The following is a 72,089-nucleotide window of genomic DNA, read 5'->3' on the forward strand; positions in this document are numbered from 1 at the left end:
TAAAACTCGCTTGTTTTTTTCCTTTTAAAGCTAGAAATGCCGAAATTTTTCAGAAGATTTAACCTTAGAAGAAGATCTACTTCTAAAACAAACTCATGGACTGTACTTAGTTTTCGTAACTTGCAGCTTGTAATATCTTACTAAAGTATCCTTGTTTTACTACATTGCTTTTACTGTTTCAAAGGCTTCTGATGTTCTTGTGAAGCATTTTCCAAACAACAGAGAATTCGACAGAGCAGAACACGAAACTCTTTTGGAATACCACACAGAGAATGAATTTCTCAAAAATTACGGTGGAAATCTTTACAGCGTTTTCTCTCGTCATTACAACTTGACTGCAGTCCCTGAAGGTAAACCTCTGGTGGCACACAAAAGCAAGAGAAAAATGATTCTTCAATACTTTGTCTTGTGCATCATCCATTCTTGTTTACCATAATCCCTTCATTTGATATCGTAAGATCAATTTTCGTTTTCTTGCGATAATTTTTCCTCATCGGTTTTCAACTTTATCTTTTTTCAGTATTTCTTAAAAGATTTTTTAACGCAGTTTGGGTACCAGCCTGTGCACGTTTTTAACAGCTTAAATAAACAAGCTCCAAAAATGCAAATGAGGCATTTATTTGCAATCAAGCTATCATTTGAAAGTTGATCTTGTATCTCTGCTGCAAGTGGAAACTTTGTGGTTTGGATTATTTCAATGTTTAATTTTATTTTTAAGTGTTAAGTGACACTTCCTGTGACAGTACCGAGAATTGAACACGGCCGGTGGAGTGAGACATCACTCCACTGACCGCTTCGCCACTCAATACACCTGTTTGATTGCATAACTTAGCCATCGATTTAAGGCTTGCTCCTCCAGGTTTTTCATCGTTTGCTTATAACTTGCAAGACAATTGAAGCAAAGCTCATAAAACTTTTTGTTTTAAAATTGTAATAAACGTCTTAAAATCAGTCAATCTCTGCCTTGAAAACAATAAAAATATTTTCTACCTAATTGCATTAAAACATTGAACCTATTACAATAAGAAGTATTACAATAAGATCTTACTATAACGAACATAAAGTTTATTTTAATTTTTCTACAGAGCGTCCTTTAACACCAAATTCCAACAGAAAAGTAATTTTCTACATGTTGTTTGTTCAAGTACAAGAAAACGTATTACAATTTTATTTTGAAATTAAGTGTAATTTAGCCTACTGGAGTAACTAATACATGCTGCGTCATGTAGCTACAAGCAACAGGCGTATTTATCACGTAGTTTGGCATCACTTACCAACCATCATTTTTCCTTCATGAAATCACTCTCAATTCTCGTCAACTTCCATCTTTAACTTGAATATTAAAGCCCAATGGGTCTATATTGTAAGCTTTTTAAAATTTACCAAATGATTTCAGAGATTGTTTGAGCTGTTTTTATTTCCAGAAAAAGTTGCTTACACCGTAAACAATGCGGAAATGCTGGATGCTTTGTCAGCCAGTGCAAGTGATATCATAAGCGCGATTCCAGATTTTTACCGCTACGACTCATCGACGACGACGACCATTCTTGGAAGTGGAAATAACAACATATTTTCTTCTTATGGAATGGAGGTAAAAAATATGTAGTATTGTAGATGTGAGTTGGATACTTGCCTAAGAATTTTTTGTGTCCTAAGAAGTTTAAAACAATGTGCTAAAACTTTACTTGCATTGGATCAGTCATTTCGTTGATAGATAGCCGCTTGGCTACGTTTCTAAGCTGAATGTAAGTTAGTTAAAATATAGCATAGCCTATTTAAAGCTAATAATAGTATCTTCAAATCTCAGGTTTGGTATCTCCGTCTTACAAATATAAGATGGAACCAATAAGAATACATAAGCGTAGGTTGACAATGCTCATTTAAGCCGATAAGTTCAGTATAAGTTACGTAATGCTTTTCCATCAAAGTTTTTCCACAATCAAGGTGACAGCCTCAACAAACTGGAATCGTATAAATTGAGAAAAAAATAGCTTGTTGAATCGCAATGTGCTTATCAAACGATGTCTGTTCTTTATTTTCCATATGCTGTGTTTCAGTGAAAATAGAATAGCCACATGCCCACATAGAAAGCATATGTCTGACAGGATGAGGAACAAAATAAAACACTTTATGGATTGGTCTTGAGATTACTTCTTATCGAAAATTTATTGTTTTATAGATTTACTTATCTTCATGTGCTGGCACTCTTTCTTATGGGCTAAACCTCAAGTGAGTGATTGAAAAATAATTTTCCATAATTTTAATAAATAAACAAAGAAGCAAAAAACAACTTTTATTTTAATGTTTTGCCGCGAATGTATTAATTTCTTTGCTATTACGAAAATATATTTGACACCATTTTTTTGTTTTTGATGACAATGAGCAAATTTAGCTGCCAAACGTTTGAATTTGTAGTAGCCTACTGCATGTGTCGTCTAACTATGCACGATTTGTAGCCTAGTTGACTTTAGATCAAAGTTGATGATTGTCCGTACTCACATCAAAACGGGTTTTTCTCTAAAAATAGCTTCTTTTTGTTGTTTCGTTTTTCAATTTAAAATTAAATTTAAACTATCACCATAAATGCGACAAAACTGATACAAATATTCAATGAAATCGGTCTTTGTCATAGACCAGAAGATCTTTTTGTTTTTATTTGTTGTTTCATTTCTTATAACCTATTTATTTGAAACTATTTTTTGTTTTTGAATTATACCCGGTTATCTTCAATAAAAACTACAGTACACTGCTGCAAGTAAACTTGGACCTTATTTTTCAAACAGCTTCAATCTCACCAGGTTTTGCCACTTTTTATCAGGTTTAATTGCAAATGTCATAGGGTGCATTATGGTAAATTGTAGCAAGCAATCTTTTACACCCCTGGTGGTGCTAACAAAGCATAGTATAATATTTCAGTATGGTTTTGCCTACTGAATGCAATTCAAAGTTTCGAATATTTGTTTATTACTTTAACGTTTTGTTGTTGTCTGCAAAACTTTGCAGTTGTGGAAACCGAGATATTTTAACTTCAAGCAGAAAGACCACTCCTTTCTTTGCGTTAACTACCATTGGAAACAAACAGAACAGTTTGTCAACTTTCTCTTACCGAGTAAGTAAAAAATACTTAAAACATAAGCTTCTATACAAGATATAAATAAAACTACTTTTATTTATGTTTTTTAGACAAACTTCAGCCACAATCTACAATTGCACATTTAGGCTACAATTATCCCTAGCTACAATACGCACAAATGATTGCGTTAATATTTTTTGACTTGTGCGTTGTAAGTTTTTTGAATTTGAGACCTTCAAACAAGGGCAGATCAAGTAAGTATAGCTTTAAGGGGCTATTTTTACAAAACACAATGATGTATAAAAAATGTAAAGGTGGTCCCATACTCTATTATTAAGCGGAAATAAAAAAGTAAGGTTCACATTACACAAAGCCTTCGGCAGGAGGGTAAGGTGGTCGGTTCCCTTCTCTTAACAGCCTTTCTTTCAGCAACCATACCTACCCAATTTATAACACCCTGGGTGGAGGTGATGTTTTAAGTATGACTTGTTCAGTAACACCCGGTTGATTACACCCTGGGTGGAGGTGGTGGCGCCGGTGGGTGTTTATAAACAATCTAAGCCAGGTGTTAAACCAGGTTTGCATTACTGGAAAGTCAACACCTTATCCCCTCCGCGATCCCAGCATTGAAACAACGATGTGTGAAGTACATTAATCTGCCCTTGCACATAGCCTACAGCCCTACACCGTAAACAAATGTTACCTCTCTGTGTTTCAAGGGGAGCGATCGCCTAATTGTCCGCCTGCATCCACTGCTGCTTTCAGAATGCAACCAAAACATTTTTTACCCAAGACATATAGTTCAAGCAAAGAAAGTTCATAAAAACATTTTACTTTAGAATTAAAGTGTTTGTATGAGCTTCATTATCTCCAAGTATCTAGTATTTTTTTTTTTTTTTTTAGTAGGCTACAAAATTAACAAACATAGCAGCATCTTAATCTATAAGAAATGCGTAATAATTTTTTAGAATGACATTTCTTTTTGTATATAATTGTCGTCAATGAGAAATTGGTAATCCAAACAAAGATATAGTTTCCACACACCTTTTTTTTTTATCAAAATCTTTAAATAAATAGTTTGAACTATAAAGGTGAGGTCATACCGGTACTCCGACGACGTAATCAGAATTTATCGGAACAGCTTGACAAATGGGAGTTTCGTATTGAACTACAACGCTTACTGCCGGTACAACAATGTTGTGCCGAGTGTATGTGATGTCTTCTATGCTGTCAGCAACAAAAAGGTAGAAATAGCTACACAAGTTATTAATGTAACATTTAATCAAGTGAAAATGTTTTAGCCTGAGCTCAATGATGATTGATGAATATATAATTTATGATCTTTTCCGTTATCTTAAATAACTATGTTAATTAATTATACTGGCTCAGTGGCTTAGTGGTTAGTGGTTAGTTCGATGCCCTGTCCTGTAATACCAGACAGGGTAATACAAGACTTTTTAAAAATGGTACTGAACCTAATTTCTGCTCGGCACTGAGCAATGGAATGGATTCGTGTAATAATGTATACTCAGTTGCGCCTCTATATGGCTGCATTGACACTGTCTGCTTTGTAAAGCGCTGAGGAGCAACGCATTCTGCAATGGACACAGCGCTATACAAAAACGAGCATTACTATTATTATGCTTAAACTTGACTTCAAACCCTTTATTTACACAACAATTATGCTAAGAGAGAATTCAATGTCATTTTGCGTTTATTGTGAAAAGTCTTTTTAACTGGTTGGCTGAGCGCATAACCCGTTTATACAAACTGGCCCACTGACAGTTAACGATCGATGATAGAAAAAAACTAATTGTATTTTTGGAATCAGCTTCTCGAAATCATCTATGAATAATGAAAATATAAGGATAAACAAAACATTTTTGAAATTTTGTTACATAGTGTATGTGTGTTTATAGCGCTTTGTATGATTTTGTTTATTTGCCGACAAAACAACTAAATTGAACTGAACTTACTATGGTTTCTTGGAGAAAATCGGTTGGGCCTCAGATTAAAAGCAAATTTTTGCAACTGTTATTTAGCTTTATGCAAGAAATCTCACTGGCTGACTTGGATAGTAGCTGAAATTCACTTGCTGAGTTGTCTCATGCCGAGTGGTCCGACGACCGTTTGTATTTTCCAATCAAAACCAACCTTATATGAGTTAGTTCGACCAATGGATTAAGAATAAGATAATGCTTTTCAAACAATCTTTCTTTATTAAAGATACGCACAAACAAAAATTTCGTTTTAAGTTAACATATTCAGGCCACAACCTATTAAATTTAGCAAAACAAAATTAGTTTAAAAAAGTTAAAAAAAAACTTATAAAGCTGTTTTTATACCAGTTTTGTTATACAATATGCAATACAATATACCAATTTTTGTTCAAAACTCTCCATTAGATCAGGTGATGAATGAAAATATTGAAATTTATGTTGCTTTTATTTTCTAAAAGAAAGTTTATTTGATTTTTTTCTTGAAAGAACAAAATTACATTTGTTTTATATTTTCTTAAACTTTTCAGTCTTGTCTTGTGAGTTTGTATTAAATATTTTAAGAACATACAATATACAATAGTATATTAGGTAAAAACTCTATTATAAATTGATTAGTTTGTAATAAATATTGATATGTTTTTTCAATGATAACTTTTTATATCTGTATGCTTCGAATATTATTCAGGAGTGGCAATCTTCACAATTTGATTTCTCTTCTTCGTCCACATCTTCGGGTATCTACTACCTTTATCAATACATCCAAAATACTCCCAAAAACATAGTGATGGGCTACACAATGCTATCAAGGTAAAAAAGTTACAGCAAATTTAAACTCAAAGGCATTTGAAAACAACATTTATTTTCATATGACAGGTAGGCTACATGAGATGACCAACTATTTCGATTGAGTGAATAACATCAAGAAATCAATCTGTGATAAAACAAAATGAATCATAGCATAGAGACCAGTCTAGTTTTTTATTTATTTTTTTAGAGCTTCTCATCAAACAACTATGTTTTTTTTTTAAATCTTTGTTCCGTTTAATTTTGCATCTTAATTTTGCTTAGGGTTGTAAAACGTTTTTATATAAGACCTAGTTTGTCTCTTCTATATGTATCAACGGATAACACCTGTAATACCGTAGCCTACATATTTCTAGCTTATAGCACATTGAACTAGCTTTTTTATAATTAACCATTAAGTTGTTTGCATAGTTTTGTTGTACCATGTATACTGTATAGTGTATTAGGTGGTAGTTGCATAATGATACAATCTCATTGATGACTTTGTAGATCAGCCTCACCAGCAATAAACCTATTGATGCAAGCAGATATCCCAATCAACACACATTATAATCAGATAGTATATTTGACGACTTTTTATAGTCAGTGGTGTGGAACATTTGAAATATTTTAAAAACTGATTGATAGCTTTCCACATTGTAAACAAACTGGTTGTCAGCTTGCGACTAATGTGATATTGTGCTTTATAAACATTTAACAGAATCAACTTAAATTTAGAATTTTAATATTTAGGAAAAATGGTTTATTAGTCTCACAATCTCAAACAGAAGACGTTTTAAGGAAAATCTTGGCTATCATTTCTCGGTTTACATCAGTTGGTGAGTGCCATCGCTTTTTGATAAAGTTGTTCTCTGTCAAATTTTTATTGCCAAACGTTATGTCTTGTTTTTTGGCGACGAAGAAACTGACTTGCCGGTAACCAAAGCAAATCCAATTCTTTTATTATACTTTGAGCTTTCTTTTGCTTTATAGTTCTTCCAGGGGGTTATGCCTTTTGATTCAGAACAAACCAGCTGTCGCCAATCAGGGTCGTACATTGTGCAGAATGAGCTGAGTAACCTATACTCCCTGATAAACAGCGACCATTGTGTTTCGGCAACAACTGTTTCTCGGCACCGAAGTGTATTTTTGCTATAGCAAAAACTAACAACGATAGTTACAGTAGTACGTGTTTGTCTATTAGGCTGTAACTTCATTAAGTGTCACAAAAAGTGTGTTGAAACCAAATTTTAACCCAGTGGTCAATTTTGGTTGTCTTTTTCACTGTTTAAATCTCTGAAAGTTTAAATTTTTAAAGCCTTACAAACATAACACTAGTAAGAAAACTTTTGTTTAATCAATTATTGGTTGCTCTGGTCATTTCCAGTATCATTTTTGACATTGGTGTTTTATATTTGTAATAATAATGTGAACATCTCGAATTTCAAAACTGATTGTAGTCTAATTATTTTCATATTTTTTTAAATTTTAGCCAAGGTCACCTGCGACAATTCTGAAGTCCATTTGGTTCAGCCTGTCAAGTATACCGTTGGAGGTGCCAAAGATGTTGGTGTTCCAACTAGTCTACTGAATGAAGTAACACCGGGTTACATGCAGTTTCGCGCCAGAAGTCTAGAGGGCATCGCTTTTGCTTTCTGCCCTGCTGTGAGGTCATAATTGCTTTGTTAGTTCATTGCATCAATTTCATTGCATCAGTTTTAGTTTCGTTGTGAGTTAACTATGTTATGCGTAATATTCATCTCTTTCCGAAGACTGTACATCAGTGACATACGTCCAGCGGCACTCATTTTTGTGGCCCTCCTTACATCATTAAAGGGCACAATAAATTGAATCTTTGCACTGTAATTATAGATTTTTTTTTATTTCCACAGCTTATTTACTAATATCTTTAGCGTCACATTAAATCCCTAGGTTAAATATAATTTTGCTTAGTAGGTTATGAAAACTCGCATTGTTGAAGTCTGAATTGTTTATTATTCCACTAAAATTGATTTTGTAAAGCTCAAAGTGATTGAAATGAAATTGAAACTTGGAGTTTCACGGATCGCTGTAAACTTTCTATAAATTTCTGGCCCATTAACATTAGCTGATGGTTTCCCAATTGTACTTCTCTATTTGTATGAGTAGGCTAGTTGTTTTCTGACAACATTTCATCAGAGTCAGATTTCCGGGCATTTCTCGAGCAACCACTTGATCGTAGAGTTCTTTACCGTTAACAGACCGAAGGCCCTTTGATGGAGTGAAAGTCGGGCGGTGGTTGAGTATGTGGTTTGTGGTCTGTTTCTCTGCATCACAGTTGCTTGTCGCAGATGCTGATAGACCCCACCCGTGCATGAAGGATCCTAACGTCTGTGGGAACTTATACGTAATTTTTTTACTGGACAAAGCAAGATGGCTCCTTGTATTGAGTGCTTTTCATCTCCTTCAGTGTTTCGGCACAGTATTGAAAGTAACAATCGAAGATCGGGGCGCTTTATTGGAAGTTGGGAGGAACTCTAAATGAATTGGTTCGAGATGAAAAGAATGATTTTGTCAAAACAAACTTATGCACTCGTGCCACTTTACACATCATGTGTGAATAACATTCCCATAAAGTTGCCTAATTTTAACAAATTTCGATTTGTAGTGTTGATTATTATATCAATGATCAGTTGAGTATGTATGTGAATAAGAACTTTCCTATTATGTCTCAAACTTGTGAAATATATTGATCAAAATTGTTTGATTAGTTATTGGTATTTGTAAAATGCGTTTGCAAATCGGTGCTGAAACACAAGATGATCACTGCGTAGCATTTATGTATAACTATTTTTTATTGATGTAGGCAACTGTGTTGTAGGCATGTTGACTCACTTTTCACCCTGAAAATTCACCTTTCCAAGTTAAAAAGCTAAACAATTTAAATGAATTTTCTACATCCTATAACCTAATTCAGGCAATATCACGACTTTTTTTATTTACTTTTCAGGCGAAAATGGACAAAGCCATGTTTTTTTCTATATAACTCGTTTTCTGTTGCAGTTAGCACTTAGCAATGTATAGGAAGCAGATAGGAAACCGACTTTTTCGTTCATTTTGGTTCACGTTCCAGCTTTCAATCTCTTACTATTCTCGAGATACGATCAAAATTACAAAAAATCGCTAGGTAGCGACTCAAGATGATGTCATAATAAAAAAACAACATCGTTTTTGAATTCAGTGTTGAAAATCCATTCACAATATTTTTCCTGAAAAGTCATCCAAAAATGGACACCCTATGTGTTTATACTCAAATTGATGTTTTTTCTTACAATTTTTCAAGTTGGTCTGTGTGTTCGCTCTCCTTACTTTACTTTGAAATGAACTTACAGGGTGAATACATGCAGCTCGCAATACTTGTGTGTTGGTGGAGCTGGAAAAGGCAGTGCTAATCCAAATTATTGCAGCGACTATCCATGTAAGTGAAATAAAGTATTTCTTTAACTTCATCGGCCAGTTGTAAATGATCTGAGAAATTTGGAAAATTATATTCCAAAGCTAACTTGGCGTTTTTCATAATTGAAATGCTTTAGTAAGATTTTGTATAGCTAAACTAAAGATTGCATTTGTCGAAGTAAAAATCAATGTTATTGAATTTACGTCCGAATTTAATATCGATTTATACTCACTGTATTCTCCAAGAAATTTTTGAAGTAGGCCTACCGGTAGGCTCAGTAGCGCTGAAAGAGGGCCCAGAGGGTACGTGCCCGTCATGATTTTTAGGGGCTCGTAACTTATTCAAGAAGCTCGGGAATTAGAAGAAACCCCCGCGTATACATACTTTGAAAATAATGCATTTTTTTACCAAATACCTTGATTTGGGGCACGATGATCTCTTTGGTACCGAGCTCTCGAACATAAGAGAAAATAGAATATTTGTATTTGAATGCCTTTTTTCCATTGCTGTGTTTGCCACAAACCTGCGTTCAGACTGATGACTGACTCATTCACCATGATAGATTAATAGCTTAAAGTTTCCGCTATTGTGTCTAAAAATACAGACTGCGATAATAGTTAAGGAAACTTGGCGTTTTTCAGCATCTGAGTGCAAACCACCATAACTTTTGTTCCACCCTTTACTTTCACACAACTTTTTTGTTGGTTTATTAATTAGTTACTTAGTCTTAGAGTAAATAAAATCACAACAAGCTTACACAGAATTAAAAAAAGTGCAATTACTAATATTTTCTGTGACCACCTTTGTTTGTGATCACTTGTTGCAAGCCATGCGCATTGCGCATGTTGTAAAGTTTCGGAACACAGTTTCCTAGTCATGTGCTATGATGAATGGAGTTGGAGTCAGTGTGTGGTTGTTTTATGCGGCTGTTTTGTTAAGCTTGAGGCTGCTGTCTTGATTGTTGTCTGTTCAGTTTATCTGTTAAGTTATATGAGGCGTTATTGCTGTAAAATTTTGTCAAAGTTTTGCATTCAGTGCAAATGATGTTTGCAAACCTATAAGGTTGTAATTTAGACTTGTAATGTCGTATCCGTGGACGTGTGGTGAGAACGTCTGCCCGACGTTCGAAAGGACGTGGTTCGACACGGCTCTTGAGCACGTGGCTGTGTCTTGGCAAAAGCAGTGGCATGCCAAAATAAGGGGAGCAGCTGACTCGAAGATTATATGTCCTTCGCTTCTTCTTGTTGTATTGCATCTGTGATCGCAGTGGAAGGTATGTTGTCGCAATTGGCACAAAATACCACATAATTATTCTCCGATATTATCAACACGCATAAAAATTCTATTTTGAATAGATAGTTACATAAATTAAAATCAAAAGTTCCAAGCCTAAATTTTAAACTGCTGTTCTGCCACAATTTCCAACAATATACTGGTACAAAATTCAAGAAACACATGAACATTATCATCCATCAAGTAAAGTGTGTTGCTTAACAAAACAAATTAAAGTTGATCAAGATGCCATAATTATTGTAGTCCGCCGCTTATTGTACAGAATTGTTGGTTGCAATTGTAACACTTAATAAAAATCTTTCTTTATTAGACTGGAGCGGTGGGTCTCAGCTCAATTCATTGGACTATTACAATCCTGGATCTACATCACGATCTCGTCAATTTATCGAATCCACTATCTTGATATTTTATCGGTAAACAGAGCTGTAGGCAAAGAAGAAGCGTATTGAACATTTGAACAATCGTTTTGTGATTTTATATATTGCTTTGTATCTTAATAAGAGTTTGATCATGAAAACTTTGGAATTAGTTTATTTCCAACTTAATTCTTTTATTTAGATTGTTTTGCGGTGATTGGTAACCTTATTATAAAATTGTGACATATGAACAACTTTGAACAATTGCAAATTTATTGAAAGCTTTTTAGACGTGACAAAAGACAATGTTCTTGCACATTAATTTTTCGTTTGTGTATTACAATTTAGTTTCAAAACCATGCAAGACAATCAGAATATTCTTTTAAATATGTAACTTGTAATTGTTTTTTTTTTAGTAATTTAAAAGTAGATTTTTTAAAAACTTTGTGATGCATTTGAAACAACCTTCTTTCTCTTTGCTTTGTGACAGACAAATGAGGTAAACATAAAGCATGTGCATAACCTGACAATAATATGGCGTAAATTTACGTTACTTTAGTAAAGTAAAACAAATATTCTGGAGGTGGTGTGAATGCTATAGGCTACTTGTACATTTAAATTACTAGCGAATGTAAATTCAACTTGACGTGCGCAGGCTTACATAAATAGGTAAAGATGTTCAGTGGCGGCTCGTGGCTGTTTTTAATAGATAGGCTGCAAAAGTTTTCTTCATTGTTTTACAATACATTTCCATTAACTAATTTCACAAGGGTTAGCTGCAGCCTTCCAGCCTATCAGGACAAGCCGTCACTGCTGGTGTCACTTTCTGAGCTTCTCTTAACATTTCGTGATATTGTAACAAATACAATATTCGTTTAGTAGTCGTCATCTTGTTTAACCCTTTGAAGGTTGGGGGGGGGGGGCTGTCAATTCAATTTTTTTATATCAACAAGTGTATCTCTAAAATTACTAAGGCTGCGACTACGAGATTTCTTGACTTTTCCTAACTTTTATTCACCTCTATTGAGCTGAAATTTTGAGCGATTAAAAGTTATAAAATTGAGAGATATAATGCATTTCTCAGCACATTCTCTGAAATATTTCATATTCTGTTATTCAAGATTTTCCCACCAGCTGGATGAAAGTAATTAATTTGGCCCATGTCTCGTTAATCCTAACTGTTTATGTAAAATTATGTAAAAAAAAATTTAATCACAACATTGCAATGCATGTTCTTCATTACTCTACCAAAAAATAATGTGTAAACTCACGCTGCAATCACAGTCATAAGTCACCTCAACATTTCAACGTATATGAGCAGTTCTAAAATTCACATAGTTTTAATTTTTGAATATACTCAGCGTGAAAGCGTGAATACTTTTACAAAGTGAATCCAAAATTTTGAAACCGTGCTTTAAAAAATAACAGAGATATCACTCCTAAAGCATAAGAAGAATCGACAGCCCCCCCCCCCCTAAACTGAGCAAAGACTCCAGGAGCCCAACCTTCTAAGGCAGGGGTCGGCAAACTTTCTGTACTACTGGGCCAAATCTACAAACTTCCGGTAACGCGCGGGCCGCATAAATTTCAACCTATAAACAATCGCCACATTATCCTTAAAATCATGGCGCACCTGCAACTCCTATTCCTGTGTCTATTGCACAATGAGACGTGTTTGTTGCCGTTTCATATTTATTGTCAAACACGTATTAAAACGCAATGCATTGTTTTTATTTAGTTATCATTTATCAATGTGAAGGATGATGTTGTTTCTGTGTCATGGCCAAGGTGTTTAAATCAACTGGCAACTTTGTTGATGATATTTGCAATACGTAATTCAAATGACGATCTGACAGGCGAGTGCGAAGTTTATTCTTTGCGTAATTCATTTTTGAAAAAAGCTGCTCACAGCAATATGTGCTTCCAAACATGCACAAATTGCACATTACAGGTTTTGCATTGTCGTACAGATGAGGATAGGTGGATTTCTGGACATATTCTTTAAAAAAGTTGGCAATTGGAACTGAATCGTATTTGGCCTTCAATATGTTGGATGATTGAAGTTCAATGTTCAACCAAAGACTGGCTGCTCTCTAGTAGCCTTCCACTGTAGTCCGGGAACATCGTGAATCTGGGGTGGTAAAAAGATAGACCCTTGGCCCCAGAGGCTCACACGACGACGAAGACGATAGAAGTTCAATTATTTCCATTTGCATCTCATGTGGCATAGTATTGACATCCATTGAAAATGGAAGGCAAATAAATCGAATCTGTTTTTTTGAATTTTTAAATCGCAAAATCGAGATTCAAAGTTAGTTTTAGTGGAAACGATAAGTGATATGTAGGCTACTTATCAGGGTTGGAAGGTTTACAAAGGCCAAAATTGGGAAAATAAGCAAAGTTGGAATTGATTAATTGAGTTTCCCAAAGACGTAGCTTGTTTACGAAGGCAGTAATATGATCATACATCTGATTAATAAATTGCTCCTTTCCTTGTAGTTGTAGCCTAAGTTTAGCTTGTTCATATGAGAAGTGAAATCAGTGAGAAAGGCTAAATCTGTTAACCAATCAGGATCACTCAGTTCATCAATGCCAAAACCTGCATTCTTTTGTTTCAAGAAAGTCACTATTTCGTTTCGCAAATCATAAAACCGTTGTAACATAGCACTGCGACTTAGCCATCTAACCTCGCAAAATACACCAGATCTTGATGCACACTGCACAGCATTCATCACTTCAAGTAAACTTTTGAATTGGCTGTGGTTAAGGCCTTTTGCCAAAACAAAGTTGATTATTTTAACAACAGTAGACATTGTTATGACATAAAATGAATTCATGCGTACATAATGATGAAACTTTAGTGTATGCACTAAAAGTAAGATCGTTCGAGGGCCGCAAAAAGTTTGTCCGCGGGCCGCATTTGGCCCGCGGGCCGCAGTTTGCCGACCCCTGTTCTTAGGGTTAAGAATGATTCTTTGGTATGATAAGTGATTTTATTGCTTTTTTGTTCTAAATTGCATAACAAAATACACCAATCAATCAGACTTTACTTTTGCCATTCACAGCACGAAACATACATCTGTTTTAATTTTGGTTACAAAGATCATAAAAGAGGCTTGCTTTTGGATTGTCAAAGCAGGAAATCCTCTTCATATAGCCTACTGTATGGTTTAGACATCCTCATTTACCAAGAAGACTTTCGGAAACATCGAATCATCTCGAAAATTGAAAAAAGAATTTGTTTGTATGGAAATCTATGTAATGGAAAGATTTTCAAAATTGAAAATGTGATTTAAAGAAATGTTAAAAATTTGCTGAACCAACAAGTGGAAGAAGACAAAAAGTAGGCTTAGAAATGAAAATTGACTTTTATTAAAAGAAAACTGTTCTGGGCTAATTTGCAATGGATTATTAGTTAGAGAACTTTCAATTATTGTAGTTATTTTTATCTTTAAATTGCCACTAAACTTAATAGCAGACTGCTAGCCTTACTCTTTCTTTTAAAAGCTGTGCTGCCAGACGAGTTTAGATCAATTATATTGTACTTAAATTAGTATAATAAGAATAGCCACATTTATATAGCGCCACATCTCCAATTCAAACTATCCTCTTGGGTGCTGTACATGACAATGGCGATAAATAATACGGTACTTTCAGTCATAATGTTTAGTGAAATAGAACGTTTTCAAGCGAGTTTTGAATTCATTTACACTTTCAGCTTCTTGTAGAGAGGACGCGATAGACCATGGTTACCAACCATCTTACAATCTCGTACCACTTGGATGCTCAATGGCCTACTGTCAAGCATACCACTTCTTGCAGAATAACTAATTTGATCGAAACATAATTTATTCAGAAGAATAATATACTAAAACAACACTAAAGCACCACAACTTAGCCTAATTTAATATTTTTGCTTTTGTTTACTGTCCACCAATTGGTCGACGCGCGGTGTAAATTTGCTAGCAGCGCATCGAAAGTCACTTCGGGGCGCACTTAGTCGGTTTCGATTTTTTGACTTGATGTTCATTATGACTGAAAATCCTTGCTCGCATTCCTACGTGGAAGGGAAAAACAGTAGCTGCGGAACAGCATGAGAAGCTAGCGTTGAATATAAAGAGGCCATACTGAGCCAGAAGTTTATTGGAAAACATTCCTTGTAACTGTTATTGAACAATTTATTCCGATGTATTTTAGCCAACAACTAGCATTATTCAACGCTATTTGTAGCTTAAGCTATAAAACAGTAGATGATATCTATCAAAAGCAATCATATTCATTTGACATAATTAACGCCCACTGTCCCACAGCATTGTAGTGCCTTTCAAAGCAACTATGCTCCTTGTTGACAATTGACATGACATCTATTTTGAAGATCGTAATGATACGAAACGACAAGAATAGTTATGTAACAATAAGAACAGGCTTCGGGAATTTTTTTTTTGGAAACAAAATCAGATAAACAAAATATAAAGTTGTGAATCCAGGTTTTTGTGAAAAAATGGAAGCTACCCGTGTACCACCTTCAAAGGCTTCGCGTAGCACTAGTGGAACGCGACCACAGGTTGGGAACCCATGCGGTAGACAGATCGATGTGGAGGCAAGGTGTGAAGGTGATTGTGGCACGTGGAGGTGAATCCGGCCACTCAGTAACGGGGACATCACCGGATCAAAACTGGACTTCTACTACTATTTTTACACAAGTAGGCAAACTATTCCTGCAACTGGCAGCAACAACTGGGAAGATGCGATTTCCAAATTGTGTCTTACATGAAGGGTTACATAATAGTAATTGATGTTGAGAACGCAAAGTTCTGGCAAGTTTATAATGAACAAGTAAAATGTCCAAATAGTTTGGAGCAAACCTATGGAAAACTTTATAAGTTAATAGACATATTTTGAAGCGAATACGATACAATACTGGAAGCCAATGCAGGGATTTTACTATAGGAGTAATATGCTCATGTTTACGTGTTAATAAAGTACGTAATTAGTCGAACGGCAGCATTCTGAACTCTTTGAAGACGCACAATGTAGGCTAAGTATGTGCAGTGTTATTTAACAATGAATTCAAATAATCAAGCTTGGATGTTACAAGTGAATGAGTCAAAGTTTCACAAGCATCAACATTTATGAACTGTCTGATGGAACCAATATTTCTGAGATGTAAAAAGCAAGATTTAACAGTGTCACTCACAAAGTTTTCTGAACACAAATGTTGATTTAATGTTAAACCATGGCTACCTAAAGATACGGCCTGATTGGTCACATTTTGCAGAAATTTTCAGGTTTTGCTAACTTTTGGCGAATATTTAAATAAACTTTTCTAAAAATTATATTTTTACGCTATTTTTACTGTTTTCCCCAGATGACACAATAGGTTCTTACAAAAACACATTTCCTAAAATGTAGCTTTCATGGCTCTGTTCTAAAAAGAAGTTTCCGTTCCCTGCATTAGACTATACACCATCTCAGAGGGGAGTAAAAAAAAGCTTTACTCTCCCCTACGGCTATGAATGCATAAATTTGGCACCAACAAACAAAAAATTAGTAAAATAAATTAAGTGTAATTTGCCGATGATTGAAATTTGTCATTAAAAACAGGAAAGCAGCTGACTTGATGACTGATACAATCTTTAAAAGTTAGCATGAAAACTGATCTCGACCGACAAGTATGACGATACAGTGATGGTGGATTGTTTATTCTGCATGCATTGCATAACTCCACAAAAAACTAATTGCTTACATGTCGTATTGGTTTTGTTATTTTGCATTCATTCTACGTCCGAAAAACATTTTAAATCTCACGTTCTTGTCACCTGATCAAAAAGAAACTTATTTTGTTGTGATGCTCGTTGTCACAATCAATAGGTATAGCTGACAGGGTAGGCGACATTATGTGTCTTGATCATAATGACCAAGCGTACCGTTAATTGTATAATTCTTACGAAATGTTATTATCGGTTACTGACCTGTAGTGGACCTTTGATTGCGAAATCTTTATTATGTAATGTACTTCCAGAAGAATCTGCATACGTGCAAAACTAGAAAGTTCTCCCACTTAATTGAGCAATTTGTCAGAGTAGGTTGTTATGACGTCAGAAAGATGTTCACTGGTAGTAAAACTTGACCAGAACAATGAGTTCTTATGGCGTAACATTATCGCACTTTCTCGAAGTTACTGGTCAAAGCAAACCGGCTATAAATAGTGACGTAATTTGCGTAATTGATGATTGAGATTATTATTGATGGAGATTGAAGTTGAAGTTGAAATTATGGAATAGGAGTAGATGAGAGTTGGTGCTATTAAAAGTTGTGATCGAGATTAGGGTTATATGAGAAGTTGTGAGTGAAGTAAGTGAAGTCGATTATAAGAGTATAAGGTATTGGAATTTAATGCTGTTTACAGTTATTTTGAGGATTTGTTGGAAATGCTGAACCATTCGTTAAAGTCCTTCAAGAATTTTCATTTGTTATCTCACAAGAAGAACTATTCGACCGTTTATTTGACTGAATTACGTTGATATCCCAACAAACTACGTCATTAATCTTTCCCAAGTCTGTTTCCTGGCTAGTAAGAGATAGAAACAACCGTGACACTCTTTCAGTGACGTGTGATCAATCTCATGATTGAAATTACTCAATTGTTAGTTGAATTAATTAAAACAATGAAGATTCATACGCGTCTTATCAATTTTTCAAATGGCGTGTTGAATTATGTAGGATGCGGAATTGACACCACTTGCACGTATGCAGTGGGTGTGTGTGTCAACAAAAAGAACCACCATATTTTTTGTCAACATTTCCACACATTAGACGCGAGATCAGTTTTCAGAAAAAGGGCTATAGGGAAAATTTCAACTGGTATTGTATTTTGACTTCGAAAAACCATTGAGCAAAATGTTTCACATTTACTTTTTTTACGAAGTTCCAGTTTGCTTCTTTTTAGAATTACGACTTTTATATTTCTTGTATGTTTATAACGAATAGTGTTTAATAAAGAATAGAAAGACCACCTAAGGCTCATTCAATATTGATATAATGGAGGCTAAGGAAATTGGAACATTTTCTGTTTTTATTTTATGTATAAGCTATAGTTAACCTATCTAACTTGCGTAATCAATTTAGCTGAACTTGAAACAAAACAGAACTTAACATTAAAAAGAACAGCCGAGATAAAACAAGCTTTCCCAGAAATAAAACCGATTCTTTGCAATAAAACAAAAAAGCTGAAAAAATTAATTCCTTTGAGACGTAGTGCAGCGCCGGTCTTAGGGTAATTCGGGCCCTGTGCGGAATATACTTTGCGGGCCCTAACGACAATGATCCAACTCAGTAGCGTAGCTAGGTATTTTAAAAGGGGAAGGGGGCGGTTGACGGTCGGCAGTCGAAGCCTGACGGCGTGATTGCTGAAGGCGAAGAGTAACGGCGTAACCGCTGAAGGCGACACCCACCGATGGGGGGTCTGGGGGGCTTTCCCAGAAAATTTTGAAAAATTACTTTGAATTTGGGGCATTCTGGGAGCATGTTCAACAAAAATTTGGGTATGAATATTACTGTAAAATGGTGCTGTCCGGTGGCATAGCAAAAGAGTAAGATCATGCTTTTTTTGGCATTTTTCGGAAATAAAGCTATGTCTCTATGTTGAGTCTGGATGCAACCTATTTCGTCTCCTGAAAAGATTGAGAAAATTTTGAAATGTTTGCGGCAACTCCGAGCAGCGGCTTCGGTTCTGTTGTTTTTTGTTTCTCAATCTTTGCAGGGTACGAAATGTTCAGGGGTCGAAATAGGTTGCACCCGTTGAGTCTCGTAAAGTAAATTGCGGGCCCCCTAATTTGCGGGCCCTGTGCGATCGCACGGTTTGCATACCCCAAAAACCGGCACTGCGTAGTGCTTCCGCAGAATGCAAATAACGACGTTTTATACCAAGTGAAGTGAGCCAAACCAGATCTTTCTTTTAAAAATATTAAAACCAGACAATTAAAGCAAAAACCGGAGCATCTTTCTTTAACTGGTAATTTTTTTTTTTTGAAAGCGGGCATCCGGCAAACAAAGGCAAACTCATGTGAAACAATTTAACGACAAGGCAGAAACAATCATTTATAAAACATGTAATAGGAACACTCGGTCTAACTACTACTTATCCGAGGTTGCCCATGCCTGGCTCAGGCAAGGCAATTGAAGAAATGCTGTGTTGATACTGAGAATATTTCAGTTTGTTTTGTAAGTTTTACTTTGCATTAAAAATGTTGTACTACAGCAGAACTTTGTTGTCGCTTTTATCTGTTTATGAAGAAACAAACCTCTTTATCAATAAAAATTTTACTGAATTAGGCTATGCATCTTTTTTTTTTCATCGCAAAAAGAGCAACATTGTGCAACAACTGAGGAACATTGCTTATTTGAAAGTAATACTTTGCTGTTTGGAATAGGGGTAACAAAGCTCCTTTGCGCAGGACTTTTGATAAGAATGGTTTAAGTTTGAAAGATCTGTCATTGATAGTGTTCTTTCTGTTTAACGTGAAAAAGTATTTCTTTAAGCAATTCAAAACTTTTGAATTGATAGCAGACAAATTTGTAAAACAAAAATTCAAAAAAAATGTTTCAGATCACTTTAATTTATAGTTGTGACTTATATTCAAAAAGAAGGGCTGAAGTATACCAAAATTAACTGGTCTCTAACGGAAAACTTTACGTGAAGTGCCAGCAATCATCTCGATCTTAGATCCAACTTTAACGCGACAATGCAACGACAACGTTATGGCAACATTAATCTCGGTAAGATGAGTTCTTTATTTTTACTGTAAATATTTTGACTTCTCGAAAAGTTGTGAGTTATCAATTGGTAGCCTACTTTTTTGTTTTGGCAGCACAAAGCACAGATCAAATCAAATCTTCATCGCAAGAACCCAAAACAACGAGTTCGTTGAAGAAGTGGAAAAGAGTCGGAGTCATTTTGATGTTGTTAGTTATCATTTTGGTTGCCGGGGTTGCAGTTGTTCTTGCTAAAGTAAGTGCGTTGGTTCTTATTTATTATTTTGATACCATTGCTTTGCACTATGTGGCTTTTCATTGGTTAAGATTTTGTTGTTTTGAATTTATGTATGATTGGTTATTTTATAAAAAAAATAGAATTATCAGTCTCAATTTGCAAAAGTTCAAAGAGAAATATAAATTGTCAGCCTAAAGTTTTTATGAGTGGAATCGTTTGCTCAACATTGGCACGTTTTAAATCAAAATTTCAGGAAACTAATGAGTTATATAATAACAAAAATATTGCACAGCCTATTTTTAAATCAATTCAGTTAATCTAATCAGCCTAGTCGTAACAACATAGTGCTATATAGCCTATTTTCAGTTTTAAAATACTGTTGCTCTACTGTATGTTGTAATCCAATTGTATTTTTTAGGTTCATCAATCAACAAACATTCAATCAGGTAAAAATTGTGACAATGCAATTACTGTATCTTTATGTTGTTTTACCTATTGTAATTTGACAAATACAGCGCAAAATTGTTGGAATGAACACGTTAATAATGATAAGAATAACTCATGGAAACGACTGAGAAACGCAGGCGTGTTCATAAAGATATCGATGAAAAAAAAATTATTCTTGGCCTGAGAAGAGTCTCCTTAGAAAATTGATCTAATAGTTTCACAGAAATTTTGAAGCGTTGATACAACATGTAAGCTTGGTCGCCGAGGTTGTCAGAATAAAATTTCCTCTTGTAGCTGCTGTTAAGGATTGTTGCCAGCAAATTTTTCCAGCATTATGCGATGCTCAACACAAAGCTTTTCTTTAATTTATGGAGTTGCTCACAAAAGCACCCCCTAAGAGTTCAACCATTCTTACTTCATCCGTATTTGTCAGTCGCTTAACGGATTGAGCTTTCATAGCACGGTAGCAGACAGTATAAACTGATTTAACTGATTTGTGATATTTGCTAATACTCAACATAGTCTTCATTAGAATTTGAACCGGAGTCGGACGCTTCCGTTCTAATATGTAGCCTACAAGTGGATTTTAGCTCCCTCATCGACCTGCGAATGCGGCTCGTAGGAACAAACTGCTGATCATGTCGTTTTTGAATGTCCCATTTATAAGGCATCAAATGGAACGTATGGTACAGCACAGCGGTCTCCAATCTTTTTTTCTCTCACAGACTAAAAATAGAAGATTCAGCATACAGTAGTCTACTGAATGCATAACTTTCAAAACTAAAAATATTTCAAATTAACATTTCTTTTATCAAATGTTATAGGACCACACAATAGCTTCAGTGACACGCCAATCACTTCTTGTCTACGTTTAAAACAACTCGGAGAAACAAAAAGTGGATACTACAGAATCCAACCAGACAAAAATACAACCACTTTCGAGGTGAGAAGAATTTCTGTACAACCGTTGGCATTAAGATAATAGTAAAGCCCTTTGGTTAAACAAAGAAGACAGATAGAGATACGTACAGTATAATACCATCAACCATTGAAAACAATATTTTCACCGTAAAATTAACTTGTCTGGTTTTTTAGACCTACTGTGACATGACGACGTCTGGTGGCGGTTGGACACTAGTGGCCAGCGTCCACGAGAACGATATTTTAGGAAAGTGCACGACAGCTGATATGTGGTTTAATTGGGAAAGAGAAAAGTCGGACAATTTAGGTAATTATCTAGGCGACCTATTATATATTATCTAATCCACGCATACTTATCTAATATACTTATCTACCACATATTATTATCTAACTTCATGGTAAGAAAGACGTGTCTTTAAATTGAAACAGGTAGGCTAACCTTAAAATTGAGAAAGCTTTTGAGAAAGGCCTGCCAACCTGGTCATTAAGGTTGTCAGTGTGAAGGTTTTGCCTGTACTTGACATAATTTTGCCAAAGATCTTTTGTCCACACATTCATTTACTGATAGGGGTTATTCCTTATTTATATTTTAATGAATGAAGGTCATTTGACCAGCTGAAAATAGAATTATTTCCCTGATTATAAGTTATTTATAAACACAACACACTGTTTTATTCACAGTTTCAAGGAATTGGGAAAATAAGTTTACTTTTGGAAATGTAAAAAGCGCGACATCTAGTGACTACAAAAACTCAGGATATTATTCAATTCAGGTAACTAGATTTCTGTTTTAGTTTTTTTTATGCCTATAAGATGCATGGCCTGATCCAGGCTTTTATTTAAGATTCTTTTAAACAACACTGACCGTCAGTTTTGTAACTTTTATTGAGAATGAATTTATGCAACTTTAGCCAATTTTAACCCAATCAGCCACTTTATCTGGTCCAGATCTTTACCAGTTACGCATCCGACCAGGTGCTTACCAGAACTGGGCCAGATAAAGCGGCTGTCTGGAAAACTTTTTCCAAGTTTGAAACTTGTTCTTTTCCATCACATCACGTAGGTTTGTATGAAATATTTTAAGTTAAACAGCAAGTTTTGCAAAAACAAATAATAGAAGTTTGCATAAAAATTGTTACACCCCTTTCTTGCCTTTACAATGAAGCAAAAAAACGTTTTGCCAAAAGAGCCATAATTTTTTGCCATACAACAAATCAACACCTTCGTTCCAATTTGACCCAAATAAGCGTCTTGGGGATATTTTAGCATTTTTGGAGAAGTTGTCATTTTTTTCGACTTTAGCAAAGCTCAGCAACATACTAACCTTCCAGTGACATTAACACAAAACGTTTTCGATCATCGTTAACCTACCTTGTTAAAGCTATGTTTCTAACTAACTGACAGTGGCGGCTGGTGCTGTTTGTGAGCAGTGGGGCTGCAATGAATAGTCCGGGGGGCGAAGCCCGTCGCTAAATTTGCCGAAGGCGATGACTTCGCGGGGGTCTGAGGAGTCACCCCCTAGAAAAATTTGAAAAATTGCATTAAATTTGGTGCGTTCTGAGCATGTTTTTACCCCAAATGTTGAAAAAATGCATTCAAACTGTCTTGAAAAGTTGATGTATTCCTAAGCTGTATTTAAAAAAAACTAACAGTATTGCTTTAAAGACAAACTTTACTAGAATTGAGCTTAGTCTTGACTAGCCTAGCCGTTGCATACAAGGTTCAAGTGATTTTGAGATGCCCTTAGCACTTCCTATAACCTGTTGAATGCCCTAACTTTACAGCTATCACTTCTACGTTCATGGCTCATCGCTACTCTGCGAAATAAAAACTAACTTTAAAAAGTGTGTAAAGTTATTCGGTTAGGCAGGGCTGTTTTCCATGCAGCCCCAACAGATTCAAAAATTGCTGTAAAATACCAAAAGAGGCGGAGCTTCAAGGATAATTTTTAGCCAATCAGAGCGCTTGAAATCCAGAATCTCGGGCTGCAGAGCAGTTTGCCCAAAGTCGGTGTTGCCAAACGAAACTTTTAATATTTTAATTTTCGATCCGCAATTCTTAAGTGAAACAAGTAACAGGGTCGGACAAACATAGAAAAAAACATATCTTTCCTCTTCTCTTTCTTTCAGGTGGGGCTGCAGCCCTGCAGCCCCATGGCACGAGCCGCCACTGCTAACTGATCCTTCAGTAGGCTATGTGTTTGTGAAGGCTACACCGGTATAATTAGCAAAGCACAATGCTCGCTGTTCTATAGTGAGTAGTCAGGTAGTGCTAACGCCAAGAAGATTGCTCCTTCTCACCCTTCAGTATGTGTTAGTGAAATTATCCCGGTGTTGGTAAATAAGTGTATTTTTCCGCTCACTTTTCATCGATTTTAGAACGACAAAAATCATATTTGCAAAAAGCTGTATGTTTCTGGGTTCTGTTATTTCTAAGCAACTGCTAAATAAAAGGTTTCAATCTGTTAAACGCTTCTAACTTTATTGTAGACAAAACTTCTGTAGTATATGTATGCAGTGGCGTAACTACCCATTGAATTTTGTGGATAAATCCAGGGGCGGCACGTTGCTGGAGGGCGGCAAAATGTGATAACGTTTTAAACGAACAAACCATTAGTTTATTCTCAAAGGGACTCAGACTTAAACGACCTAAGTTAACAGTGATCAAAGTGAAGCCAAAAAGTTACACAAGTTATGTCTCTACAGTAAACTAATTTGCAACTTTTTTGGATTGTGACTAACTATGTGGTAGCCTATTTGTGACGGTATAATGATACTCATGCTGTTGAAGTCATAATAGGCTACAATGTCGGTTGTAACTTGTAAAAGTTTCAGGTTTGAAATAGATCACTTAGCTTAACTCAGCAAGTACCGGTATTGTTTTTTTCACTATTGTGCTGCGGATTCAACAACAAGATTTAATTACGGTAGCAATTTTTTTTAAAGTAATTTTTGCATACGAAAAAAGTAAAAGAAAGTGGAGCTTTTCTAGAAAGAAAAAGAAAGCTAGAGAAGAGGAACTAAAAAAGAATGAAGGAGTCATTTTGAAGTTTGTAAAAATTTCCTCTGCTAAAGAAACAGAAGAGGTTAGCAGCCACAGTAAATCGCTACCTCAAGTTGAGACGGAAGAAGAAGTAGGCCTATACTATACCGCAAGCAAAACAATCACGAAGTGATCACTGAAAGAAGTCAACCTATGAATGAAACATTTTCAGACAAAAATAAAACAGTTGATATCTATTCTTCTCATAACGATGTCGTTACTTGCCCAGAAATATTAACTGATAACATGAGAGTTGAGATGATCAAACTAGGGCCCGAAAGCGTCCGTTTCAGAATAAAGAAGGGCCATTCAAGCCGGCGATTAGAGTAGTTAAAGAAGGATACAAAGAGAAGGAATCCTGTAAGGTTTCAAAGCAAAAAGTGGTTTTATAAGACGCTAAAGAATGGTAATGAAGTTCTCAGATTAAGGTTGTTATGTTCGGATAGCCACTCCGGATTATATTGTTTTTGTTGCAGATCATTTCAATCGAGAAATGATAATTCTCCATTTGTTTTCAAACCTTTTGTAAATTTTTGGCATCTTAATCCATGCATTTCTAGTCCTGAAAATTCAAAACTTCATAAGCAGTGCATTGATAAATGGAATGAGCTCGCAGTGAGGCTTCAGGTTCATCAAACAACTGACAAAGAAATCCAAATTCTTATAAATAAGAAAAAAAAATAGATGGGGAGAAATCCTGCAGAGCGGAATCGCAGTCATAAAGCTTCTCAGTAAACAAAATCTTCATTTTTGTGGTCATTGGGAAGATTCTATTTCAAGGAACCAGGAAATTTTAAAACTCCTTGCAAACTTCAGTAGGCCTACAGCAGGCTAGAGTCTAGCCTACAGTCATTTACGAACACATTTGTAGTACCAAACTTTCCAAAAAAAGCATGACAACGTACCTTTCACCAGCTATCCAAAATGAATTAATTGAGCTTTTTAGAAAAAGATAAAAGATCTGATGCTGGAGGAGATAGACAGCAAAGTATTTCTCAATTTTACTTGACAGTAGCCTACTCGTGACGACTCTCATATCCATGAAAAGGCTATTATTGTTAGATACCTCAAAATCGACAGCAATAACGAGGTACATATAAAGGAATCCTTTCTGAATATTTTTCCACTGCACGGAAAAAATGCAGACGACATTACTAAGTCTATTCTCAATGAGCTTCAGTAAAATGGCTTAGACATAATGATGTGTAGAGGCCAAGCATACGACAATGCTTCCACCATGGCAGGAGTCCGCACTGAAGTAAAATGCAGAATAAAAAATATTAGTCCTGACTCCTGAGGCCTTGTTTATCCTATGTGGAAACCACTCACTTAACCTTGCAGGAGTTCACGCAGTGGGATCATCGGAAGCAAACAAGAAAATAAATCAATAGTTTTTTTTTTTTTTTTTTTTTTCAAGTCTAAACCTTAAACCATTTGACCAAGTAAACACTCACAATAGTATTTCAAATTTTTTTTAATATAATTTATGTTGTGGAACCGGTTTTCTTCCTATAGGATTCATCAGCACAACTGGATCGAAACGAAAAAATTACAGAAGATTACTATTAGCACAACTATCCCAAAAAAAACGCAAATTTACATGTTAAATAAATAAAAAAATAAAAGTCACTGAATGTCCAAAACCTTCATATCCTTGCTTTATTCTTTTTCATTTCTTTTTTTTCTTCTTCATAGTATTGCCAAATACAGAAAATATTGTTGAAAATATTCAAATTGTTGCAATATTTTCTGTATTTGGCAATACTATGAAGAAGAAAAAAAAGAAATGAAAAAGAATAAAGCAAGGATATGAAGGTTTTGGACATTCAGTGACTTTTATTTTTTTATTTATTTAACATGTAAATTTGCGTTTTTTTTGGGATAGTTGTGCTAATAGTAATCTTCTGTAATTTTGTCGTTTCGATCCAGTTGTGCTGATGAATCCTATAGGAAGAAAACCGGTTCCACAACATAAATTATATTAAAAAAAATTTGAAATACTATTGTGAGTGTTTACTTGGTCAAATGGTTTAAGGTTTAGACTTGAAAAAAAAACTATTGATTTATTTTCTTAATGATTGCTTTCTGTGTTAGGTTGATCGCCCATTTGAGGAAGTGTCATAGTACCTGATCACCTTTACCAGTTAGTTTTTCTCACTTTTGATCGGAAGCAAACATCGTTTATGTGAATCAACACCTTATTTATTTATGAGTCTTATGCTTTACCTCACTGTTGTCGTTTTTATCACAAGCTGTGAAAGAAGTTTTTTCAAAACTTAAGCTGATAAAATCTTACTTGAGATCGACCATGGGAGAAAGCAGGCTGTCTGCGCTAGCAATAGCCTATACCAGTGGTTCCCAACCTTTTTTGTTGCGTTCCTCCCTTTGCCTATTTTGGAACTATTCATTCCTCCCCATATTACTAAAAACAAAAAAGGGAGTCCTAAATTTTAGATACCCTAGAATTTTAATTAAAATGGTTTCTCTACAATTCCCCCAGATTGTAATAGACACCATTATGTTAGGGTTCTAAGACTCTTTCCTCATTCCGATCGGAAGTAAAAACGGGATCAGGGACCGCATAGCCGGCGATCTATAAAAATTACCAGATAAGCCAGTTTTTGGCTTGGCTTCTCAAAACCATCGTGTCGATCATCCTCATTCTGCGCGAGCGGAACCCAAGGTATGTGAAGGTTTTTTAGTGGGGTGTTGGCCAGTGGCATGTTGGCCAGTGGCGTAGCTAGAAATGTTTTTTTGGGGGGGGCCAAATATTTGATGGATTGAAGAGAATGACAAAGTGTTTGATTAAAGACATCGCTACCTCATGTGCAGTGGCGTATCCTGGTGGGTTGAGCAAGGGAAGCAATAAAAGTGGTGGGGGGTTAGAGCGTGCCAAAGGCACGCGTATTCTAGGGGGGACCGGGGGCATGCTCCCCCGGAAAATTTTTGCAAAATTACACTAAAATAATGGATTATAGCGCTTTCTGGAAACACTTTTAGGGTAATATTTGTATGAAATTTATTAGCAAATAAACAGCTAGTAACTTATTAAAGGTAGCTCTTGCACACGAACGGGCAATAACTGAAATTCCTCCCCTGAACTCATGAAATTCCTCCCTAGGGAGGAATTCCTCCCCGGTTGGGAACCACTGGCCTATACTGTCCATTGAAAGCGCTTTAGTCGAAACATTATCTTTTGACGATTTAATTTCTGAATTTGCTTCAACGAAAGCTGGACGTAGGCTATTCAATTTTGAACTTTCAATAAAACCAAACAAACACTGCTTTAATTCTTCTGTTGTGTGGAATTTTAATCAGTTTTTACGACGGTGTTAAGGGGGGGCGGCATTTCGTGCAAAAATCCAAGGGCGCATATTGCGTTGCTACGCCACTGTATGTATGCCCTGATTTGAGTTCTATAAGTGAATTCAGACTGCTTGCTTGTTACTTCGCTTTGAATAAGCGTGGACAAAACTCATCTTCATAAAGACACAATTCTGAGAAGTGAAAAACAAAAGCTATGCTTGACTACTTCAAAAACAAAGAAAACAAGGAACTTTAGTGTATAGCAGGGGTTCTTAACCGGGGGTAAATTTACCCCCTGGGGGTAAATTCCACCTACCGAGGGGGTAAATTTACTGAATCATAAATTAAAGCAAACTTTTTTTCAGTTATTAAAAAACTGGTAGTGTTGCACTCGACTTTGATTCAAATTTATGTTGTTCTCCTTTATCACACCGAAGTGCGGTGGCTCTTTAGGCGTCTTGTTTTGTCTCGAGTTTTCGAACTACATGGTGAAATCGAGATTTTTCTTCGAGAACGCAAATCCCCGTTGAGCAAGCACTTTGGCTACAATAAATTTATTGTTCCATTGGCTTACTTGACAGACAGTTTTTCAAGTTTAAACCAGCTCAATATGCAAATGCAAGGAAAAAGTGTTACCATTATAGATGTACATGATGAAATTCAGGGCTTTCAGACAAAATTGGATCTGTGGAGTAGAAGAGTTCAAAAATGAATTTATGCAAGCTTTTCAACATTTGATGATTGGAAAGTCAGTAGAAGTCGCAACGATGAGATTTCTGACCTCGAAGTCGAAATATGCCAGCACCTTGCCGCCTTAAAAAACAACTTTCATGGTAACTTTGAAGTTTTAACAGTAGGCCTTTCTGCTCTTTGGATAACTTTCGAAACCAAGTTAGAAAGTACAGTATTGCTGACGATGATCTTTGCAAAGATGAATTGATTGACCTTCAATGTTCAACAACGCTTTATTCCAAATTCTTATCGTGCAATGGTGACTTTTCCAAGTTTTGGTGTGGATTAGTCAAAGAGCTGACTAAGCATGCATTTGAGATTGTTATACCTTTTCCAACTACAGTACTTATCTGTGTGAAGCAGGGTTCTCCTCATTGTTGACTAAACAAAACATCGATCTCGCTTAGTTTCCAAAGACGACATGCGAGTAGCTCTTTCAACGGCTGTTCCAAGAATCTCCAATATTGTTCGTGGAAAGCAAGCACTGATTAACTGTTGAAATTGCGTGTCAGTTATTAATAAAAGAAAAAAAACTTAACATTCTTGTGTGCTTTTATCATAGTTATTTAGGACATATGGATAGACATTACTTTTCACAGGACCCCGTCAAGAACAATCGTGTCTTCTGCAAAGAAACAGCTTGTTTTTGATATTTGCCAAGGTAAATCCAGACAAAAAAGGATGTTTTGCGTTTCTTCGCATGGTTGACTGGACACGATGACATCACAAGGGGCCACTAAAACGGTGGGGTAAATTTTACTTTTTTCATTCGGCAAGGGGTAAACGAAACAAAAAAGGTTAAGAACCCCTGGTGTATAATCACATTGAAGTCCGGTGTGAAGACTAAAATATCGTAAATGGCCCATTTTATGGCAACATAGCTTTCGTGCTTATCTTTAATGAATTCGTGAATAGCCTCCAGTAGGCCTACTTTTTTGGATATAGCCTAATATCCGACAAACTAATATTTCACAAATGCAAGGTCGTACTCTTTATATCGAATCAAAGTACCGTACCGTGCTTTCTTTGTAAAACATCCTATTAATTTTTTTTTTTCGTGGCATTATCAAACAAAATTTACACTTTTATTAAGATGGTTGCGATAAAGCTCAAAGTTAAAAGCTGTCACAGCTGTTACAAAAAATTTAACCTTCTTTAGACCGTGAGATCATCCAATTAAGTTTGTGAAATCACGTTTGAAGTGTAAGAATTAACAAATTTCTGGTTGGTGGCGCGCTTTGTCATCTCCATTTTTTCTGCTTGTAAAAAACTGCACCTGTAGCCTAGTTAGCGTGGCCTAGAAAGTTAGAGCTAGGGAATACATTTCGATGACGTGTGTTCGATTCCCACCCACAGTCCACACCATATAAAAAAAAAAACTGCACCTCTGATAGAAAAACTGATGCAGGGCTGTCATCGTAGTGCGAAACGTTTGAGTTAAGACTTTAAACTAGAGTATATGATTATGGATTTTGTACTTATTTGAGCAATTTCATCTTTTGGCCTAGCAAAATAGCAGTCATTGTGAGAGCACTTTTGCCATAGCCATATCTTCTGCGCGAAAAACGGGAAAGCTTTAGTTTTTGCTGCAGTATAAACGCAATGTAGTTTTGATAGATATGACATGCATACTAAGAGCAATGCAGCCAAGTCGAGTTAAGTTTTAAAGCTACAGTAGTTAATGGGATTGCTGAATCATGTAAAGTTATAGAAACACTTGTATAATTTAAATAATCTAAGACGTTATAGCCTTAGCTTATTTATGGAGATTACTTGGTATTTAATTTAATATTCGCGTGTTTTATTACCTACAGATCTTGCGATCGCTTTACCTCTTCTCCAGGCTGCAAGAAGCCTTAGCCATGGACATCGCTATGCCTTAGCTTACTGACTGTAATAAATGCTTTAAAGGGTAGCCTATTAGTAAAAAAATTATTTTATGTTTCAAAGGCGTCAGATGTTCTTGTGAGACATTCACCAAATAACGAGGAAGTTGAAAATACTAAAGAAGAAACGTTTTTAGAATACTACACAGACAATGAATTTCTCAAAAATTACGGAGGAAACCTTTACAGTGTCTACTCTCGTTATTACAACCTGTCAGCAGTACCTGAAGGTAAATATTATGTTGTTGCAGCAAGGTCTGCTTGAAACAAAACATAAAAAACATAGTTTTTATTTGACGTAATTAATGTAGCCTTTTCATCTTAAATTGAGGTTGTTCATGGTGAAAAATGTTTTTCTTTGAACAAATATAATTCATTTTAAATCCACCAAATTTCTAATTGCACAACATTAGCCTATGTGCTAAAAAAGGAAATGATGGATTTGAAAAACCACTGTTATGATATTTTTCTGAAAGTGCATGATTCTCTTATAGGTCTTCAAAGCTTTATTTGTGTTGAGCATTACAACAGTATATTACATATTTACAAATAGTTCAACATTCAAACGTTTTCGACTTAACTTAAGTCCTCATCAGGAATCTGTAAATAATTATAAACTACAATAAATTTCACCTCTTGACAGTGACTACCGTAACTAACTGACTAACTAAAAGCATCGAGAAACACGCACGATTAAAAGCACTGGAGCACCGGTAGTCACTGTCAAGAGATGAAATTTATTGTAGTTTATAATTATTTACAGATTCCTGATGAGGACTTAAGTTAAGTCGAAAACGTTTGAATGTTGAACTATTTGTAAATATGTAATATACTGTTGTAATGCTCAACCCTGTGTTATTGTTGTGTCTTGCCTGTCTTTGGTATAAAAAAGCAAACTCTCTCCCGAAACTATATTATTTGTGTTTGGTATCAAGTCTTTAACGCTTTTATATCTTTTCTTTTTACATAGAACCAATACAAAATATATATAAAATATAAACTAGACTAGGCTATATATATATATATATAAAATATAAATATACGAAACATACTTTATACTTTTTCCAAAATAAGTCTTATTGGTAACATCACACATTTGGTGGAGTTTAATTTTTTTAACTTTAAGATTTTCTTACATTTCCGGTCAATCACGTTTTTACCACATTAGGTTTTATCAACGATCTCGAATACGAACACGCGCAATGATATTGGGCTACTAATTTTTATTTGTGCCTATTGCCACAACATACAGTATACCTCGAAGCACGTATGCAATACAATAGGCAACTGGAATCAGCAAATGGACATTGGAGTCATCAAGTCGTCTGCTCTCAATTATTTTGGGGTGCCATGTAGTGTTTTGCTGAGATACAACAGGTTGCTTTGCAGCAGCGTCGCTCTGACGTCTATTCGAGAGTTGTGCACTGTGCAGACTATTTTCAAGATACAAACTGCTTTGCTGAAAAGAAACAAACACGCTTGGTTTGTGCGTTGAGTTTTGCTAATAAAAATATTCTTGTTTTTAATAACCTACTTCAAAAAATAAAACCCTTTGGAAAATTCTTCGCTCTGTGGCAGAGCTAAAAATAATCTTGGTGTTAAGTTTTGTTTCTAAGTTACATCTGAGATGCCTCAAGGTACGCTACCCAACGTCTATTAAAGTGTAAATATGCAGTAAGGTAATAAGTCTTTTCTCATCAAACGTAGTAAAATTCGTCCTAGTAACCGTAATTTTTTTATATAAAACTGAATTAAAATTTCAACACTATAGCGTATGCCACTGCTCAGAGTAGACTACTGTGTATGTTTAAATTTATATTATTTTGACATCAGAACAAGTCGCCACAGTCGAAAACAACGCCGAAATGTTAAATGCGTTGTCGTCCAGTGCGAATGACATCATAAGCGAAATTCCAGATTTCTACCGGTATAGGTATGACAGCTCCAATTCGCGTAGGATTTCGGGAAGTTCAAATGACGGCTTATTTTCACCTTATGGAATGGAGGTAAAGCGTTGTAGGCCTAGTAGGTATGTCATGACATGTGCTATAATCAGTGTCAGATTGCCATAACGAGTTCTGTCTTTGTTGTAAATAAATCACTACTTTCATATCTTCATTTGATTTTAGTACAAAAAATATTTTTGTAGCTTGACATATAAATATCGGATTGCATAGACGTACGGGGCCAAAACATTTCATAGAGGCAAAAAAAAATGCTCAAATTGCGCAACTTTATCGAAATTGTTCGAATATGCATGTAAACAGTTATCAACCAAGCTTAAGAACACTGATATTATAACTGCAAACAAGGCCATGCACTGTAAAACTGGCTAGCCTATACTGTGCCACAACATTATACAGCCTTGGATCTGTGCTCAGAAAGATGAGCAAGATCACCAGTTTTGCTGATCTTGAAGATCAAGAGCACTATTTGTATAGGCCTACTTGAAAAAATACAGTTCTCGATCAATGCGGATGCAAAAAATATATACAGTATATATTTTACTCGTAAGCAGCCTGGTTAAAGGTAGTTGGTAGACTATTGCTAAGGTTTGCTTTTAACTACTCGAGTGCTGGCCAAACAATTGTAGTAGCCTACGATTGATTGATTGAATCTTTATCCTTGGACTGGGAAAGCTTCTTGCAGAGCTTAATTCTGGCAGTTTCGCATACTTGTAGAGGCTTTGAGGTACTAACGCAGGCCCGGTCACCGAAATTGACAGAGTGAAGTTTTCGATTGTTGAAGTCTTATTGCCTGGGAACTATTCCATCCATTAGGTGCCGCTGAATGGAGAGCAGTCCTTAACGTGCGTTGCTCAAGCGCACACCCCGAGAGTCGAACCAGCGCCGCTTGATTTTCAAGCTTCTTCGTTTCAGAAGTCACGTGCTAACCAACTAGTAAGTTAGTGACTAACTATTATCATTGTGTTAGTTTGAGTAGGATTATAACGTCATACACAAGGCCGAGGGTTATTTTTTTACCACCTTGGTAGGGTAGCTTAGGCTATACCCGGACTGGATATCTGAGCATAATTTCAACCGTCATGTAGTTATATCTTCATAAAAGGTTTTTCGACCACTCAGCTTGGAACAAAAATGTTTGTCTTGATTTGAGTTGTTACCTTTTTTTCAATGCATTTCTCGTTTTTTTTAAAGTAAGTCAAATGTCTCCAAGTTACGTAAAAAAGGGACAGACTGGCAACGTTACTATAAACCTCACATAACTTAGTTGGATTTCTGAAAGAATGTAAAGATATTTTGTTACGTTGTATATGACGTATCCAGTCACATTTCAAGACCAAATTTGACTAAAGTTAATTTTTTACACACTAAACTTTTGAAGTATCTAGGATTGGGTCAAAGAAAGCAAACACTTTTTACAATTTATAAAATAAAAATATGAGCAAATGTGAGTGATTTTTGACCTCACGCAATACAAAGTGACTTTATAAAAAAATCCTCTGTCCAGTGAGTAAACTTTAATTTCAAAATGATCTTTATCTTATTGACTTTCAAGATCAAGATCACACAAAAATGTTATCTTACATCAAGATCACCAAAATAAAAGTGATCTTCAAGATCACGCCTATGTCAGTTTGTACTACATAACGTTTAATAAAATGAGAAACAACATTATGTTACTTTGGTTAGTTACATGAAAGAAGTGCCCAGATTTATCAAATTTGATACTTTATAGGTTTCAAAATAGTCACAAATAAACAAAATTAGGGATTTTAAACAACTGCATCATGTTGATTTGGGATTTTTATGAAAGGTTTGCTCAAATGCAAAATAATTTCATATTTTATGGTTGTCGAAACTAACATGACACGGCTTTATCAATTCAGGATATTTTTCTTTGTCAAATTGCAAAACAAATGTCAAATTGGAAATAAAATATAGCAACAAAACCAACAAAAGGAAAAAATGGAAAAACTGTAAAGATTTAAGATGTACATGCGAAAATCTAATTCAAACTTAGGCTAGATAATTATATCGATGAATATAATCAATCACGCATGAAAATTTTAAAAACACAGAAGTAATAAGATTTTGCTATTTTTGTCACTAAACAAAACAAAATTACACGTGAATAGCCTGTGAGTGTGTCAAATGAAAATTTTACATAAAGCTGCATATGTTTTGTGCAACTTGTAAATTTCAAACTTGTTGTGATTTTAAGACTTTTCTTCAGCAACTTTAGCCTAAATCATTGCAGACTTTTGCTCAAATTTGCGACTTTTTAACAATATGGTGGGCAGTTGCCTTCCCTGCCCACGTGACTCGTACTATGTTGGATGAAAGTGCTAGCATCACTCACAGTTTTAATGTAACTGCCACGTTATGTAGCCTATACCCTAGCTCAATCAAACCAAGATCAGCAGCCAGATCGATGTTCCGATGTCAACACAAAATATACGACAATTTCATAGCATTTTTAATTTATTTTGAACAGATTTATACTTCTTCTTGCAATACGATTTATTACGGGAACACCTACAGGTAAGTGCTGCAAGAAAAAAAATTATAATTACATGTAACTTAGGCCTAATAGTGGAATCGAAAAGTAGTTTGCGTGCAAATTTTTAGCCTTTTTAAGTATGTAGGTTTTTATAGCATACAGCGGCTTGATTCATCTGCAGTTCAGCGCTCTGGTGAAGTATGCTATTGTATCGATAAGTTTCTGTTCAATGTTAGGTGCTTTTGGGATCACGCAATATAGTGGCGCCTAACAGCACTGAACAGGAGAGAAAGACTAATCAGGCCAAAAAGTTTTGGCTTTCCGATTAATAGAAAAACACATATAACAGCCTAAAGTGCTCTTCATACGGGGTGCTGTGAGTTTAAACGGTTCCTTGAAGGTTCCACGAGATTTTAGAGGAATTGATGGAAGATAGAGGCATTAAAATAAGCAGGCAAAAGACAGAATATCCCAAATTCCAATGGTCAACAAAACATAATGACAAAGAAAGTGAGACAGAAATACAACTGCAAGAAACAACGATGAAACAAGTATCAGAATTCAAATATCTTGGTTCGACAGTTCATGAGAACGGAACGAGCGACAGAGAGGTGACAAAGAGATGCCAGGCATGATGGAGAAGCGTGGAAAAAAATAACAGGAATGATGTGTCAAAAAAAAATGCCAGAAAACGAAAGGGAAAACTTTATAAAAACGTTGGTAAGACCAGCAATGTTGCATGGGATGCAGGCGTTAGCCATGACGAAAACACAGGAAGTAAAAATGTAAGTGGCAGAAATGAAAATGTTGCGATGGTCTCTGGGGTTGATAAAGCAGGACAGAGTAAGAAAGAAAAGAAAAATTATGTCGGAAAAAGAATAAGACAATTGGAAGTTGGTAAAAAAGCGAGGAAGGCCGAAAAGAAAATGGGGAGATTGTGTGACAGAAGATATGCATGTAAAATTAATAGTAGGAGAGAAAAAGAAAGATACTGCTGACAGAGTGATGAGGAAGACTACAGTCTGCACCGGCGATTCCACTTGAAGTGGGAATAAACCATGATAACACTCTTCTACACCTCTTGTTCCTTATTGACATCGCCAGATTGTCTGGAAACTTGCCTAGATAACATTTCAAGTAGCGCACGTCGATGCTCATATTGCATCCCAGATGTTAACTTGAAAGTTGATCATCTTGATACCTACTCAAATGACCCAATTGTTTTCATCATACTTCATCAGCTCTAAAACAAGCTTGATGTTTGTTTAGTCTCCTTTGAGTTTTATAAGGAGATCGTTTTTATTTAATCTCGGATCCAACAGAGCAGAAAACTGTTTGGAAAGCTCAAGTCATGAATTAAATTATTTAAATCTTCTTGGTTCAATAGCGAAAGCTTTAATGACACGTTAGGATGGGTAAACCCGTCGCTAATCGTCAAGTAATCGACACGTGTTCTTCGTCTGATCACTTTAGTTGAATATAATGATCGTCTCCAGGATCAGGGAACTCGGTGAATACTGGCATAGAAATATTTCACAAATACTTACGAAAAAATGAATTCTAAAATTGCCAGAAAACCTGATGTGGTAGAGAAAAGCTGGTTTCACTTTTGGATTTAGCATTTTTAAATTATACCAAAACGGTTTTCAAAGTGAAATTGACTCGGAAAAGTGTTGTTATTATTATACTTCGTTAATTTTAAACAAAGCTTCAATTCTCACATTAAATTATTCATGCTGTTTGTCATAAAACTCTGCAGCTGTGGAAACAGGGACGTGTCAACTTCAAGCAGGAAGACAACTCCTTTCTTTTCGTTGACGACTATCGGGAACCACAGGAACAGCTGGTCTAGTTTTTATTACCGAGTGTGTGAAATATTTTTATGTATTCTTATTTTATCAATAGCAACGTATCTGCTAAAATAATAAAGGATTAATTGTACTAAAGAATACATGAATATTTAAAATCTTGAAGATTTTAAAGAATGAAGATTTGTACGAAATATTGCTTGTACCGTTACTTAATTTCAGATTCATTCCTATCGGTACTCTAATGACACTTTGCGTCAGTACAGCAGTACTCTGGTAAACGGGAACTTTACATTGAACTACAATGCTTATTGCCGGTATGGTAGCTCAAGGCCAAGCTTATGTGACGTCATGTACGCAGTCAGCAATAAAAAGGTGAAAGAACCTTCTTGAAGTAAACATCGAAGGCAATTAAGATTTTTTTTAAATTGGACTTTGTTTTACAATAATCGTCATGATTCAGTTTCTTCCACTCGTCTAGAGCAGTGGCGTAACTACCCAGTGGATCTTGTGGATAAATCCAGGGGCGGCAGGTTGCTAGAGGGCGGAAAAATGTGATAACCTTTTAAAGTTTATACGAACAAAGACAGTCACATTAATTTATTCTCGGGTAGACTCAGACTTAAACGACCTAAGTTAACACTGATCTAAGTGAAGCCAAAAATTAAACAAGTTATGCTTATAAACTAATTTGCAACTTTTTTAGATTGTGCCTCACCATGTGGTAGGCCTATTTGTGACGGTTTAATGATACTCATGCTGTTGAAGTAATAATAGAATGTCCGTTGTAACTTGTAAGCTATAGCATTGTTCAGTCAATTTAGCTTTGGTAGTTAAGTTCATATTAGTTTTAAGTTTATTTCACTTTCGGGAGGAGACAGGAATGGAACGTGAGGTCATTGAGTCAACTGCCACCTTTACCATCTGTCTGTGGTAGATAGACGGGATTCCTCCATCTTCATGTGTGAAGACAGGTTAGGTTTATGAAAGGTTTAAAGTTTTAGGTCTGAAATAGATCACTTCGCTTAACTCAGCAAATTTGCAATTATAGGTATTTTTTTTAACTAATGTGCTGCAGATTTCAGAACAAGATTTAAGTTGCAATTTTTTTAAGTTAATTTTTGCCTATGACGAGAGTAAAAGAAAGTGAAGATTTTTTTAGAAAGAAAAAGAAAGCTAGAGAAGAGGAACTAAAAAGAATGAAGGAGTCATTTTGAAGTTTGTAAAAATTGCCTCTGCTAAAAAAACAGAAGAGATTAGCACAGTCAATCTCTACCTCAAGTTGAGACGGAAGAAGAAGTGTCTATAGGCTACCTCGAGCAAAACAATAACAAAGTGATCATTGAAAGAAGTCAGCCTGTAAATGAAACACTGTCAGATAAAGATAAAACAAATGCTATGTATCATTCTCATAGCGATGTGGCTACTTGGCCAGAAACATTAACTCATAACATGAGAGTTGAGATGATCAAATTAGGGCCCGAAAGGTTTCAGAATAAAGAAGGGCCATTCAAGCCAGTGATTAGAGTAATTAAAGGAGACAAAGAATCCTTCAGCTGTCTGAGTAAGAAGTGGTTTTATTTTAAACTTTCAATAAATTTAAGCAAAACTGTTTTAATTCCTCTGTTGGAATTTTAATCAGTTTTTATGACGGTGTCAGGGGGGGGGGGGGGCGGCGTTTCGTGCAAAAATCCAAGGGCGGCATATTGCGTTGCTACGCCACTGGTCTAGAGTTAAAAGTATGAAGGTCAAATTTTTTTTATTTTTTAGTACAATTAATGTAGAGTGGTTAATTTCTTTTAAACCACAAACAGACACAGTTGATCAACAGCATAGCATTTAACATTACAACAAACATGTGTAACCGAAAAACGTTAGCTATTTTATTTTTTAACTATTAAAAAAGGGGCGATTACTTTAAACCCGTATCAACGTATAGTCTCCGTACCAACTTCAATAAAGAAGGTGAAATCAAAAGAAGAATATTACTTGGATGGCAAGCCTTTGGAAGAGAAAGTTCGATATTTAAGTCAAAACTGCCTCTTTCTCTCAAGAAACAAGTGTACGATCAATGCATCCTTCCAACCGCTACATATGGTGCAGAAACTTGGAACCTTACAAAGAATTTAACACTTAAACTAAGAACTATGCAGAGAGCACATGAACGAATCCTGACGGGTTTAACATGGCGAGATAAAAAGATTGCCGAATGGATCAGAAATCAAACGAAATTACGAGATTTATTAAGCACAATCAAGAAACTAAAATGGTCCTGGGCAGGTCATATAGCAAGATATCAGGACAATAGATGGACTAAAAAATTAACAACATGGACACCACGAGAAACCAAAAGAAAGAAAGGAAAACCAAAAGTAAGATGGAGGGACGACATTGAAAACCAATGCAATACAACCAATTGGTACCAACTAGCACATAATCATGTAAATTGGCATGAAAAGGGGAAGGCTTACGCTCTGCAGTGGGCTCTCACAGGCTGAAAATGATGATGCTGATGAACGTATAGTCAATCGGGGATCCGCGTAAAGCAGATACAAAAGCATCAATAAATTTGAGAAAAATGTGAATAGGCTACTATTATATTAACGACGACCTTTTGTTAATTCAAACAGAAAAAGGAAATGATTGGTAGTGGCTGTTAAGCCAGGACCTGTTTGAATTTTTTTTTTTGAATTAATATAATTATACTCTAAAAGGTCGTCGTTAATATTATAGTATTCACATATTTTATTTTTGTTTGTTATAGGCCTAATGTTAAATGTTGTGGTGTTGTTCAGCTATGTCTGTTTTAATTTTTTATTAAGAAATTTAGCATTTTTATAATCAAATTATGTCCAATATTAAATATCATAAGTTCAAGCTCTTTTGGTCTCTAATTATTTTCTCTTTATTTTATATTGTAGTATTTTTCTTTTATTAGAATTAATCTGATTTATGTGGCCAAAATGTTTTTTCCATAAGTTAACAGGCCACTTTAAGTACTTTCTCTTTGTTTCACCATTCGTGATGACAATGTCCAAGTTTCAAAATTGTATAGTAGGAGAATTTTTACATTTAGCAATAATAGAACATTTGACTAAAATATTCGTTTGAAAGCAAAATTCTCTCCCAGAGACTTTTTTTACGTTTTGTTTTTAATGCCCGAACTGAATCAGCTCTAGTCAGCTTTGCTCAGGGAAAGGTCAACATTAGAATTGCCACTTAAATTAAATTGGGTTCATTTTTGTTTGAGAACTTGACCTACTCTAGATGTAACAAGAATTTACAAACGTAAAGTTAAATTTGTTTCAAAGATGCACGATTAGACAATTTTAACTGAAGTTTTTTTTACGAAGTTTCATACCATCATTCTTGTTACTGTTAAGACAAAGATGAAATGTCTTAACAGAAATCTCTACAGACAGAAGTCAGAGCCACAACAATGGTAGATGTAAACAACCTAGATGAACTATCTTCAGCTTGCATAAAAATGACCTTACAGATTCATATATGCTTTTAGCTAAACGTCGTTTGAACATACTCGAATGAAAATATACAGCTTTGAGTATCCTACTTATTTTAATGTTTTTTTTTTCTAATAGCCATTATTTTTTCATTACATAATTAGTGCATTTTTTCTTTGGTTTTTAGGAGTGGAAATCGTCGAACTTTGACTTCTATTTGTCCAGTTCTGCAAGTACTTCCTATTACCTACATCAGTATGCCCGCAGTAACCCCAAAAATATCGTGATGGGCTACACAATGCTATCAAGGTAAAAATAATCCTCAACTCATAAACGACTTATTGCACTGAGGAAACCTTATACCTAACTATAGCTCTTGTTTTTGAGCTCTCACGCATTTCAAATTTTGAAATACAGCAAGCCTAATTGCTTTAAAAAGCAGCGTAATTTACAAGCTTGTAGTCTTCTTGAAACACTGCGACTACCCTTTAAAAGTGGTACACAGTAGAGCAGGGGTGTGCAACCAGCGGCCCCTGATCCAAATGTTGCTTGCGAAGCAAAAATATGTAGCTCGAGGCATGCTTTGGTTTCTGGCTGCGCCACAAATACACTGAAATAAAACATAATTATTAATCCAGTAAATTTGTAAGGATGTTTAATCGCCACTACTGTAATTCTGCTTTTCAATTATCTTAACTCTGCGTATTAAGATCTGTTCACTTTACCAAGGTGAGTTCGTTAAGCCAAGGCCGCATGCTCAGACGATTTTGTGATCTGAGGCTAGAAGTCATACATTTTTTGAAAACTAAAAGGCAACCAGTTAATGAAGTTTAAAACAAAAGTTGTTGACACAAATCTGAAGTAAAATGACCAGTAGGCTGTACAAAGAACGTGTAGGCCTATCGGCCAGATTTAGATCAAGTACATAGTTTTTAGTTTAGTTACATTGCACCGTAATTCGACCATCAAAATGTTAATCAGGCGACATTACAATAATGTCCTGAAGTTTTTTAATTAGGCTGCAATAATTGCAACAAAAGTGTCTAAACCAGTTCCAAACTTTGAAAGGCACTGGAGTGCTTCCTGAGAAGACAGAATTCGCCAACCAAATTAAAATTGTTGAATGAATTTTTGAATCGTTTCAAAAACTTCAAATCTCAAGAACATTTGATTGAAATATTTTTCTCGTTATTTCACACGGACGTTGAAAACTCACAAACTAATATTTAAAGTTAACTGGTTTAACTCCAAGCGGGAGCTGATCTGAAGGCAAAGTAGACTACAAGGAAATTAATCCTTTTGCTTTTGACTGCAATTGTCTTAAGCAATTCTCCACATCTGAAAAACTTAGTGGCTTCAAGAAAAGCGTTGTTTGGTTCAGTTATGGTTCAGTGTACGTGTGTGATCAACTTTTTTCCAAACTTTGGTTCATGAAATCTCCTCATCAATCACTACTGACTACATAAAGAGTGGATTTCGAATTGCCAGCCCCCCATCATTATCCAAACTCGATTTTTTCTCCACCAGTGGGATTGGCCGATCTTTTTTTTTTTGCAGCAATTTCAATTAAAGTAAATCTGGATAGAGTGATGGTCGGAAATGCAAGTCAGTTTTGAAGCTCATAGTGAATTGATTTTAAAAACATTATGTTGATTTATTTTCTTCTTCTTGCGTTTGATGCAGCAGAACTCCCAGCCTGAGAATCTGAGCCACATTCACAAGATGGTGAGTCGGCGAGGCCCCATTGGAACATGTTGCTGTTGAAACCTCAGTTCGCAAGCGATTGAGCTTCACACAATCCTTCCGAGGGAGTTCTGCTCCTGGTGGAGTGTTGGTATTGGGAAGGACTGTGAATTGGGTTAGTCTCGATCGCAACTAATCTCTTCATTCACTGTTCCAAACTTTGAAAATGTGGATGTTGGATTTGCAGATAGTTGCAGCATGTCTGGAAAAAGAGGGTCAAGATTTCAAGCGTTGGGGCTTTTGAAAGTGCGAGTTTAGGACAACCTGGTTGAGGAGGTGGCCATCCCTTGTAAAACCAGACTACGTTAGGCTACGTGATTTTTCCTACGAAGTCTACCTTGGGCAATGCCTGATAGTACCAGCAGAAAGTCAGCGGGAGTTGGAAGCAGGCAACCAATCATTATTCTCATGGTAGTGTTGAGGGCAGTGTCAATTTTGGTAGTGTGTACGTCACAATCAATGTCACAATCAATGTGCAAAGCCTCGCGTCGGGCTGCTTTGCGTCTTGACAGAATGTGCTGTTTTCATTATGGAATTCTTGAGCGGTATGTTATTATCGGTCAATGACCAGTAGTAACCTCTAATTGTGAAGTCGTTGTTGTGCAACGTAATTCTAAATCATTCTGTATCTGGAACGTTCTGTTGTTTTCACAATTGCCAATATCGTTTGTCATGATGTCACAAGGTTGTTTACGAATGGACCTCTGATTACGAAATCTGTATTGTGCAACAGTCCTCTACCCCTACGTGACATTCTTTAGATTTCATTAAACTTGCTTGTTTATGCCGCTCAATGCTACGTGACCGACGATGAGTTCGTGTGATGCAACACTACGTCACCTTCTCGAAGTTACTGGACTGAACAACCAACTATATAAATAGTGGTGTAGTTTGTGTAATGTTTTATTATTATGATGATTATTATGAGTTGATTATGAGAGTTGTGCTATGAGTTGTGGATTGGTAGTTGATGCAGAAATTAGAGTTATTTGAGAAGCCGTTCGTTAAAGTTCTTCAAGAAGTCAGATTATCATTTCACTAGTAGAATTATTCGACATTTAATTGACTGCTTTTCGGTTTGACCCATTAAACTACGTCACTGAACCTTTCCAAGTCTTTTTCCTGGTAAGAGATAGAAAGAAATCGTGACACTGCGGTACCAGGTGGGGGAGGCATATTCGGATGTTCTGTGAACAAGTGCAAGAGCACTTGTACGCACTGTGTATGCACTAGTAACCCAGGTTCCATATGCTGATTTAAAGTAAACTAAATTGTTTGCTTTATGTGATAGGGATTATCAATAAGAAATGCAAGTTAAGCCCATGGTCTAATCCGAATTTGCCTATTTGACCCTGCAGTACGACAGGTTGCACATTGCACAATGCATACCCTGCAGTAGAGTAAACTGACCATAGTTTTAAATTTCAGAAGTAACGGATTACTAGTGTCACAATTTCAGACGGAAAATGTCTTAAGAAAAATCTTAGCAATCATTTCAAAGTTCAATTCAGTGGGTAAGTAGGCTATACCATTTCTTTCTTATTAAAACTATATTTATAGGTTTATGATCCATCATTTTTTGAAAGACCGGTCCATTTTCCAACCATTTCCTTTTTGTTAGCAGGTGCACATTCATTCAACTGTTTTACAAATAATATATATTATTTCCATTTTAATCTGGATGCAACCCTTTAACAAAGCTAAAGGCATTGATACTGTACAATTTATTCGTACCATAAGAAAGAAAATTTATCTTCACTGACTATATAGGCGTCGGAAATAAAAAGTTAAGGTTTTCATTGTAGGCCGACGCCACTAATGTCATCTGTTTTTGTTTTGTTTTCAGCAAGTGCATTCACACCATCTATTTTACTCTAACTATAGATATTGAGTGGTGTGACAAACGTCCCCCTTTGTGGATGCGGTGCACAATGTTTAAAATTTAAATTCCTTATTATTTTTTCCATTAAAAGCAAAACTTAAAATATATTTTGCTCGAAAATATCATCTTTAACGTTATGTTGCATCTACGTTATAAGTTCCTTTTTATTTTCAGCAAAAGTTTCTTGTGAATCTTCTACTAACCATTTGGTTCAACCTGTCAAATATAGCGTTGGAAGTGCTGAAGTGCTCAGTGTGCCAACCACTTTGAACGATTACGTCATACCAGGCTACATACAGTTTCGAGCCCAAAGTAGAGAAGGCATCGCTTTTGCGTTTTGTCCGGCTGTAAAGTAAATATAGTAAAATTTGTGTTTGAATTTTTTTTCTTTATAAAGCGTATATTATGTCCGAATTTAATAAATGGGACTTGGTTGTCACAAGCCACATACGATGGAGTGTAGCCTAATAACGAATCTGGAGGGGGATCGGAAAAGCCCCAGAGTTCAACCAGTGCCGGTCTTTGGGGTGTGCAAACCGTGCGATCGCACAGGGCCCGGAATTTACTCAGAAAATGCAGTAATGTTTGCCACCGGACAGCACTATTTTACAGTGATATTCATACCCAAATTTTTGTTGAACATGCTATCAAAATGCACCAAATTTAAAGTAATTTTTCAAAATTTTATGGGAGAGGCCCCCCGCTATCGTCAAAACCACTTCCCCTTTCAAAATACCTAGCTACGCTACTGAATTGGATCATTGTCATTGGGGCCTGCAAAGCATTCCGCACAGGGCCCGAAATATCCTAGGACCGGCACTGGTTCAACAATTTGCAACAACGCATATATATGGGGTACTTTCGATAAGAGTTCAGTTATGAATGTAAGAAGTAAGAATTGAGTTATGAGTGTAAGAAGTAAGAATTGAGTTATGAATGTAAGAAGTAAGAATTGGGTTATGAGTGTAAGAAGTAAGAGTTGTTATGAGTGAAAAATAACGAGTAAATTTGAGTAAAATGGTCGGGAAACTAGCTGCATGCAATTTTAATGTTGTATTGTGGCTTCTTTTGGCCACTTTTTAAGTATGTTTTGTCCAGCAAGCAATGCTTCTTATTTACTTACATACTTTGTATTTAACCATAGTCATCAAATCAACATTTGGCTTCTGTGGAGGTTTTTTGATCTATTTTGGGAATTTTTATTTTCGGACTGAGAAGGTTCTTTAAGAAGCTTTGTCCCAGCAGTTTTGCGTATACTTGTAGACAGTGGCGTACGCAGGGGGTGGCATAAGGTCATTTCTAAAGCTTAGAACAATTAGAAAAAAGACATTTATAGTCTTAAAATCTTGATAAAATTTTCGCAATTTTTTTCACATTTTATTTTGGAACAATGTGCTTAAGAGATTGTTTATCATGCCGGAGGTAATGAAACTGTTTGTTTTTTGTGACAATGTAGCTTGCTTTCAGTCACAATGAGACAGATCTTCAAAATCAGTTGAACATTTAATTTTGTTGCAAATAATACATTTATTTTCAAGAAAACGAATTATAATTTTACAGGGTGAACACATGTGACTCAAAATACGTGTGCGTTGGGGGAGTTGGCTTCGGAAGCTCAACTCAAAACTATTGCAATGACTACTTATGTAAGAAAATATTACATTTATTTTTTGTTTAATCTATTTTTGAGAAAGTAGTCTTTTCCGAAATTAACAGTCAAAAATATCTCTTAGTTGTTGAAGTGTTGTCTATAACCTGTTTTAATTATTTTGGTTTACTGAACAAAAGTACAACGTTAAGATATTATTTCTTTGCTGCTGTCAATAGGCCCTGCATTTGAAAATCTCAACATTCCTTTGACAACTGCTAAACTTTTTATTCAAAAGCACAATCTCATTGCAAAACTGGAGCCATTTTTGTAGGTATAAAATCATGAAATGCTAGCTTGAAAATAAAAACTAATTGGAGAGAGAGAGAGGGAAATAATTTTATTAGGCAATCAGATTCTATAATAGTACGGCACACAATAATCTCATATGACAATAACATACCATTCATAAACATACAGGACCTCATAAGTACGCTCAGTGTTGAATAATTCAATCTGATTAGCCAGGAGCAGCAAAAGATCATTTGGTCATCTAGTCAGCTGCTCCCAACTGGTCACATTCATAAAACAAAACAAAAACACAAAAAAGCAAAAATGGTTTGAAGAAAGCACTTGAATTGGCTAATGGCAACAAAATAATTGCAATGTATTAGTGTGTGATTTAATTATCTAACAGCACAAATCTTTGTTAAGGCAGGCTAAGTTGTTTTTCATGTCAGGCGCTTTGTTGATATCGACAGTGGCGTTACAAAAAATGTTTCGAATTCCAAACATGTGCTTGTGATAAAGAATAATAAAAACAGTGGCAGCGCAGCTAAATAAAGCTACAGCTGAGTAGGCCTACATTACTATAATGCATTTATTCCTTTGCTGAATGTCAGGCAGTAATGAGATTTAGTACAAATTTAAAAAGTCTTTGGAATGCCCCGACAGAGATCGAAGTCGAATCTACTGATCCAGAGAAGGGCATTCTAACCAATCAGCCACCTAGCTGGTAGTAAATGTAGTAAATCAAATTGTAAAATTTATAACATAATCTTTCAGATTGGAATGGTGGGTCATCCCCAGACTCACTCAAATTTTTCGAACCTGGCTCCACATCGCGATCCGGACAGCTCATCGCATCCACTATTATGATCTTTTACCGCTAGGTTGAGCAACAAAGTTGATGAACATTTGATAAACTAATTTTTTAATGTATTCATGAATTTCCGATGAACAATCAGATTCAATTTGATTTTGTGAACTTTTATTCTTATTTCCACGTGTAATCGAAGTGATTTTGATATACTTGATGATTTTTTACGTGATTTCACAAAATTTCTATAACTTGCTATAAGATATACGGTAGCCTAATCAAAACAGCCAAAAAAATTGTTGCGATTATTACCGAACCACTTTATGACATATTGCTTTGTTGCTGATTTGATATAAACTATTCTGAGCTGTTAAAATCTACATTGTGAAGTATTCTGAGCGGGGACAGAGCATCTTTTTAAACTTTTCAATACTACCTACTCTACGGATAAAGAAAATTTTTATAAAACAAACTTCTCAATAATTTTCTTAGGCTAGCCGTTTTATTAGTTAAATAATTTCCATAAATTGTGAAACACTTTACCAATTACATTAGTTGTTTTGTTCAATTTTTGTATATGTCGCTGTCGAAGCGATTCAAACACATTGTTTCAACTCGTTTGTTAGAATTACTGCTACCCTCATGCATTGGCACTTTAATATTGTGTTTCGTACCAGTTTATCCTCAGAGTTGGTTTATAGATTAAATCTAAAAATGGCAAATATAAAATTGATACCGAGGAGAACTTGTTGAGGAAGGACTTGAAGTTGATTCGAAATAAAATAAGTTTTATCACTGTTAAAGCTACAAAAAGTGCTGTGTGAGGGTATTATCTATAGCCTACAATTTGACTATCTCAATGCCAGTGCCACTATATTTGTGTTTGAATGTATTGGAATAAAAATTATGATCTAGTCCACAAGCAAATTAAATCAGATCAGTGTCACAAGAGAATAAATTTATTTTAACAAAGTTTTGAGTGAACTTTAGAAAACTTAGACAGATTAAAGTTGAAGTTTTGGTTGAAGTGGGTGAACCTTTGAATCAAGGTTCTTGTGCGATCAAGGTTCTTTTTGCACAATTAATTTTTATTTCTGAGCGTCTGTTTCAAAGTTTTCTTCCGTAGCATCTCAATGACATTTCACTCAGTTTGTTGGGATGACTAAGCCTAGCTTAAAGTTATGTGAAAATGTTAAGTCAGTTAGTGAAAGCTGCTATAATAAGCTAGGTGAGTGCTAGTGAAAAACAGTGTTGTAAGTTGACGCTGAGGCTAGCGCCGTCAATTTATTTTTCAGTTGACGGAAGTGATAGCGCCGTCAACTATTTTGCCGATTTTAAGCGTCAAGCGCTAAGCGTCATTTTTTGTTTTCGTGGAAAATCTCGTTTCACAATAAGAGTTTCACCTATGGTTTCACAGTGTATTCTGGCCAGCGCGACTCATCCGAATTGCCGGCTTTTGCGTTGGTTGGAATGGCTCCCTGGAATACACGCCGAAGAAGGTCGCCAAATGGTGATCACCCATGTATTGAGAACGAGGGATCAGAAAGAAAAAGCGAAAAAATCCATGAATGGCATTGCGGACGTTGAAGATACTTTATTTCAAGAGCTCTATGCCCCTGAAAAGAGCGATGTTGGTGTAGTGGACCTCGTTGAAAGATTTATACATGCTAAACTATCACAACACGCTTGGAACAGCGATACCTTTCCGACTAAACGTTTTCAACTTGTTTTTGAAATACAACATACACCAATATCAACCAGCGCTGTTGTGGAACGCGTGTTTTCACTTGGAAAGGACAATTGCGCAGGGGCGCCGGAAGCGGGGGGGGGAGCAGGGGGAGGGGATGCCCCTGCCCTCAAATTTCTGTGGGTGGGGAGGGAAGAGGAGGCAACGGTGCCCTTTTAAGGTCATGTAAGCTACTGCACACTTTGCAATATAACAATTTATGCTATTCGCTTTTAGCCTAATTATAATGTTTTATTTTTGCCTCGAAATAATATTCACGACACAAAATTCTCTATCACAGTAAGTTATATTACATCATTAAGTTATAAAATAGCATGATGCCCTTCCGTGCCATTGTTCTTTGTAGGCTATAGCGGACACTTGTATCATTACTCGATAATGAGTTGATAGATGAGCATTATCCCTATATCTTATCTTAAAACTTAAAAAAAAGGTCTTTCAGCAACAAAAGTGCCCTTTTTTCATACTCCTGCCCCTCCAGTCAAAAATCGCTCCGGCGCCCCTGAATATGCGTCCCAAACGCAGCAGATTGTCAGACAAACGTTTTGAAATGCTCGTTTTTCTGCAAGGAAATAACTAATAGGCTGAGCAGCTAATTACAATAGGCTACAGTCTCAAAACATAATACCTGCTCTTTATTCATAGCTATTGTTAATCTGAACTTGGTTGAAATATTTCCGTTTTATGAGACGCTGGCAAAAAAAAGCGATAGAAATTAGCGCTGACGCTGACGCCGTCAATTTCTTTAAGAGCTTACGCAGTCCTTTACGCCGTAAAGTTTTTAGGCAATTCGCGCTGACGCTGACGCCGTCAAATTATTTCAATGACGCGTACAACACTGGTGAAAAAGTATTTTACCAGTAAGTGACTGCACAGTTTGTTTTACACCAGTTCTTTTAGTATTATATCATTTTATTTTCTGTAGACTTGCAAAAATCAAATTGATGGTAACAGTTACTTTTTATTTGATCTATGAAAAGAATCTGGATTTTTGTTGTCAAACAACTATCTATATTTTAAATTTTAGGTTATAAGTTTTCAAGGATTTGAGTCACAGAAGTACTTTTGGTGAACGATACAACTAGTTTTTGCAATATCGAAAGGTATAGGCTACGTTTCCACTGCTCTTGTAAGTCAATTAAGCTATGCCAAACAGTCCATTGAAGTGAAGGCTTTTTTTCTAAAAAGACAACATAAAAATAAATAATAAAAAACAAACAGATGACTAAAGACAGTCAATTTAACAGAAAAAACAAACATAATTCAAAGTAGAGTGCACCGCAGCCGACAAATAAAATTCGAACATCTGTAGGCTACAAAAAGGTCAAAGCACGGAATTAGGTCTTAGTCATGAAAAATCAAGAATTACATCTGAATAAAATTAATGAAAGTAGCCGATATCATATTAAAAAAAAAAGAAAAATGTTACTTTACAATTAAATTACACGTTAGATGAAATTATTTGAACTAAATGAAAGCCATCAGATTAGTTTATTCTATTGCATGAATGTAATACCACTGTAGCAAGACAAGGATTCTCTGTAGTCCAGCGGTCTCCAACCTTTTTTCAATCACTGTCCGGTTTTGACATGAAAATAGCCTCGCGGACTGGTAATAGGAATAAACAAGTTTGACATTGAGGCTACTTATGGGTGTAGTTTTTAACAGGGGTTTAACACACTTTAGCCTACGTTGCCTGTCGCCTGCTGGTTAAGCTCTCAGAAGCACCAAACACAACTCTCTTTTTCATAAAATATAGATAACCACTTGGTAGCAGATCACTGGGATTGTTTATTGGCAGCAAGATGATGCAACGTCGCGTGATGTCAGACAAGGAGACATCCTAAGGAGTAAGGTGTTAAGTTCAATCTGCTTCTTAACTTTGTTTTAGTTTCTGCAAATGCTGAACAATCCGCTATGTATCAATTGCGTTTGTATTTGTAAACCCTACAAACGATTTCTGCAATTTTTGCAGTATTTCAACTTTGGCGACATTGACAGGTAGCCTTTGATAGATACAGCAGTGTAGGCGATATATTAGATTCATTTGTACGTGTAAAGTGCATGGTTGCAATTGTTTTTACTGCAATCAATTTATTGCATGGCTAAGGACATATATTCAACCAACTAGCACTCTTGACGGCCATTTTGACCGAGCGTTCTCGCGACCCGGTAACAACCTTTTCGCGACCCGTTGGTTGGGGATTCCTGCTATAGTCCATACAATGAAACTTTTTTCTACGTTTATTCTACCACAGACTGGGCCGGCCTCTAAAGCCACAACCGACATCACAACCATCTTGAAGACAACATCAGTGCTGGGATCTGAGCTGGAGCCGACGATGACGACATTGAGCAAAAAATGCCCCTTCACCGTACAAATGGTTGTTGAAACTGGATTGAACTTTTTTTATGTTCGCAATGCTTGGTGGAATGTTGGCCTAAAACTCTTACCGACAATTACGAGTGATATTGAAAGGATTTAATGTAAAACTCACATTACGACAAGCATTACAAGCATAACTGTAGGAGAGTAAAACATCTGGGAAGGACAAACAAAATTTGCTCGAATTTTACCTTTTCAAATATACTTTCAGAAACGCAACATTTCTCACAATCTCTGAGGTGGTGCATAGTCTAATACAGCCATGTAAGCTACATTTTTGAAAATGTATTTCCGTAAGAACCATATCCTGTAGCTTTAACACTTAGTAAAACTAACATGTAGTGGAAGGTGATGAGTTTATAATAATAACTCCAAATTATTTACATTAATATTAGCCTATTGTTAATGATAATAACAGTTATTAGTACTATTAATGATAATAATAACTGGTCTAATAACTCCACAGTTATCAACTTAGCAATGTACGAAAACCCAGGCAACAAAACGTTCCACCTATGTAAACTTAACTTTAATTTGCATTCATAGATCTGTCTCTGTCCCAATTACCGTAAATAAACATCAAATTGAATCTCTCTTGCATCAAACTTGCACTTTTGAACAAAACTACTTTAGTATTTGATGTAATATTACAATGAAATCATAGTCAATGTTTTTTCAGTATCGTTGTTACGTTGATAACTGGACATTTTTTTCCAAATATTTTTACAAATAACTGCATTAGTCGGATATAGACAAACATTAAAAATACCTAAACAGGTTCCCGATGCTAAAACAGAAACCTCACAAGGTTACCAGTTCCCAGCAGGCTTTCAAAATTGGATCGATGATAAATGTAGGCTAGTGTCCCAATGACTATCTAAAATATCCTTACATCTGCAGCAGGTGTACTGCTTACCAACTGCATTCTTTTACATTTAATTTCTGCAGATACTGAATCGAAGCTTAACATTTAGCCCAAATTGCAATAGCAAATACAAAATCTTTCAAAATTGATGATGCTACATTTTATATTCTAAAAAAAATGTTTATACTCACTTTTTGCAAATGTTGAAGCGAAACTTTATAGTCTGTCCAAATTTCAATACCACATGCAATAGCTTCCAAAATTGATGATAATACATTTTACATTCATTGGAAAATATCAATGTAGGCCCTACCTCCTAAACTATACCAATTATCAGAGGTGGGCAGTAACTAGTTACTTTTTGAGTAACTGTAACGGTAACTTCGTTACTATTTTCCAAAAGTAACGAAACGCGGTAACTAGTTCCTATTTTAGCACTTTTTCAACAGTTACAGTTACAAGTTACTTTTGTATTGAAATTTCAGTTTTTAATTGCCGTTTAGTTCTCTGCACGTGTTTGTGTCTTGCTTAATGCGTGTTTGCTGCGTTTTGCGCAATAATGCATTTTTCTCGCAGATATATCGGCGCAGCACTGCGCATGCGCGGTTCTACTTTTGTTTTGTGGTCTGGTGGAGAAGGGTTTCCAAATTGGCGAATTTATCGCCAAAGTCCAGACATCTGGCGATTTTTTAAGACGTTTAGCTTCATATTTATGATTTGGCTCTTTTTTGGCGATTTTTGATACCTGATTTGGCTAAATTAATAGTTTTTGGCGATTAATCAATATGTACCAAAGACAGGCAAAACACAACAATACAACAGGGTTGAGCATTATAATAATATATTTTACATATTTACAAATGAGTTTAACAGTCAAACGTTTTCGGTTTAACTTAAGCCCTCATCAGGAACCTGAAAATATTTATAAAAATGCAGTAAATTTCAACTTCTTGAAGGTAACTAACTAACTGACTATTATAAGCGTCAAGAAACACGCAGCGATTAAAAGCAATTGTTGATGCTTATAATCAGTTAGTTAGTTATCTTCAAGAAGTTGAAATTTATTGCATTTAGTGTAACGCTTGCAATGCCTCTAAAAAGATTGTCTGACATTAAAACCAGCAACAGCATTGCTGTTTGCTTGCCGTTGGTAGACGTTCTTGTGGAAGCAATACAAACCAGATTTGGTCATAGGTTCGAGGACAGCGACTTTCAGCTTGCGACTGCATTCCACCCACAATTTAGACTTATCTGTGTTTAATGCCTGATCATTAAGCGACACTGCTGAATTGAAGACCAAAATAAAACAAAACATGCTTCAAGCAATTGAAGAAGTAAACTGCTCTGCTGAAGAGGGGAGTAGCAGCGACACTGAAGTGGATGGTGGTAGATAGAGCCACGGAAGACTTTTTGCACCACTTTACGCAAAAACCAAGAAAAGAAAGCAATGCGCGTTGAATCTGTTACAGGAGTATTTGGAAGCGGACTCTGAGGACAAGTTAAGCGGATCCAGATTCACAATTGGACCGATGAAAAAACTGTTTTAAAAACATAACACTCCCATTCCGTCAAGTGCTGCAGTAGAAATATTGTTTTCATTGCAGCACTTGTTCATCACCAGACTTTATTCGTTCATCCCCGACGCCGACACACGCTCCATCGACCTGACACTACCAAGACAGGCATGGGTGCGCCTCAACCGTCTCTGTTCGGGCGTCGGGCTTTTCCGCTCAACCATGCACCAATGGGAAATGGCCTCTTCCTCCTCCTGTGAATGTGGTGCCGAGGAACAGGCCGCAGACCACATCATTGATTGCTTGATTAAATCTTTATTCTCGGACTGAGAAAGCTTCTTGCAGAACTTAATCCTGGCAGTTTCGCATACTTGTAGACTAAAGGCTTTAAATCACTGACGCAGGCCCGGTCACCGAGATTGACAGAGTGAAGTTTCCGATTGTTGAAGTCTTGTTGCCGAGAAATTATTCCATCTATTAAATGCCGCTAAATGGAGAGCAGTCCTTAACGTGCGTTGCTCAAGCGCAGGCCCTGAGAGTCGAACCAGTGGCGCTTGATCTTGAAGCTTCTTCGTTCCAGAAGTGACGCGCTAACCAATTGAACTATCGGGGCGGACATCATCAATGACTGTAACAAATTCAAGCCACCTACCGGAGTGGAAGGTCTGCGTGTCATGAATGATGAAACCAAAGACTGGCTGCTCTCTAGTAGCCTTCCAGTGTAGTTCGGAAACATCGTGAATCTGGGGCGGTAAAAGGATAGACTCTCGGTCCCAGAGGCTCACACGACGACGACGATTGGGCAAGAACATTTTAAAGCCCAACAGAGCAGGCCTGAGTGACGAGCACTTTGAAATGCTCGTATTTCTCAAAGGAAATAAACATATAAGCGACTGAGTATTTTTTTTTAAATAAAACCTTGTTGGTTTTGTACTTGTGCTGTTATGTTAGCATGGATGGCTCTAACACAATATATCAAACATTGCGGTTAAACTGGACTTGCATACAGAGCTGGCCAGGTGCAGAATTTTATGTTCAGATTTGTGAGTAACTGAAAGTAACTAGTAACAGTAACTAGTAACGGTAACTAGTTACTTTTTAAAATCGGTAACTGTAACGGTAACTCAGTTACTATTTTGGCCAAGTAACTGTAACTGTAACTCAGTTACTTTTGAAAGTAACTTTGCCCACCTATGCCAATTATGTAAAGTCTGCAAACTAGTGAGATGTCGAAACATCATGCATTGGAGAGATTGATTTCTTCAAATAACTGGACATTTTGACTCAAATTTGCGGCGTTTTTTTAGCGGGTAAGCCACCGCACCCATCTCCTACGGATATGATTACAAGTAGACAACTATTACGATCTTTAATGACTCTAGGCATAAATACATCAACAAAGTGAAATAATCTTCTGTTTTCCTACGAGAGTTTGACGGATATACTAGATATTGAAATGAAATCTACCAGATTGTTGGAATTGTAAATTCTACTCTCCCCCCTTGAAATTGCGTGTGATGTCACGATATTTGGATCAATAATAAGTATTGATGATATAAAATTATTGAATTGATTTAATTATCGTGACGTCACACACGTTTCAAGGAGGGGTTGAGTTGGACCAGTGGCGTTGCTAAAAAAAAAAATTTAGGGGACAAAAAGTTATTAGGGGGTAGTGGTAGTATGAGTAGTATGCAGTAGGGCGTTTAGTTGAATACATAAAAATAACAATAAGCATAAGCGATTTGTAACCCTTCTTAAAAAGCTTTGTGGTGCACAAATTGGCTATGGCTGTCACGGCTCAATGAAGACGTTGCTTTAAACTACTGCATATTTGTTGGATATCACGTAATTTGGGAGTGGAAAACATTTGCAGTAAACTGATAAAGCACAGCACCAGACCATGTAAAAAAGCAGGAAAGTAATAAATATGGCCGTCATAAAATAACGTTGTTGAAATCAAGAGAGAATGTCCGAAAAAAGACGAAAAAATGAGTTTTATTTTTGCAAAAAATAGTAGGTGTTTGCGCAACCCATGCAACAAATTATCCAACAAATCGACCAGATGTCAACTTAAAGTAGACATAAGCTTGAAAAGGTAGGCTAGTACGTATAAACAGACCTAAATTTATAAAAAATAAGCTTAAACGAGAGTTATAACCTCGCACGAACGATTTCACTCAAACATCACGTGAACATCATCATATTATAGTTCTTCACTCACAGGTCTTGTGATTGGGAAGACACAACTTTCTTGTAGTTTGAAGTAGTTCCTCTTTCTATTTACGATATTTAGTCAAAGATAAACATCCACAAGCGTAAAAATAACATAAAAGATACTAATTTTCATCACAACCTTAATAGCTGCGTGGTAGGTTTCTTGCAAAGTAGGATGCGACATGCATGTCACTTTTTGTTTTGCATAGTGGGCGCATAGCCTACGTTTGACGTCACGAATGCAACGCAATATTTACCTAGGTTTATCCACAGCCAGATAGTTGAGAACGCGAGAAACAGCAACATCAGTTTAATTTTTTTTTCAGATTGTTAAGTTGAATCTTCATTAGAGCAAATGATCCAAAATTTTTCTGGTACTATAATTTGCAACCAGAATACTTCGTAAAATATATTTTTAAATATGATTGTGTACTGACAGATATAAAGAAGAGTTAATATTTCATTTTACACAAGATACTTCCTAAATGGAGTAATTCGATCTTGAATCGAACTTTGATTAACCAAAAATCTTAAATAGAAGTTCAAACATTTCTTTATTGCGCTCAGCAGGGATGGACAAAGTCGTTCATATTTGGCTTTCAAACACCATTTTAGGTCAGATTCGAAAGCATCTTTTGTAAACGTAAAAACGTTTTCTTTTATCTTTAAATAAACTAAGCAAGCCTTCTTTTATCTTTACATTGTATGTTGACGCAGCAACAGAAAACGTAGAACTATGATGTGATCGCCTGCCAGAACGTAATTTTATGCTTTCGAGGTAATAGTTACAGTGGTGGGCTGGTGGCTCTTGTATCACTTCATTTAAAGTTAGGTTAACAACGACGCCCGTTTGCTCAGTGGTCACTCGCCCGACTCAAGATCACGCGGCGCTGGTTCGGCTCTAGGACCTCTCTTCATTCAACGGCACCCGGCACCTAGTGAACGGAATAATTCCTCGGCAAGAACACTTCAACAATCGGAAAACTTCACTCTGCCAATCTCGGTAACTGGCCCTACGTCAAGAGCCTCTACAAGTATGCGAAACTACCAGGAATAACCTATCAAGGCTTTGTCAGTCCGAGGATAAAAATTCAACAACCAACCCACCAACATGACAGTTTCGAAGTTTGCACAACTTTATCAGACTAGCCCTTTTGTCAATAGACACGACAACTTCTTTTGAGATTTGCAACCTGCTCGGCTAGGCCTGCAGCTGAATCAAAACTACATTTCTGAAATCGAATTGCATCTGGATAATGTTCTAAACGGTTGTGGGGCGATTCATTTGGCAGTGTCTCCCAATACTGTCGCACTTGTTTTGCCAAGTTATATATAGCCTACTGTACTATACCACTAATCAAAGAAGCCAGAAAATTGGTTCCACTAATTTTAGCAGTATCTGGCGGCAAGGTTAGGGCCTAAAGGGCCCAAAGAGCCTTGTTTAGCCCGCGGGCCGTAGTTTTCTCATGCCTGAACAATAAGCTAGTTTCCTAAAATGTACAAACACGTCCAGCAAACAATCTAGGTTTTTGTTTAGTTGTTGCAACTTATTTTGATTTTTATTGACTTTAACTGCAACAATGGATGGCGTGTACCAAGAGCCTAATTTTTCAAGTACAGAACCTTACGTCAGATACCAAACACCCAGGACGAAAGCCAACAGGACGAAGCCACAACAAGCTTGCAACCCAAACAAAGGTGAGATTATAATAAAGATACTAAAATGATTATTACGTAACTTTTTAAATTTCATGAACTCGTTATAAACTTCTGAAGAACGTTCGCTCTTCAGAATTTGATTTCTTTACGTGTTAGAAGTGATGAACCATTCGTCAGTTCAAGCACTTCATCTACCATCTCACAAGTAAAGCTTTTTGACCATTTATCTGACTGTTTAATGTTTGATATTCCAATAAACTATTATAGACTTATGACGTATAGGCCTACATCATCAATCTTTCCAAAATCTCTTTACGTGTTAGAAGTAGAAAGAATTGTGACAATGACGTTTCTAATCACTTTAAACAAATCATTTAATATTAGAATGAATTTATAAATCAGGTTTAAAAGTCGTTTGCCATGGATGCTACCCCGTTATTATTGTTGCGCTGTTACTACAAGGTTTTGTAGAGAAAAAAGGTTTTAAATTATTTGTTACAGGGGTTCCTGATACCCCTGCCAGAGATACAATTAAACCTCCACCTCGATCGCTGCCTACCAAACCAACTTTACCAAAGTGGTTGAAACCATTTGCTGTTGTGGTGATAACTTTTCTTTTTTTCTTGACAGCATCAATGCTGGTCGTTCTAGTCAAAGTAAGTCTACGGTATAAAACTTTTTTTCGGGTGCAAGTTTTTAAATCATAAAGTTGCAGTAAATCATAAAACAGAATTTTACCAATATTATATAGGTAGGGTTTTAATTCAAGAAAAAAAGTTTTTACTTGAAAAAGTACTTGTAATACTTGTTTTGAATTTGTTAACCAAGTCAGTGTCTTGCAATTAAGTTTGTAATAGACCACGCTTTCCTAGTCTCTAAATGACAACTTGTGGCATCAACAAAATACTGTAGCCTATGACGTTCCATCAACGTGTTTTCCTTGAAATCATTTTGAACACCTCATTTGCAATATTTTACCAAATAAATTATACGCTACTGAAAATGGTTGATTTTAGTGGTTGTAGTGGTGGCTTACATACTAAATTGTTTTGTTGTAATTAATGCATTCTTGTACATTTTATCATTTTTCAACATAGAGAAGCCAAAACAGAGTTCAAAGGTGTCGACATGTACTGCATAAGCATAACTTCATTTCAAATAAAATAGTATTTTTTATACCAGCTCAACACATATTGCTACGACCTGCACCATTTAATAATCACAGCAATGCTTATTCATAACGCGTATTGGTTTTCAGACTATCGATGCAGAAACAAACCAATCAGGTAAAGTTATTTGAGTATTATGTCAATAAACGTGTTATCAACTTGCCTGCAACAATTTATATAAATTATATATCATTACTTCATATATCATTACTTTCTTTATATAATATATATACTTCTTCATATAATTTCTTTATACAAATCTTTATATATCATTACTTGATATGACTATTCATCAAGAATCAAGATCCATTGAAGAAATGTTTGTCGTGTGATTGCGAAACTTTTTCTGAGAGCATAATTTTGGATTTCTGGAAGTTTTGCACACTTGTAGACGTTTTGGACCACTGACGCAGGTCCGGTCACCGACAATGACTGGTTAAAGTTTCCCCTTGCTGAAATGTTGTTCCCTGTGACTTATTCCATCTACTAGATGCCGATAGATAAATAGCAGTCGTTAAAATGTGTTGCTTAAGTACACACCCTGAGAACTGAAACAGCGCTGCTAGATTTTGATTTTCTTCGTGCATGAAGCCAGGGGCTCAATCATCTGAGTTACAGGCATACGAAAAATGAAAAAATAGGCTTCATGATTGTTTCTTAGTTTATTGTTCATTATGATTCTTGCGTTTTATTAATTTTATTTCTTTGAACAGAAAGTTCTTTTTACAACATTTAAAAAAAAACTTTCAGGACAATACCAATATCAAGACTTTGGCGATACCACAATATCTTCTTGTCTCAATCTGAGGCAACGAGGAGAAACGAGAAGTGGGTATTACAGAATACAACCAGATCAAAATGAAGATCCCTTTGAAGTAAGGATTTTACTCTATTTTAATTAAAAGTAAAAATTAATAATCGATTTTAATCAAACGCACAAAGAACTATTATGTTGTTACGTTAATATTTCTTCCAGAAAACGGTATAAAATATTAAGTTAATTTTGCTTTACACCAGAAAAACATATTAAAACTACAAATTTAAAAATTGTTAATATTGTGTTAAAAAGGGATTTTTTGTTTATTGATAAACACTATTTCTTTATTTAAAAACAAAAGAACTTATGTATATAGCCACAAAGCAATTGGGAGAATTGAACTAGCCATTCTTGATTTTCAACTGACAATTGTCAGATGAAACAAATGTGGAATAAACCAAAAACATTTCATTTCAGACCTACTGTGACATGACGACGTCTGGTGGCGGTTGGACTCTAGTGGCCAGCGTCCACGAGAACGATATTTTAGGAAAGTGCACGACAGCTGATATGTGGTTCAGTCGGGAAAGAGAACAATCAAGCAATTTCCGTAATTTGTTTTCAAAGTTTTATATTTAAAATTTGAGAATCGATTTTTTTTTGTCTATCACAGGCAATCAATTGTCTTACCGGTTATTTCAACGTGATTTTATTGGAATTATCCTAAGTAAGAAAACTTTTGGTTTGAATAAAAAAGATAACTTGAAAGCTGAACTAAGTCATGCTTTCATAAGAGTTGGACCATTGCTGCAAGCCCAGTTACCGCAGTAAACAATTTAAAATTTACATTTGTTTAGAAGGAGTTACCAGCATATTATTCCATGCATTTGATGCTGCTTTTTGAATAACTGTTCATAGAGTTTATGTTATTGTACTTTCAACTACTCATTTTATTTTTTATTTTTCATTTTTTCAGTGTCTCGACATTGGGAAAATAAAAACACTTTCGGAACTGTTAAAAGAGCAACCGTTGGTGACTACAAGAACTCGGGATACTACTCCATTAATGTAACTTTGCTTTTTGATCATAGTTAACGTAGTCGGCTGTTGTAAGCATTTAAAACAGACTTCGTGTGGTGGTGATGTGTGACAAGCTGTTAAACACGATAAAACATGCGTTTCAAAGAAACAGTAAACAGAGAAATAAAAACCTCTAAGCTTATTTTCGTTGCTTTCTATTTTTCTTTTAAAGCTTTTTTATTTCATTTTTTACTACCAAGTTGTGGTTTTTCATTGTGTCTGGGATTCGCCCATGGTTATAAGTTATCATCTCATTGTTACGACGTAAGAGTGACAGCGGCATTCAAAGGTCTGGAAAACATAAGATGCTATCCAAAGTAAATTGCTTATTTTGTTGAAAGGCATCTGATGTTCTTGTGAGACATTCTCCAAACAACGAACAAGTTGAAAATACAAAGGAAACAACGTTTTTAGAATATCACACAGAGAATCAATTTCTCAAAAATTATGGTGGAAATCTTCACAGCGTCTACTCGAGCTATTACAGCTTGTCAACGGTTTCTTCAGGTGAATAAGTTCTTCAGGTGAATAGTTTCTGTTTCATTCGTTGTTTATTTGGCAAGTTGAAAAATTTAAATGGCATGTCGGAAAAGAGAGCTGCTGTGTCTGATGATTGAAGCTTTGCGCCAAGTCAGAGGTTTAAGTTCTTGTCGCTCTCGTTTGCCTCATGCGGACCGCCTATAAATAAATTTGCTCCTTTAAGTTTTTTTAAACTAGATTTTGGCAATTTATTATATTGTCTCTTTTTAATAATTGAACGTACGCCCTTATTAGATCAAATTTACCCCCAGGTAGTATCCCCACTTCCTCTTGAGAACCCTAGCGTTAAATAAGCAAAAGTATACGTAAGTCAAACTTTTTCACAACAGCAAAGGATGCAAGTATCTTCAGCTCATAAACCCGAATATGAATAAGTTTCGAGATAAACATATTAATGTTTTAAGTTAGTTGCTTATGTAACCTTTTTGGCAGATCAAGTTTTCTTTACTGAAAACAACGCAGAAATGTTGGATGCGCTGTCAGCCAACTCTGACGACATTATCAGCGCAATTCCAGATTTCTACCATTACAAATACGACGGCACGTCAACGTATAGGATTTCCGGAAGCAGAAATGACAACATGTTTTCGCCGTATGGAATGGAGGTAAATTTTTTATTGCGGTTTCACTCAAACGTAAATTATAATATCTAACAATGTTAAAAGCTGGCTATTTGTTTTGTTATAAACGTTTTTAATGAAAGGGTTTTGTATAAACAAAGTTTCGATTTTTGTACATATGCAATGCATGCTACCCAAGGCACTAATATAAGTTCTTTAAGTCATTAAGTAGTTTTGGAAACCGGATAAAATGGAACTTCCACTCTTCACATAAATCGATTGTATTTCAGTAAATTTTTGAATTCAATATTAACTTTTTATTTATTTTTGGAACAGATTGATGATTTTCCATGCTCCACAATTAGTCCTAAGCCTACTTATGGGAGCAATATCACGTAAGTGGTGGTAAACAGTTTTGCAAATATCTTGTAATCTACATGCACTCGACAACCAGTGACATAAAAAGATCTTTTAATTTATTGTGTCTTAAAAATATTGATGGCCTTGACCAGACATGAGCTTTTAATTTTTCAAGATTTTAGCATAATGAACTTTTGGAAATAGAGTGCCTTGTTGTATGTGAAGAAACAATTTCAGAGAAAGTGCGCAAAAAGGACAGCAACCTTCTTACCCATCTTAAAAAATTGAGACGCTTCCACACTTCCCGTAAAAAGAAAGAAATCATTCTCCAAGCTTTTTTGTTATAAAAATTGGAATTCTTGAATTTTGTGATATTTGAATGTTTTTTTCAAAAATTTAATCAATTCCTTTGGTTTTAAAAATCAGCAGACAACATATCGATATCTTGTATGACCTTTTCAAAGATTTTATTTTGCCATTAATTGCAAATTTTCATAGTTAACTTGTTTGGGGCAAAACGGTCTATGCGCGATTGAAGCAAAACTAACATACCAATATCTCTATCAGCACAACGTTCATTGGCACCTTGCATACACCTCTTGAGTTGGATGATTAATGGTACCGCATTGTTAGGTCATTTATTCTCAGCATGTTGGTTTTACGTGGAATTAAGAATTGGTTTAAAAATATTAATTAGTAAACATTTTGTGTGATGTCTAGGTTTTTATAAAGCTTCGTTAAGGTAGCCTACTGCATTGCAATTGGACCATGAAATGTTGAAAGTAAGATCAGATAATGTATAAATACATATTAGGCCTATAAGCTGGCGTGCAGTGTTTGAAGTTGCAAGTTCAAAATTGCACAAAATTTTGTGTTATTTTCAAAAACTGAGAACAAAAACAATAGGTCTACTTCGAAATAATCCCGAAGTAGAACTGGCAGCTTTTTTAATAAATCTCAGATAAAGAAAAGAAAAAAAGATAAGTAGCTACCCCATATGTCGTGTGGCCAAAGTCTAACTCCATTAGATTGCTTTTAATACTCTGAAAATCTACTCGAAACTTTATCCAAAGATAAACTTTATAACCTTTTTGAAGATAAATCTTCTCTGGTCATCATAAGTTTTAAAACGACACTTTTAACTGCAGTGTTCATAGAAACATTTTAATTTGGTGCTTATTGTCGATGTCAAATACAAAAGGTGAGTATAAAAAGAACAAAAACTTCGTCATTCCATACTAATCTGCAATATCAATTAATACAGTGCTTCCCAACCGGTGGGTCGCGACCCATTGGTGAGTCGCGAAACTATTTCAGGTGGGTAGCGAAGCATTTTTAATTGAACATTACTGAAATCCCGACATTACTATGGATCTCACAAGCCGCAGTTTGATCTTGAACAGTACTGCGCCTTCGCCATCGCTACTCTCATCTTCACTTCATTTGTTGACTTTCCATTTTCATGAATTGTGCACCCCGTTTTCTATTAGATCGAGAAATTATCGCATTATCATTATGTAACAATTATGCAACAATGTAACAAATATGTAACAATGTAACAAATATGTAACAATTAGATGTGTTGCGTTGCATTAACTATTTCAGCACGTACGTCAGTAGTAAAGATGTCATATCTCATTGTGGGTCGCACAATAAAACTTGCATTAAAAGTGGGTCGCGAACTGGAAAAGGTTGGGAAGCACTGAATTAATACTTTTCAGTTGTGGAAGCCATGATGTTTTAAGCGCAAGCACAAGAACTACTCCTTTCTTTCTCTTGACCACAATTGGAAACAAACGCAACTCTAGATATGATTTATATTACAAGGTAAATGCCACGTTACTGGCTCGAAGCCTAATGATATATTTCAAACGATCATATACTATAAATGCTTTATTCATACATGCGTAGCGACTCCAATGCAGCCTAATTTATTCAATTCTAGCTATCACATTATTACAAATAAACAACAGAGTTTTTTCTAAAACACTTACTCATACTCTTATTTTGTGTTTATATTCATTGCAGCACAATTTTGCTTGTTCTTGTTGTTGTAGCTAATTATTCGTTTTGCATCAAAAAGTATCGATGGTTTCCGGTCTTTGTTACTCTTCAAGCAACCAAACACAAATTGAATTGATTTCCGGAGCATTTCCATGATACAGTAGAATTCGCCTATATTGACACCTGAAGGGACGGCGGAAAAAGTGCATGCCGAATTCTACTCAACTGTTGCGTATGCAAACGGGACTTTGCAACAGGTGTCACTATTAGGCGAAGTGTCACTATAGCCAAAGTCACCATAGGCGAATTCTACTGTACTTTTCAATTAATTTTGCGATGCTACAGACATATAATAATAATAACAACAACTCAGAGGAATTTTTAAATAATAGGCTAATATTCAAATATCACAATACTGTAAATGCCAAGATATTGGAGCAGACTTATAAATTTATCTTCAATTACGTTTGTTTTTTGTTTTGTAACGTCGTTTGCTTGCACTTCTTAATATTGTTACTGCTCGTTATCTTTCACAATTCTACTGCTATTTTGTGACTACATCAAGTAAATAGCTTGTAACAAAATAATCTTATAAGCTTCCGTATCTGTTTGTTAGTTGTTTGTAATTAGTTAACTAATGTTACAAATTGTACTACCTATCATAGTCATTTATTATTATTTACAGATACCTACCTTAATTTTTGTTTAGAGTTTGGACCTATTATATTTTTTGAATGAGTGCATAAAGTTTTGCTGCAAACATCTGAATTTAATAAGTATGTTGGTTTATAGAACTGTTGTAAAAAGGTTATTTAAGAATGCCATTGTTTTGTTGTCAGTATTGTCTGCTTGTGGTATTGTAGAATTACTTTTTTCCCGAAGCTATTCTATTTTAATTAAAAGAAATTTTTTCTGACCCTTTTGTATTTGTCTGGTGAGCTAAGCTTTGCAAAATCCACATATAGGCTACCAGAGGTGGGCAGTAACTAGTTACAAAAGTAACTAGTTACTTTTTGAGTAACTGTAACGGTAACTTCGTTACTATTTTCCAAAAGTAACGAAACGCGGTTCAACGCGGTAACTAGGTTCAACGCGAAACGCGGTAACTAGTTCCTATTTTAGCACTTTTTCAACAGTTACAGTTACAAGTTACTTTTGTATTGAAGTTTCAGTTTTTAATTGCCGTTTATTTCTCTGCACGTGTTTGTGTCTTGCTTAGTGCGTGTTTGCTGCGTTTTGCGCAATAATGCATTTTTCTCGCAGATGTATCGGCGCAGCACTGCGCATGCGCGGTTCTACTTTTGTTTTGTGGTCTGGTGGAGAAGGGTTGTAATATTGGCGAATTTATTGCCAAAGTCCAGAAATCTGGCGATATTTTAAGACGTTTAGCTTCATATTTATGATTTGGCTCTTTTTTGGCGATTTTTGATAACTAATTTGGCTAAATTAATTGTTTTTGGCGATTAATCAATATGTACCAAAGACAGGAGACAGGCAAGACACAACAATACAACAGGGCTGAGCATTATAATAATATATTTTACATATTTACAAATAGTTTAACAGTCAAACGTTTTCGGTTTAACTTAAGCCCTCATCAGGAACCTGAAAATTATTTATAAAAATGCAGTAAATTTCAACTTCTTGAAGGTAACTAACTAACTGACTATATAAGCATCAAGAAACATGCAGGGATTAAAAGCAATTTGTTGATGCTTATAGTCAGTTAGTTAGTTAGCTTCAAGAAGTTGAAATTTATTGCATTTAGTGTAACGCTTGCAATGCCTCTAAAAAGATTGTCTGACATTAAAACCAGCAACAGCATTGCTGTTTGCTTGCCGTTGGTGGACGTTCTTGTGGAAGCAATACAAACCAGATTTGGTCATTGGTTCGAGGACAGCGACTTTCAGCTTGCGACTGCATTCCACCCACAATTTACACTTATCTGTGTTTAATGCCTGATCATTAAGCGACACTGGTGAATTGAAGACCAAAATAAAACAGAACATGCTTCAAGCAATTGAAGAAGCAAACTGCTCTGTTGAAGAGGGGAGTAGCAGCGACACTGAAGTGGATGGTGGTAGGTAGAGCCACGGAGGACTTTTTGCACCACTTTACGCAAAAACCAAGAAAAGAAAGCAATGCGCGTTGAATCTGTTACAGGAGTATTTGGAAGCGGATCCTGAGGACAAGTTAAGCGGATCCAGATTCACAATTGGACCGATGAAAAAAATGTTTTAAAAACATACCACTCCCATTCCGTCAAGTGCTGCTGTAGAAATATTGTTTTCATTGCAGCACTTAATTGTTCATCACCAGACTTTATTCGTTCATCCCCGACGCCGACACACGCTCCATCGGCCTGACACTACCAAGACAGGCATGGATGCGCCTCAACCGTCTCCGTGCGGGCGTCGGGCTTTTCCGCTCAACCATGCACCAATGGGAATTGGCCTCTTCCTCCTCCTGTGAATGTGGTGCCGAGGAACAGACCGCAGACCACATCATTGATTGATTGATTGATTAAGTTTTTATCCTCGGACTGGGAAAGCTTCTTGTAGAACTTAATCCTGGCAGTTTCGCATACTTATAGACTAAAGGTTTTGAATCACTGACGCAAGCCCGATCACCGAGATTGACAGAGTGAAGTTTCCGATTGTTGAAGTCTCGTTGCCGAGAAATTATTCCATCCAATAGATGCCGCTGAATGGAGAGCAGTCCTTAACGTGCGTTGCTCAAGCGCATGCCCTGAGAGTCGAACCAGTGCCGCTTGATCTTGAAGTTTCTTCGTTCCAGAAGTGACGCGCTAACCAATTGAACTACCGGGGCGGACATCATCAATGACTGTAACAAATTCAAGCCACCTAACGGAGTGGAAGGTCAGCGTGTCATAAATGATGAAACCAAAGACTGGCTGCTCTCTAGTAGCCTTCCAGTGTAGTCCGGAAACATCGTGAATCTGGGGCGGTAAAAGGATAGACCCTCGGTCCCAGAGGCTCACACGACGACGACGATTGGGCAAGGACATTTTAAAGCCCAAAAGAGCAGGCCTCAGTGACGAGCACTTTGAAATGCTCGTATTTCTCAAAGGAAATAAACATATAAGCCAATGAGTATTTTTTTAAATAAAACCTTGTTGGTTTTGTACTTGTGCTGTTATGTTAGCATGGATGGCTCTAACACTATATATCAAACATTGCGGTTAAACTGGACTTGCATGCAGAGCTGGCCAGGTGCAGAATTTTATGTTCAGATTTGTGAGTAACTGAAAGTAACTAGTAACTGTAACTAGTAACGGTAACTAGTTACTTTTTAAAATCGGTAACTGTAACGGTAACTCAGTTACTATTATGGCCAAGTAACTGTAACTCAGTTACTTTTGAAAGTAACTTTGCCCACCTATGTAGGCTACTGAGTACGTTCAATTTTACAAAGGTAACTTCGCACCGCGACTCCAGCGACCATGTAAGTCGGTATACAAGTACTTTGACCATCGGAAACTTTACACTGCACTACAACGCCTACACTGTTAAGTAAAAGGTACATAAATTTCCACCCCTAAGGGTGGTCTCTGTTTTCCACCCTATGCTTCTGTAGGGTGGATTTTTCCACCAAAAATGGTGGATATTTCCACTCTTGAGCAATGGTGGAAATTTCCACCCCCAGCAAAATCCACCCTAAACTGTGGAAATTTCCACCCTAGTCTCTGTTTTCCACCCTAGGCTTATACACTCATAGGGTGGATTTTTCCACCACAAAAAGTGTAAAATTCCACCCTTCATCTGAGGTGGAAATTTCCACCTCAGTAGCATTTACTCTTAGGCTGTCTAAATTTCCACCCTTTAGGATGGTCCTAATTTTTACCTTATTACTTTTGCTTGAGTTGGAAATGTCCACTCTACAATTCAGACTGTTTTTTTTATCGCATTAATTCGTGTTCCTGTTTTTTTGTTGCACTTTCTGCCTCCCTATCCGTCAGGTTGCGTAAAAAGTGTTCCTTGCACAAGTGTTTTTCAACCTTTCTTGAGCCACGGAACACTTTATGCATTAAAATAATGTTGCGGAACACCAAATCGGATTTTATAATATGGACTAATCCATAATGCAATAAAATAAACAATACAACAACAGTTTATTCACTTTCAGTTTTTCTCAATGCGATATCTTGGCCTGTTTGGATGAGCACAATTGCACAAAGTTGATATACGGGCAGGAATTGCAGAAAGGCAAACGCAAAGCAGTTGTGATTTTAATTTTCGACCTGTGTTCCATAGAACGCTAGTCCATTTTAACAATTTCTTGCGGAACACCTGACGATCTTTTACGGAACGATATAGTGTACCGAGGAACACAATCATGTTAAAAATCACTGCCTTACACCAGCACTACCAAATTGTTATTCAAAACTGATTTATTAAAGCTTGCACAGGTGTGCTAATATCAACGGAAACCGGGAAATGTCACACAGGTAATTTAATAGTTGGAGCGTTTCGGCGACTTCTTGGGGAAAGTTAATATCAAATATCCAATACGTGTGCAAAAGCAGAAGCAGTGCAGTTTCAGGCTCCTCGATGTGGCATAGCAGTTGCCTTTGCACGTGTAGAGAAAATCCCTCGGATGTGCTCCAGATAAGGAGTTGTGACTTTTGTCAAGCTGAAACTGTCATCCTGTAAAACAATATGTAACATTAGCATTGATCCAACCTTATAAGAATTATAGGCCTATGGTAAAACTGATTACACTTGGAAAAGGTATAGATTTATACGATGCTAACGACTTGTGTTGTTGTGACACACTACCATCTCTATGGCACACAAATAAGCTATACAGAGTTATTGGCAATGTAACAATTTCGCACCAATATAAAAATGGCAGGCAAATGAAATATTCAGCAGCAAAATGTGACCCTCGAAAAACTGTTTATGATCTGATTAATAAAATATTTATCCAATAGAATTCAAATTTCAATTCAATTTTGATCATCTCATCTGCATTTCATTACACTTTTAATTTCATCTTCGATCAGGCAAAACAAAACGCTTTTTTTAAGAGCTGTAACTTTAGTTCTCATTTCGTATGTGTGCAAGATATAGCAGTTTCTCAATTGTTTAGATTAGACCATAGTTTTGTTGTTATCCTGTATATTTTTGTCTAATCTTTAGTATTTCTTATTCAAGGTATAAGGTGTTTTAAAGGCTTGATGAAGACTACTAGATGCAAATTGCATAACCGAGAACGATTGTTATGTCGTTTTTGTTTTCACAATGTTAAATGTTGTCTCGTTGCTTAGTTATGTCTATTTATGGTTAAAAAAAAATCCTTTAACATGAACACTTTGACTTTTTTGCAGAATTTGTGCATAAAAAAACAAAACAAAAATTCGTCATGACACGGTTTTGTTTTCAAACGCACTTACGTTTCTAGAAAATAGGGCAAACTGAACACTTCGAATTGCAACATTAGCGGATTTCGAAACGAAACTAAGACAAAGAAGTGAAAAAACATAAAAATAAATTGCTTTTTTTAAATTAATCTTAAAGCTACTTGAAATTATTGGTTCGTTTCAGTTTCAATTCTTTTATTTAGTTTTGCTTCTCACCACGATTCTTAAAATTTCATTTGCTCAAATAAAATTCTTTTAAAACATCCAAAGCTTTAATGTGTCAAAACGAGAGCTGTGGAGTTGGGCGAAAAATATACGACTTCGACTCCTCGATTTATAACTGGCTGACTCCGGCTTCAGTGTTGTAAGGTTTTTTAGGGCCTCCAGATTGTTTTTTGGAGTATTCAAAAAGAATACAAAAAGAATAATAATCAGTGGTTCTATAAAACGTTGTGCGTTAAAGTTGTGTTGTTGTAAGTAATAGAAGCTTGGTCTTATATATCTAATTGCATGCAGTTTAAAATTGCAAACATTGTTTATCGTTTTGTATGCAGCCGGAGTTGCAGTCTTGCCTTTTTTTTTAAAAACTCTTATTCCAGAGCCCCGATAAAAACCATGCGCATTTTTGCAAGCAAAAAAATGGAAAAAAAAATTCTCTCTCTTTTATTTGTGACGTCAGTGGACTTAGAGCCCGTGATCTCTCCTCTTTTTTAACGCTCTGTCTTGGAGAGTGCACTATTGCGAAGAAAATAGAGTTGGCATTCCGCTGATATACGGTTTAACAATTTTGACCACTAGGTGCGGAATTAGCTGAATCATCATCTGTAAATGATGATGATTCCGCTGATGTACGGTTTAACAATTTTGACCACTAGGTGTGAGTAATGAGTTGTGAGGCATTTTCCGACAAATTTTGTTTCATTAAGCAAGCGCTTAGTGTGAATGCGGGATAAAATGAGATATAACTTTTACTAATATTGCAAGACAGTCATACACATTCTACGATGATCATCATTTTTCTATTTTGTTTTTATTTTGATACATTCTAATAGGTGAAGTAGTGCCTCCTACCTTACATAGTGCTTACGTGCATTACGATTCGGATACTGCGAGGTAACAGCATCAAACCGTTTAAGTAAAAAATGTAATTGTAATCAATTATAGCTAGCGGTAGACTGATGACTTACAGCGCCAATTATCACAAAATGCTGTATTCCCTCTTTGAATACAAGTGGTAAGCACAGCAGAGCTCTCCAGCGATCTGCAAATACAAAATAACTATGAGCTGTGCATAATTAATAGATAAGGTAAATGTGGTGCCAAACTCAGTTACTAAGTTTTGGGAATGAGAAGATAAGGTTGTCATCACACTAGGCCTTCGGTACTAACGAAAGGAGAGTGGCCAGTTACTTTCTCTTGGCTTTGATATGTACTTAGAACAGTAGACACAACAAAACCATCGTGCAAAACATGACAAGTTGCCAGAAAATATTAAATATTCTCACGCTAAATAATTCACAATAGAATATTATCAGACAATTCTATGCAATGTAAGTTGCTTCACCTATTTAATCAAATTAAATAAAGAGTTACCGGTATGGGTTCGTGGTTTAACTGCTTCTTCTAGTCAAATGACAAAACTAGAGTCCTGTTTTTTTTTCGGTCATTTATCGGTCATTGACCTATTTTTTAGCAAAATGTCCGAAAAAAATATAGTCAATTCGGTCAATTGCGGCCGGATGTTGCAAGGTTGAGTTTCGCTGATGAACGTTGAAGAAACGTTTGTCTGTTCTAACTTTTCTCAGATAAAACACGGCAACGTTTCTCAGCGAAACTTAATGTTGTAGCTAGTCAGGAAGTGCAAATTTTGGTTTGGAGCAGCTACTTGAAAGGAAATATTTTCATCAGAAAAAATGACCGAAATAAATAAAAAATGACCGAATTTTTTTAGGTCATTTCGGACAAATTACCAAAAAGTCTCAGCAAAAAAAAATACCCAGAATTTTCTAGACATTGGGCTATCTGAAAGCACGTTCCATCAAGTATGAGCTGGGAAAGGCAATAATAAAAACTTTGACCCGATTCCACACGTGAGAGTATGTCTCTTTGATTTGGTTCTGCAGCCAGAACGATCGATACGAGATGTTGAACTTCGGTTTGAGTGCAAAATCGTTTTACAATGTTATTAGTTCCTCCTTAAAAATTTCATGTTCGGAAATATCACAGAATAGGTCGATTATTCAATCATAGATTTCTAACTGGAATACATCCTGGAATCGAACTCCCATGTCTTTGCGTACTTCTTGAAGATGATTAGATATGCCTTTGCCACTGGTATCAAGTTGATGCAAGCTTGAGAAGTGAAAAAATTCTCGTCTAGCTAAATTTCGCTGATACAACACGAGCTTATTTCGTTACGCTGAAGGGATAAATTCAATTCATTAAATTAGGAAAATAGCCTATGTTTGACAAGTAGGCGATATCACTTTTCACAACCAGGACGTCATTTGCAAGGGCAGGATCACAACTCTGCAGAAATTCCTTGATAGTTTCAAACAGCGAATAAAATCGTGAATCAATTTCTCTGGGAAAGCCAACGTACTTCGGTGTGGAGTAGTATGCGCTCAAAAGCTTCATCATTCTCATTGCACAATCATTTGAATAAGCGTGTATTCAGAGCGTGCGCTTTAATTTTATTCACTGCTTTGATGACAGTCTTCAAAGATAGATTAAGACGAACGCTAGATCAAAATACTCTCGGATTGAAAGATCGGATTTGCGTAATCGCAGTGCTTCAAAGTAAGTCACGTGTTACGACCTCAACAAACTTGTAAGGCACTGTGAAGCGACTTTGCCAACATAATTGCCACAAAATCTGCCACAGAGCTCTTATAGTCACCGTCTTCTTTTGTATTTCCTTGAAGCGAAACATGACAAAAAATGCTTTGCTATCATCTTCTTGTAACTGCCCCGATTTACTCTCAGCGCTCCCCAATCGCCCACTTTATAGCCAGCGCCCCCTTCATGATTGCAAACGCCCACAGGGGGGCGCTAGCGCCCACTTTGGAAACCACTGGTTTAAATGGATAACTGGTCAAATGTTTTAGACCTAACCTTGACAGCATTTGGTTTTATAAGTTGTGACAAAAACAAACAGTGTAAACAAAAAATACACAGATTACAGAATATATATAATAATCTGCTACGACCTACATGTTTTTTGTTGTTACAATTTAGACTGGTGTTACAGCATATATACACAACATAAAGAATACTACTGTAGATAGACAAAAAGTCAATAACTTTGGTTTAATTAGTTTGACAATTATAGTACGGTACTAGAAAAAAGTCACAATGTTACTTACCAAACTATTTCGTGTCCAAGGTGCAGATCGTCCAAAGTAACGCAATTACGTAGCTGATTTCAATATTTTACTTTAAGGGGAAATTCATGTATATGAACAACTTAGTTCACTAGTTGTTGATAATCCACGATGAAGTCACAGCGACAAACAAAACAATATCACTATCCCTTA

General features: G+C 35.9%; 3 protein-coding genes across 3 annotated transcripts in view; all 3 read left to right on the forward strand.

The window, feature by feature from the left end:
* LOC145764297 (uncharacterized) overlaps positions 1-12,825 on the forward strand; it is a 17,613-nt gene extending 4,788 nt beyond the window's left edge. The window contains exons 7-16 of the mRNA XM_082575917.1: positions 185-350; positions 1,425-1,591; positions 2,180-2,229; positions 3,004-3,109; positions 4,165-4,317; positions 5,759-5,880; positions 6,610-6,695; positions 7,349-7,526; positions 9,228-9,313; positions 10,896-12,825. Coding sequence (XP_082432043.1) covers positions 185-350; positions 1,425-1,591; positions 2,180-2,229; positions 3,004-3,109; positions 4,165-4,317; positions 5,759-5,880; positions 6,610-6,695; positions 7,349-7,526; positions 9,228-9,313; positions 10,896-11,002 — 1,221 coding nt within the window. The 3' untranslated portion in view covers positions 11,003-12,825. The remainder of the gene's footprint in view (positions 1-184; positions 351-1,424; positions 1,592-2,179; positions 2,230-3,003; positions 3,110-4,164; positions 4,318-5,758; positions 5,881-6,609; positions 6,696-7,348; positions 7,527-9,227; positions 9,314-10,895) is intronic.
* Positions 12,826-19,560: 6,735 nt separating this feature from the next.
* On the forward strand, positions 19,561-47,246 carry LOC145765013 (uncharacterized). Its single transcript, XM_082576744.1, has 16 exons — positions 19,561-19,719; positions 19,812-19,951; positions 20,352-20,379; positions 21,205-21,323; positions 21,476-21,608; positions 21,983-22,074; positions 30,332-30,497; positions 32,101-32,273; positions 34,726-34,772; positions 36,491-36,596; positions 36,762-36,914; positions 40,188-40,309; positions 43,172-43,257; positions 43,800-43,977; positions 45,186-45,271; positions 46,279-47,246. The coding sequence occupies exons 1-16, from the start codon at positions 19,686-19,688 to the stop codon at positions 46,383-46,385; spliced, it is 1,770 nt and encodes a 589-aa protein (XP_082432870.1). The 5' UTR covers positions 19,561-19,685; the 3' UTR covers positions 46,386-47,246.
* Positions 47,247-56,609: 9,363 nt separating this feature from the next.
* On the forward strand, positions 56,610-61,205 carry LOC145764298 (intelectin-like). The gene is made up of 9 exons (XM_082575918.1): positions 56,610-56,739; positions 57,202-57,356; positions 57,959-57,986; positions 58,620-58,744; positions 59,104-59,236; positions 59,603-59,694; positions 60,048-60,213; positions 60,679-60,851; positions 61,143-61,205. Exons 1-9 carry the CDS (start codon positions 56,622-56,624, stop codon positions 61,203-61,205), a joined length of 1,053 nt encoding a protein of 350 aa, XP_082432044.1. The 5' UTR covers positions 56,610-56,621.
* Positions 61,206-72,089: the final 10,884 nt, after the last annotated feature.

This window comes from Aplidium turbinatum, chromosome 2, assembly GCF_918807975.1.
Source record: "Aplidium turbinatum chromosome 2, kaAplTurb1.1, whole genome shotgun sequence".
NCBI classification, from domain to species: Eukaryota; Metazoa; Chordata; class Ascidiacea; order Aplousobranchia; family Polyclinidae; genus Aplidium; species Aplidium turbinatum.

Excerpts from the sequence above, each read along its gene's own strand:
- LOC145765013 (XM_082576744.1), top strand. The coding sequence starts at position 19,686 with ATGCAACGACAACGTTATGGCAACATTAATCTCG. Across the intron at positions 21,324-21,475 it reads AAAATACAACCACTTTCGAG|ACCTACTGTGACATGACGAC; the intron begins GTGAGAAGAATT and ends CTGGTTTTTTAG. Across the intron at positions 30,498-32,100 it reads CCTGTCAGCAGTACCTGAAG|AACAAGTCGCCACAGTCGAA; the intron begins GTAAATATTATG and ends TTTTGACATCAG.
- LOC145764298 (XM_082575918.1), top strand. The coding sequence starts at position 56,622 with ATGGATGGCGTGTACCAAGAGCCTAATTTTTCAAGTACAGAACCTTAC. Across the intron at positions 56,740-57,201 it reads AGCTTGCAACCCAAACAAAG|GGGTTCCTGATACCCCTGCC; the intron begins GTGAGATTATAA and ends TATTTGTTACAG. Across the intron at positions 58,745-59,103 it reads AAAATGAAGATCCCTTTGAA|ACCTACTGTGACATGACGAC; the intron begins GTAAGGATTTTA and ends ATTTCATTTCAG.